The sequence below is a fragment of the Salvelinus namaycush genome, chromosome 31 (genome assembly GCF_016432855.1).
Source record: "Salvelinus namaycush isolate Seneca chromosome 31, SaNama_1.0, whole genome shotgun sequence".
Taxonomy (NCBI): Eukaryota; Metazoa; Chordata; class Actinopteri; order Salmoniformes; family Salmonidae; genus Salvelinus; species Salvelinus namaycush.
The window spans coordinates 1811466-1883554 of record NC_052337.1 but is presented as its reverse complement, the minus strand read 5'-3'; the positions used below and the strand labels follow the sequence as shown (position 1 = coordinate 1883554).

At 43.1% G+C, this 72089-nt stretch overlaps 1 protein-coding gene across 1 annotated transcript; it reads right to left on the bottom strand.

Moving 5' to 3' along the window:
• Positions 1-23078: 23078 nt before the first annotated feature.
• On the bottom strand, positions 23079-67383 carry ythdc1 (YTH domain containing 1). The gene is made up of 15 exons (XM_038970351.1): positions 67134-67383; positions 61983-62084; positions 57835-58163; positions 52724-53087; positions 50074-50222; positions 48869-48977; positions 44613-44730; positions 44210-44294; positions 42184-42353; positions 38615-38694; positions 37730-37766; positions 28343-28385; positions 27257-27322; positions 25568-25726; positions 23079-24053 (listed from the first exon to the last, which is right to left on the bottom strand). Exons 1-15 carry the CDS (start codon positions 67159-67161, stop codon positions 23838-23840), a joined length of 2055 nt encoding a protein of 684 aa, XP_038826279.1. The 5' UTR covers positions 67162-67383; the 3' UTR covers positions 23079-23837.
• Positions 67384-72089: the final 4706 nt, after the last annotated feature.

Here is a 72089-nt window from a genome sequence, read left to right as displayed (position 1 = left end):
GTCAATACCTCTATATACAGTACATTAAACTATTCATGGACCTGAAGTCAATACCTCTATATACAGTACATTAAACTATCCATGGTCCTGAAGTCAGTACCTCTATATACAGTACATTAAACTATCCATGGTCCTGAAGTCAATACCTCTATATACAGTACATTAAACTATCCATGGTCCTGAAGTCAATACCTCTATATACAGTACATTAAACTATTCATGGACCTGAAGTCAATACCTCTATATACAGTACATTAAACTATTCATGGACCTGAAGTCAATACCTCTATATACAGTTGTGGCCAAAAGTTTTGAGAATGACACAAATATTAGATTCCACAAAGTTTGCTGCTTCAGTGTCTTTAGATATTTTTTGTCAGATGTTACTATGGAATACTGAAGTATAATTACAAGCATTTCATAAGTGTCAAAGGCTTTTATTGATAATTACATGAAGTTGATGCAAAGAGTCAATATTTTCAGTGTTGACCCTTCTTATTCAAGACCTCTGCAATCCACCCTGGCATGCTGTCAATTAACTTCTGGGCCACATCCTGACTGATGGCAGGCCATTCTTGCATAATCAATGCTTGGAGTTTGTCAGAATTTGTGGGTATTTGTTTGTCCACCCGCCTCTTGAGGATTGACCACAAGTTCTCAATGGGATTAAGGTCTGGGGAGTTTCCTGGCCATGGACCCAAAATATCGATGTTTTGTTCCCCGAGCCACTTAGTTATCACTTTTGCCTTATGGCAAGGTGCTCCATCATGCTGGAAAAGGCATTGTTCTTCACCAAACTGTTCCTGGATGGTTGGGAGAAGGTGCTCTCGGAGGATGTGTTGGTACCATTCTTTATTCATGGCTGGGTTCTTAGGCAAAATTGTGAGTGAGCCCACTCGTTGGCTGAGAAGCAACCCCACACATGAATGGTCTCAGGATGCTTTACTGTTGGCCCGACACAGGACTGATGGTAGCGCTCACCTTGTCTTCTCCGGACAAGCTTTTTTCCGGATACCCCAAACAATCGGAAAGGGGATTCATCAGAGAAAATGACTTTACCCCAGTCCTCAGCAGTCCAATCCCTGTACCTTTTGCAGAATATCAGTCTGTCCCTGATGTTTTTCCTGGAGAGAAGTGGCTTCTTTGCTGCCCTTCTTGACAGCAGGTCATCCTCCAAAAGTCTTCGCCTCACTGTGCGTGCAGATGCACTCACACCTGCCTGCTGCCATTCCTGAGCAAGCTCTGTACTGGTGGTGCCCCGATCCCGCAGCTGAATCAACTTTAGGAGATGGTCCTGGTGCTTGCTGGACGTTCTTGGGCGCCCTGAAGCCACAACAATTGAACCGCTCTCCTTGAAGTTCTTGATGATCTGATAAATGGTTGATTTAGGTGCAATCTTACTGGCAGCAATATCTTTGCCTGTGAAGCCCTTTTTGTGCAAAGCAATGATGACGGCACGTGTTTCCTTGCAGGTAACCATGGTTGACAGAGGAAGAACAATGATTCCAAGCACCACCCTCCTTTTGAAGCTTCCAGTCTGTTATTTGAACTCAATCAGCATGACAGAGTGATCTCCAGCCTTGTCCTCGTCAACACTTACACCTGTGTTAAAGAGAGAATCACTGACATGATGTTAGCTGGTCCTTTTGTGGCAGGGCTGAAATGCAGTGGAAATGTTTTTGGGGGATTCAGTTCATTTGCATGGCAAATAGGGACTTTGTAATTAATTGCAATTCATCTGATCACTCTTCATAACATTCTGGAGTGTATGCAAATTGCCATCATACAAACAGAGGCAGCAGACTTTGTGAAAATTAATATTTGTCTCATTCTCAAAACTTTTGGCCATGACTGTACATTAAACTATCCATGGTCCTGAAGTCAATACCTCTATATACAGTAAACTATCAGAACTCAAAAAACAATCACATAAGGCAAATCTTTTAGTCAAAACTAAAATCTCAATTATTTACAATTTAATCGTAATGAATATCAACCAGGCTATAGGTACACAGTCACCACTACAGTCACCACGACAGTCACCATAGTCAGCACTACAGTCACTAGTCACCACTACAGTCACCACTACAGTCACCACTACAGTCACCAATTTGTAAAATAAAAATTCATGGTTTAACACACTTTATGATACATTCATTAGTTGCAATCCCTCATCAAATAAATCCATTCTATTAGTGATGGGCACCGATATGGAAAATCTATACACATATCAGTTGCATTTTACGATTCCATATTGATAACATATAGTTTTGTAGAAAATACATTGCAACTGTGTAAATGTTCACTTTTCTGGACCAGACGACTGCTTTTAATACAATGGGAAGCCCATCCACAATTGATGGACCATCAGTAGGCAATTAAGTATGCTAAGCAGCCTGTTTTACTGTTTGTTGTTTATAGTATGCTAAGCAGCCTGTTTGTTTTTTATAGTATGCTAAGCAGCCTGGTTTACTGTTTGTTTTTTATAGTATGCTAAGCAGCCTGTTTTACTGTTTGTTGTTTATAGTATGATAAGCAGCCTGTTTGTTTTTTATAGTATGCTAAGCAGCCTGTTTTACTGTTTGCTTTTTATAGTATGCTAAGCAGCCTGGTTTACTGTTTGTTTTTTATAGTATGCTAAGCAGCCTGTTTTACTGTTTGTTTTTTATAGTATGCTAAGCATCCTGTTTTACTGTTTGTTTTTTATAGTATGCTAAGCAGCCTGGTTTACTGTTTGTTTTTTATAGTATGCTAAGCAGCCTGGTTTACTGTTTGTTTTTTATAGTATGCTAAGCAGCCTGTTTTACTGTTTGTTTTTTATAGTATGCTAAGCAGCCTGGTTTACTGTTTGTTTTTTATAGTATGCTAAGCAGCCTGTTTACTGTTTGTTTTTTATAGTATGCTAAGCAGCCTGTTTACTGTTTGTTTTTTATAGTATGCTAAGCAGCTCGTTTTACTGTTTGTTGTTTATAGTATGCTAAGCAGCCTGTTTGTTTTTTATAGTATGCTAAGCAGCCTGTTTTACTGTTTGTTTTTTATAGTATGCTAAGCAGCCTGTTTGTTTTTTATAGTATGCTAAGCAGCCTGTTTTACTGTTTGTTTTTTATAGTATGCTAAGCAGCCTGGTTTACTGTTTGTTTTTTATAGTATGCTAAGCAGCCTGTTTTACTGTTTGTTTTTTATAGTATGCTAAGCAGCCTGTTTTACTGTTTGTTGTTTATAGTATGCTAAGCAGCCTGGTTTACTGTTTGTTTTTTATAGTATGCTAAGCAGCCTGTTTTACTGTTTGTTTTTTATAGTATGCTAAGCAGCCTGTTTTACTGTTTGTTTTTTATAGTATGCTAAGCAGCCTGTTTTACTGTTTGTTTTTTATAGTATGCTAAGCAGCCTGTTTGTTTTTTATAGTATGCTAAGCAGCCTGTTTGTTTTTTATAGTATGCTAAGCAGCCTGTTTGTTTTTTATAGTATGCTAAGCAGCCTGTTTGTTTTTTATAGTATGCTAAGCAGCCTGTTTTACTGTTTGTTTTTTATAGTATGCTAAGCAGCCTGTTTTACTGTTTGTTTTTTATAGTATGCTAAGCAGCCTGTTTTACTGTTTGTTTTTTATAGTATGCTAAGCAGCCTGTTTGTTTTTTATAGTATGCTAAGCAGCCTGTTTGTTTTTTATAGTATGCTAAGCAGCCTGTTTTACTGTTTGTTTTTTATAGTATGCTAAGCAGCCTGGTTTACTGTTTGTTTTTTATAGTATGCTAAGCAGCCTGTTTTACTGTTTGTTTTTTATAGTATGCTAAGCAGCCTGGTTTACTGTTTGTTTTTTATAGTATGCTAAGCAGCCTGTTTTACTGTTTGTTTTTTATAGTATGCTAAGCAGCCTGTTTGTTTTTTATAGTATGCTAAGCAGCCTGTTTTACTGTTTGTTTTTTATAGTATGTTAAGCAGCCTGGTTTACTGTTTGTTTTTTATAGTATGCTAAGCAGCCTGTTTTACTGTTTGTTTTTTATAGTATGCTAAGCAGCCTGTTTGTTTTTTATAGTATGCTAAGCAGCCTGTTTTACTGTTTGTTGTTTATAGTATGCTAAGCAGCCTGTTTACTGTTTGTTTTTTATAGTATGCTAAGCAGCCTGTTTTACTGTTTGTTTTTTATAGTATGCTAAGCAGCCTGGTTTACTGTTTGTTTTTTATAGTATGCTAAGCAGCCTGTTTTACTGTTTGTTTTTTATAGTATGCTAAGCAGCCTGTTTTACTGTTTGTTTTTTATAGTGTGCTAAGCAGCCTGTTTACTGTTTGTTTTTTATAGTATGCTAAGCAGCCTGTTTTACTGTTTGTTGTTTATAGTATGCTAAGCAGCCTGTTTGTTTTTTATAGTATGCTAAGCAGCCTGTTTGTTTTTTATAGTATGCTAAGCAGCCTGTTTTACTGTTTGTTTTTTATAGTATGCTAAGCAGCCTGTTTGTTTTTTATAGTATGCTAAGCAGCCTGTTTTACTGTTTGTTTTTTATAGTATGCTAAGCAGCCTGTTTGTTTTTTATAGTATGCTAAGCAGCCTGTTTTACTGTTTGTTTTTTATAGTATGCTAAGCAGCCTGTTTGTTGTTTATAGTATGCTAAGCAGCCTGTTTTACTGTTTGTTTTTTATAGTATGCTAAGCAGCCTGTTTTACTGTTTGTTTTTTATAGTATGCTAAGCAGCCTGTTTTACTGTTTGTTGTTTATAGTATGCTAAGCAGCCTGTTTGTTTTTTATAGTATGCTAAGCAGCCTGTTTTACTGTTTGTTTTTTATAGTATGCTAAGCAGCCTGTTTTACTGTTTGTTTTTTATAGTATGCTAAGCAGCCTGTTTTACTGTTTGTTTTTTTATAGTATGCTAAGCAGCCTGTTTTACTGTTTGTTTTTTATAGTATGTTAAGCAGCCTGGTTTACTGTTTGTTTTTTATAGTATGCTAAGCAGCCTGTTTTACTGTTTGTTTTTTATAGTATGCTAAGCAGCCTGTTTGTTTTTTATAGTATGCTAAGCAGCCTGTTTTACTGTTTGTTGTTTATAGTATGCTAAGCAGCCTGTTTACTGTTTGTTTTTTATAGTATGCTAAGCAGCCTGTTTTACTGTTTGTTTTTTATAGTATGCTAAGCAGCCTGGTTTACTGTTTGTTTTTTATAGTATGCTAAGCAGCCTGTTTTACTGTTTGTTTTTTATAGTATGCTAAGCAGCCTGTTTTACTGTTTGTTTTTTATAGTGTGCTAAGCAGCCTGTTTACTGTTTGTTTTTTATAGTATGCTAAGCAGCCTGTTTTACTGTTTGTTGTTTATAGTATGCTAAGCAGCCTGTTTGTTTTTTATAGTATGCTAAGCAGCCTGTTTTACTGTTTGTTTTTTATAGTATGCTAAGCAGCCTGTTTGTTTTTTATAGTATGCTAAGCAGCCTGTTTTACTGTTTGTTTTTTATAGTATGCTAAGCAGCCTGTTTGTTGTTTATAGTATGCTAAGCAGCCTGTTTTACTGTTTGTTTTTTATAGTATGCTAAGCAGCCTGTTTTACTGTTTGTTTTTTATAGTATGCTAAGCAGCCTGTTTTACTGTTTGTTGTTTATAGTATGCTAAGCAGCCTGTTTGTTTTTTATAGTATGCTAAGCAGCCTGTTTTACTGTTTGTTTTTTATAGTATTCTAAGCAGCCTGTTTTACTGTTTGTTTTTTATAGTATGCTAAGCAGCCTGTTTTACTGTTTGTTTTTTTATAGTATGCTAAGCAGCCTGTTTTACTGTTTGTTTTTTTATAGTATGCTAAGCAGCCTGTTTGTTTTTTATAGTATGCTAAGCAGCCTGTTTGTTTTTTATAGTATGCTAAGCAGCCTGTTTGTTTTTTATAGTATGCTAAGCAGCCTGTTTGTTTTTTATAGTATGCTAAGCAGCCTGTTTGTTTTTTATAGTATGCTAAGCAGCCTGTTTGTTTTTTATAGTATGCTAAGCAGCCTGTTTGTTTTTTATAGTATGCTAAGCAGCCTGTTTGTTTTTTATAGTATGCTAAGCAGCCTGTTTGTTTTTTATAGTATGCTAAGCAGCCTGTTTTACTGTTTGTTTTTTATAGTATGCTAAGCAGCCTGTTTTACTGTTTGTTTTTTATAGTATGCTAAGCAGCCTGTTTTACTGTTTGTTTTTTATAGTATGCTAAGCAGCCTGTTTGTTTTTTATAGTATGCTAAGCAGCCTGTTTTACTGTTTGTTTTTTATAGTATGCTAAGCAGCCTGTTTTACTGTTTGTTGTTTATAGTATGCTAAGCAGCCTGTTTGTTTTTTATAGTATGCTAAGCAGCCTGTTTTACTGTTTGTTGTTTATAGTATGCTAAGCAGCCTGTTTGTTTTTTATAGTATGCTAAGCAGCCTGTTACCATTTGTTTTTTATAGTATGATAAGCAGCCTGTTTACTGTTTGTTTTTTATAGTATGATAAGCAGCCTGTTTTACTGTTTGTTTTTTATAGTATGCTAAGCAGCCTGTTTTACTGTTTGTTTTTTATAGTATGCTAAGCAGCCTGTTTTACTGTTTGTTTTTTTATAGTATGCTAAGCAGCCTGTTTTACTGTTTGTTTTTTATAGTATGCTAAGCAGCCTGTTTTACTGTTTGTTTTTTATAGTATGCTAAGCAGCCTGTTTTACTGTTTGTTTTTTATAGTATGCTAAGCAGCCTGGTTTACTGTTTGTTTTTTATAGTATGCTAAGCAGCCTGTTTTACTGTTTTTTTTTTATAGTATGCTAAGCAGCCTGTTTTACTGTTTGTTTTTTATAGTATGCTAAGCAGCCTGTTTGTTTTTTATAGTATGCTAAGCAGCCTGTTTTACTGTTTGTTTTATATAGTATGCTAAGCAGCCTGTTTTACTGTTTGTTGTTTATAGTATGCTAAGCAGCCTGTTTGTTTTTTATAGTATGCTAAGCAGCCTGTTTTACTGTTTGTTGTTTATAGTATGCTAAGCAGCCTGTTTGTTTTTTATAGTATGCTAAGCAGCCTGTTTTACTGTTTGTTGTTTATAGTATGCTAAGCAGCCTGTTTGTTTTTTATAGTATGCTAAGCAGCCTGTTTTACTGTTTGTTTTTTATAGTATGCTAAGCAGCCTGTTTGTTGTTTATAGTATGCTAAGCAGCCTGTTTTACTGTTTGTTTTTTATAGTATGCTAAGCAGCCTGTTTTACTGTTTGTTTTTTATAGTATGCTAAGCAGCCTGTTTTACTGTTTGTTGTTTATAGTATGCTAAGCAGCCTGTTTGTTTTTTATAGTATGCTAAGCAGCCTGTTTTACTGTTTGTTTTTTATAGTATGCTAAGCAGCCTGTTTTACTGTTTGTTTTTTATAGTATGCTAAGCAGCCTGTTTTACTGTTTGTTTTTTTATAGTATGCTAAGCAGCCTGTTTTACTGTTTGTTTTTTTATAGTATGCTAAGCAGCCTGTTTGTTTTTTATAGTATGCTAAGCAGCCTGTTTGTTTTTTATAGTATGCTAAGCAGCCTGTTTGTTTTTTATAGTATGCTAAGCAGCCTGTTTGTTTTTTATAGTATGCTAAGCAGCCTGTTTGTTTTTTATAGTATGCTAAGCAGCCTGTTTGTTTTTTATAGTATGCTAAGCAGCCTGTTTGTTTTTTATAGTATGCTAAGCAGCCTGTTTGTTTTTATAGTATGCTAAGCAGCCTGTTTGTTTTTTATAGTATGCTAAGCAGCCTGTTTTACTGTTTGTTTTTTATAGTATGCTAAGCAGCCTGTTTTACTGTTTGTTTTTATAGTATGCTAAGCAGCCTGTTTTTACTGTTTGTTTTTTATAGTATGCTAAGCAGCCTGTTGTTTTTTATAGTATGCTAAGCAGCCTGTTTTACTGTTTGTTTTTTATAGTATGCTAAGCAGCCTGTTTTTACTGTTTGTTGTTTATAGTATGCTAAGCAGCCTGTTTGTTTTTTATAGTATGCTAAGCAGCCTGTTTACTGTTGTTGTTTATAGTATGCTAAGCAGCCTGTTTCGTTTTTTATTAGTATGCTAAGCAGCCTGTTACCATTTGTTTTTTATAGTATGATAAGCAGCCCTGTTTACTGTTGTTTTTTATAGTATGATAAGCAGCCTGTTTTTTACTGTTTGTTTTTTATAGTATGCTAATCAGCCTGTTTTTACTGTTTGTTTTTTATAGTATGCTAATGCAGCCTGTTTTACTGTTTTGTTTTTTATAGGTATGCTAAGCAGCCTGTTTTACTGTTTGTTTTTTATAGTATGCCGAAGCAGCACTGTTTTACTGTTTGTTTTTTTATAGTATGCCTAATGCAGCCTGTTTTACTGTTTGTTTTTTATAGTATGCTCAGCAGCCTGGTTTACTGTTTGTTTTTTATAGTATGCTAAGGCAGCCTGTTTTACTGTTTTTTTTTTATAGTGAGGCGAAGCAGCCTGTTTTACTGTTTTTTGTTTTTTATAGTTTCTAAGGCAGCCTGTTTTTGTTTTTTATAGTATGCCTAAGCAGCCTGTTTTACTGTTTTTTTATAGTATGCTAAGCAGCCTGTTTGTTTTTTTATAGTATGCTAAGCAGCCTGTTTACTGTTTTGTTTTTGTTAGTATGCTAAGCAGCCGTTTACTGTTTGTTTTTATAGTATGCTAAGCAGCCTGGTTTACTGTTTGTTTTTTATAGTTATGCTAAGCAGCCTGTTTTACTGTTTGTTGTTTATAGTATGCTAAGCAGCCTGTTTGTTTTTTTATAGTATGCCTAAGAGCCTGTTTTACTGTTTGTTGTTTATAGTATGCTAAGCAGCCTGTTTTGTTTTTTATAGTAGGCTAAGCAGCCTGTTTGTTTTTTATAGTAGCTAAGCAGCCTGTTTGTTTTTTATAGTATGCTAAGCAGCCTGTTTTACTGTTTGTTTTTATAGTATGATAAGCAGCCTGTTTTACTGTTTGTTTTTTATAGTATGCTAAGCAGCCTGGTTTACTGTTTGTTTTTTATTAGTATGCTAAGCAGCCTGTTGTTTTTTATAGTATGCTAAGCAGCCTGGTTTACTGTTTGTTTTTTTATAGTATGCTAAGCAGCCTGGTTTACTGTTTGTTTTTTTATAGTATGATAGCAGCCTGTTACTGTTTGTTTTTTATAGTATGCTAAGCAGCCTGGTTTACTGTTTGTTTTTATAGTATACTAAGCAGCCTGTTTGTTTTTTATAGTATGCTAAGCAGCCTGGTTTACTGTTTGTTTTTTATAGTATGCTAAGCAGCCTGGTTTACTGTTTGTTTTTTATAGTATGCTAAGCAGCCTGGTTTACTGTTTGTTTTTTATAGTATGCTAAGCAGCCTGGTTTACTGTTTGTTTTTTATAGTATGATAAGCAGCCTGTTTACTGTTTGTTTTTTATAGTATGCTAAGCAGCCTGTTTTACTGTTTGTTTTTTATAGTATGCTAAGCAGCCTGTTTTACTGTTTGTTTTTTATAGTATGCTAAGCAGCCTGTTTTACTGTTTGTTTTTTATAGTATGCTAAGCAGCCTGTTTTACTGTTTGTTTTTTATAGTATGCTAAGCAGCCTGGTTTACTGTTTGTTTTTTATAGTATGCTAAGCAGCCTGGTTTACTGTTTGTTTTTTATAGTATGCTAAGCAGCCTGGTTTACTGTTTGTTTTTTATAGTATGCTAAGCAGCCTGTTTTACTGTTTGTTTTTTATAGTATGCTAAGCAGCCTGGTTTACTGTTTGTTTTTTATAGTATGCTAAGCAGCCTGTTTGTTTTTTATAGTATGCTAAGCAGCCTGGTTTACTGTTTGTTTTTTATAGTATGTTAAGCAGCCTGGTTTACTGTTTGTTTTTTATAGTATGCTAAGCAGCCTGTTACCATTTGTTTTTTATAGTATGCTAAGCAGCCTGTTTGTTTTTTATAGTATGCTAAGCAGCCTGTTTACTGTTTGTTTTTTATAGTATGCTAAGCAGCCTGTTTTACTGTTTGTTTTTTATAGTATGCTAAGCAGCCTGGTTTACTGTTTGTTTTTTATAGTATGCTAAGCAGCCTGTTTTACTGTTTGTTTTTTATAGTATGCTAAGCAGCCTGGTTTACTGTTTGTTTTTTATAGTATGCTAAGCAGCCTGGTTTACTGTTTGTTTTTTATAGTATGCTAAGCAGCCTGTTTGTTTTTTATAGTATGCTAAGCAGCCTGTTTGTTTTTTATAGTATGATAAGCAGCCTGGTTTACTGTTTGTTTTTTATAGTATGCTAAGCAGCCTGTTTGTTTTTTATAGTATGCTAAGCAGCCTGTTTGTTTTTTATAGTATGCTAAGCAGCCTGGTTTACTGTTTGTTTTTTATAGTATGCTAAGCAGCCTGGTTTACTGTTTGTTTTTTATAGTATGTTAAGCAGCCTGGTTTACTGTTTGTTTTTTATAGTATGCTAAGCAGCCTGTTTGTTTTTTATAGTATGCTAAGCAGCCTGTTTGTTTTTTATAGTATGCTAAGCAGCCTGTTACCATTTGTTTTTTATAGTATGCTAAGCAGCCTGTTTGTTTTTTATAGTATGCTAAGCAGCCTGTTTACTGTTTGTTTTTTATAGTATGCTAAGCAGCCTGTTTTACTGTTTGTTTTTTATAGTATGCTAAGCAGCCTGTTTTACTGTTTGTTTTTTATAGTATGCTAAGCAGCCTGGTTTACTGTTTGTTTTTTATAGTATGCTAAGCAGCCTGTTTTACTGTTTGTTTTTTATAGTATGCTAAGCAGCCTGGTTTACTGTTTGTTTTTTATAGTATGCTAAGCAGCCTGTTTGTTTTTTATAGTATGCTAAGCAGCCTGTTTTACTGTTTGTTTTTTATAGTATGCTAAGCAGCCTGTTTTACTGTTTGTTTTTTATAGTATGCTAAGCAGCCTGTTTTACTGTTTGTTTTTTATAGTATGCTAAGCAGCCTGTTTTACTGTTTGTTTTTTATAGTATGCTAAGCAGCCTGTTTTACTGTTTTTTTTTTATAGTATGCTAAGCAGCCTGGTTTACTGTTTGTTTTTTATAGTATGCTATCAGCCTGGTTTACTGTTTGTTTTTTATAGTATGCTAAGCAGCCTGGTTTACTGTTTGTTTTTTATAGTATGCTAAGCAGCCTGTTTTACTGTTTGTTTTTTATAGTATGCTAAGCAGCCTGTTTTACTGTTTGTTTTTTATAGTATGCTAAGCAGCCTGTTTTACTGTTTGTTTTTTATAGTATGCTAAGCAGCCTGTTTTACTGTTTGTTTTTTATAGTATGCTAAGCAGCCTGGTTTACTGTTTGTTTTTTATAGTATGCTAAGCAGCCTGGTTTACTGTTTGTTTTTTATAGTATGCTAAGCAGCCTGGTTTACTGTTTGTTTTTTATAGTATGATAAGCAGCCTGTTTTACTGTTTGTTTTTTATAGTATGCTAAGCAGCCTGTTTTACTGTTTTTTTTTTTTATAGTATGCTAAGCAGCCTGTTTGTTTTTTATAGTATGCTAAGCAGCCTGGTTTACTGTTTGTTTTTTATAGTATGATAAGCAGCCTGTTTTACTGTTTGTTTTTTATAGTATGCTAAGCAGCCTGTTTTACTGTTTTTTTTGTTTATAGTATGCTAAGCAGCCTGGTTTACTGTTTGTTTTTTATAGTATGCTAAGCAGCCTGGTTTACTGTTTGTTTTTTATAGTATGCTAAGCAGCCTGGTTTACTGTTTGTTTTTTATAGTATGCTAAGCAGCCTGTTTGTTTTTTATAGTATGCTAAGCAGCCTGGTTTACTGTTTGTTTTTTATAGTATGTTAAGCAGCCTGGTTTACTGTTTGTTTTTTATAGTATGCTAAGCAGCCTGTTTTACTGTTTGTTTTTTATAGTATGCTAAGCAGCCTGTTTGTTTTTATAGTATGCTAAGCAGCCTGTTTTACTGTTTGTTTTTTATAGTATGCTAAGCAGCCTGTTTTACTGTTTGTTTTTTATAGTATGCTAAGCAGCCTGGTTTACTGTTTGTTTTTTATAGTATGCTAAGCAGCCTGTTACCATTTGTTTTTTATAGTATGCTAAGCAGCCTGTTTGTTTTTTATAGTATGCTAAGCAGCCTGTTTACTGTTTGTTTTTTATAGTATGCTAAGCAGCCTGTTTTACTGTTTGTTTTTTATAGTATGCTAAGCAGCCTGTTTTACTGTTTGTTTTTTATAGTATGCTAAGCAGCCTGTTTTACTGTTTGTTTTTTATAGTATGCTAAGCAGCCTGTTTTACTGTTTGTTTTTTATAGTATGCTAAGCAGCCTGGTTTACTGTTTGTTTTTTATAGTATGCTAAGCAGCCTGGTTTACTGTTTGTTTTTTATAGTATGCTAAGCAGCCTGTTTTACTGTTTGTTTTTTATAGTATGCTAAGCAGCCTGTTTTACTGTTTGTTTTTTATAGTATGCTAAGCAGCCTGTTTTACTGTTTGTTTTTTATAGTATGCTAAGCAGCCTGGTTTACTGTTTGTTTTTTATAGTATGCTAAGCAGCCTGTTTTACTGTTTGTTTTTTATAGTATGCTAAGCAGTCTGTTTTACTGTTTGTTTTTTATAGTATGCTAAGCAGCCTGGTTTACTGTTTGTTTTTTATAGTATGCTAAGCAGCCTGTTTTACTGTTTGTTTTTTATAGTATGCTAAGCAGCCTGTTTTACTGTTTGTTTTTTATAGTATGCTAAGCAGCCTGTTTTACTGTTTGTTTTTTATAGTATGCTAAGCAGCCTGGTTTACTGTTTGTTTTTTATAGTATGCTAAGCAGCCTGTTTTACTGTTTGTTGTTTATAGTATGCTAAGCAGCCTGTTTGTTTTTTATAGTATGCTAAGCAGCCTGTTTTACTGTTTGTTGTTTATAGTATGCTAAGCAGCCTGTTTGTTTTTTATAGTATGCTAAGCAGCCTGTTTGTTTTTTATAGTATGCTAAGCAGCCTGTTTGTTTTTTATAGTATGCTAAGCAGCCTGTTTTACTGTTTGTTTTTTATAGTATGATAAGCAGCCTGTTTTACTGTTTGTTTTTTATAGTATGATAAGCAGCCTGTTTTACTGTTTGTTTTTTATAGTATGCTAAGCAGCCTGGTTTACTGTTTGTTTTTTATAGTATGCTAAGCAGCCTGTTTGTTTTTTATAGTATGCTAAGCAGCCTGGTTTACTGTTTGTTTTTTATAGTATGCTAAGCAGCCTGGTTTACTGTTTGTTTTTTATAGTATGATAAGCAGCCTGTTTACTGTTTGTTTTTTATAGTATGCTAAGCAGCCTGGTTTACTGTTTGTTTTTTATAGTATGCTAAGCAGCCTGTTTGTTTTTTATAGTATGCTAAGCAGCCTGGTTTACTGTTTGTTTTTTATAGTATGCTAAGCAGCCTGGTTTACTGTTTGTTTTTTATAGTATGCTAAGCAGCCTGGTTTACTGTTTGTTTTTTATAGTATGCTAAGCAGCCTGGTTTACTGTTTGTTTTTTATAGTATGATAAGCAGCCTGTTTACTGTTTGTTTTTTATAGTATGCTAAGCAGCCTGTTTTACTGTTTGTTTTTTATAGTATGCTAAGCAGCCTGTTTTACTGTTTGTTTTTTATAGTATGCTAAGCAGCCTGTTTTACTGTTTGTTTTTTATAGTATGCTAAGCAGCCTGTTTTACTGTTTGTTTTTTATAGTATGCTAAGCAGCCTGGTTTACTGTTTGTTTTTTATAGTATGCTAAGCAGCCTGGTTTACTGTTTGTTTTTTATAGTATGCTAAGCAGCCTGGTTTACTGTTTGTTTTTTATAGTATGCTAAGCAGCCTGTTTTACTGTTTGTTTTTTATAGTATGCTAAGCAGCCTGGTTTACTGTTTGTTTTTTATAGTATGTTAAGCAGCCTGGTTTACTGTTTGTTTTTTATAGTATGCTAAGCAGCCTGTTACCTTTTGTTTTTTATAGTATGCTAAGCAGCCTGTTTGTTTTTTATAGTATGCTAAGCAGCCTGTTTACTGTTTGTTTTTTATAGTATGCTAAGCAGCCTGTTTTACTGTTTGTTTTTTATAGTATGCTAAGCAGCCTGGTTTACTGTTTGTTTTTTATAGTATGCTAAGCAGCCTGTTTTACTGTTTGTTTTTTATAGTATGCTAAGCAGCCTGGTTTACTGTTTGTTTTTTATAGTATGCTAAGCAGCCTGGTTTACTGTTTGTTTTTTATAGTATGCTAAGCAGCCTGTTTGTTTTTTATAGTATGCTAAGCAGCCTGTTTGTTTTTTATAGTATGATAAGCAGCCTGGTTTACTGTTTGTTTTTTATAGTATGCTAAGCAGCCTGTTTGTTTTTTATAGTATGCTAAGCAGCCTGTTTGTTTTTTATAGTATGCTAAGCAGCCTGGTTTACTGTTTGTTTTTTATAGTATGCTAAGCAGCCTGGTTTACTGTTTGTTTTTTATAGTATGTTAAGCAGCCTGGTTTACTGTTTGTTTTTTATAGTATGCTAAGCAGCCTGTTTGTTTTTTATAGTATGCTAAGCAGCCTGTTTGTTTTTTATAGTATGCTAAGCAGCCTGTTACCATTTGTTTTTTATAGTATGCTAAGCAGCCTGTTTGTTTTTTATAGTATGCTAAGCAGCCTGTTTACTGTTTGTTTTTTATAGTATGCTAAGCAGCCTGTTTTACTGTTTGTTTTTTATAGTATGCTAAGCAGCCTGTTTTACTGTTTGTTTTTTATAGTATGCTAAGCAGCCTGGTTTACTGTTTGTTTTTTATAGTATGCTAAGCAGCCTGTTTTACTGTTTGTTTTTTATAGTATGCTAAGCAGCCTGGTTTACTGTTTGTTTTTTATAGTATGCTAAGCAGCCTGTTTGTTTTTTATAGTATGCTAAGCAGCCTGTTTTACTGTTTGTTTTTTATAGTATGCTAAGCAGCCTGTTTTACTGTTTGTTTTTTATAGTATGCTAAGCAGCCTGTTTTACTGTTTGTTTTTTATAGTATGCTAAGCAGCCTGTTTTACTGTTTGTTTTTTATAGTATGCTAAGCAGCCTGGTTTACTGTTTGTTTTTTATAGTATGCTAAGCAGCCTGGTTTACTGTTTGTTTTTTATAGTATGCTAAGCAGCCTGGTTTACTGTTTGTTTTTTTATAGTATGCTAAGCAGCCTGTTTTACTGTTTGTTTTTTATAGTATGCTAAGCAGCCTGTTTTACTGTTTGTTTTTTATAGTATGCTAAGCAGCCTGTTTTACTGTTTGTTTTTTATAGTATGCTAAGCAGCCTGTTTTACTGTTTGTTTTTTATAGTATGCTAAGCAGCCTGTTTTACTGTTTGTTTTTTATAGTATGCTAAGCAGCCTGTTTTACTGTTTGTTTTTTATAGTATGCTAAGCAGCCTGTTTTACTGTTTGTTTTTTATAGTATGCTAAGCAGCCTGGTTTACTGTTTGTTTTTTATAGTATGCTAAGCAGCCTGTTTACTGTTTGTTTTTTATAGTATGCTAAGCAGCCTGTTTTACTGTTTGTTGTTTATAGTATGCTAAGCAGCCTGTTTTACTGTTTGTTGTTTATAGTATGCTAAGCAGCCTGGTTTACTGTTTGTTTTTATAGTATGCTAAGCAGCCTGTTTACTGTTTGTTTTTATAGTATGCTAAGCAGCCTGTTTTACTGTTTGTTTTTATAGTATGCTAAGCAGCCTGTTAGAAGGTCTGTGAGAGGGCTTAGTGCCTGCAGAAACAGTCATGTATGCTTTATTACAGAATAGTGTACGTCAACAGGAAGAATAAAGCAATATCACAATACGCCATGATCATATCGATATCAAACAATATCAATATTATATATAATTATCTATATTAGTGCCCACCACTATATGAAATAAATAAGACATTTATATTTAAATAAATACTGAACAAAAATATAAACGCAATATGTAAAGTGTTGGTCCCATGATTCATGAGCTGAAATAAAAGATCCCAGAAATTTTCCAAGCTTACTTCTCTCAAATTTGTTTACATTCATTAGTGAGCATTTCTCCTTTGCCAAAATAATCCATCCACCTGACAGGTGTGGCATATCAAGAACCTGATTAAACAACATGATCATTACACAGGTGCACCTTGTGCTGGGGACAATAAAAGGCCACTCTAAAATGTGCACTTTTTTCACACGTCTCAAGTTTTGAGGGAGCGGGCAATTGGCATGCTGACTGCAGGAATGTCCACCAGTTGTTTCCAGAGAATTTAATGTTAATTTCTCTACCATAAGCCGCCTCCAATGTTGTTTTAGAGAAGTACGTCTAACCGGCCTCATGACCACAAACCACGTGTAACCACGCTAGCCCAGGACCTCCACATCCGGCACCTTAACCTGCGGGATCGTCTGACACCAGCCTCCCGGATAGCTGATGAAACTGAGTATTTCTGTCTGTAATAAAGCCCTTTTGTGGGGAAAAACTCATTCTGATTGGCTGGCCTGTGAGGGCATAGGCCCACCCACTAGGGAACCAGGCCTACCCATGGCTGCGCCCCTGCCCAGTCATGTGAAATCCATAGATTAGGGCCTAATTCATTTATTTCAATTGACTGATTTCCTTATATGAACTGTAACTCAGTAAAAAACGTTGAAGTTGTTGCATGTTGCGTTCATATTTTTGTTCAGTATAATTTAATTATCAAGCATATATCTTCATTTCATCAGTCTGCTGTATCATTCAAGCTTAACATTTTAACTTCTTTCCACGAAGTAATTTCCTCTCTGATAACTCATGTAAAACAAAGTCTTGGATGTCATTGTGAAAAAGTGTATTTATACTGCCCTCTCAGAAGACTGCTTTAGAGAACAAGCACACAATCACCAACTGCTACTGGTTTCTAAAAGGCCGAGGCTGCGGATCCGACTTTTCTGGACCCCGCTTTTCAGTGGTACAAAATAGGCCGTAAGAACTCTTTAAAATACCTACCACTTCTTTCTGAAAGGACCCTCTCCCATTCCTCACGAGTCTGAACACTTTCCGAATGCACTGTATGTCCAATATGAAAGAAATGTTGGATTTAAGATGATTTGCCACTTTTAAGGGCCGCACAATGAGAAGCCACGGTCCTCTGGGTGTAAACTCGGTGGATTTGGAAACTAAAAGTGTTCCAGACTAGAATGGACCCCCCTTTTACCGTGACAAAAAGTACAGAACATAGTGTACGGTGCAATATATATATATATATGTCCAATATACATTTTAGGGGAGATTTAAACTGATTGGACAAGATGGGTTGCAAGATGAGCAGTGACTCCTCGGTGTGGAAACTCTGGATTTGGAACGTAGAATATCTCCTGATTAGAATGGACCCCACTAGCTCCTGAGTAGAATGGACCCCACTAGCTCCTGAGTAGAATGGACCCCACTAGCTCCTGATTAGAATGGACCCCACTAGCTCCTGAGTAGAATGGACCCCACTAGCGCCTGATTAGAATGGACCCCACTAGCTCCTGAGTAGAATGGACCCCACTAGCTCCTGAGTAGAATGGACCCCACTAGCTCCTGAGTAGAATGGACCCCACTAGCTCCTGAGTAGAATGGACCCCACTAGCTCCTGAGTAGAATGGACCCCACTAGCTCCTGAGTAGAATGGACCCCACTAGCTCCTGAGTAGAATGGACCCCACTAGCTCCTGAGTAGAATGGACCCCACTAGCTCCTGAGTAGAATGGACCCCACTAGCTCCTGAGTAGAATGGACCCCACTAGCTCCTGAGCAGAATGGACCCCACTAGCTCCTGAGTAGAATGGACCCCACTAGCTCCTGAGTAGAATGGACCCCACTAGCTCCTGATTAGAATGGACCCCACTAGCTCCTGAGTAGAATGGACCCCACTAGCTCCTGATTAGAATGGACCCCACTAGCTCCTGAGCAGAATGGACCCCACTAGCTCCTGAGCAGAATGGACCCCACTAGCTCCTGAGTAGAATGGACCCCACTAGCTCCTGAGTAGAATGGACCCCACTAGCTCCTGATTAGAATGGACCCCACTAGCTCCTGATTAGAATGGACCCCACTAGCTCCTGAGTAGAATGGACCCCACTAGCTCCTGAGCAGAATGGACCCCACTAGCTCCTGAGCAGAATGGATCCCACTAGCTCCTGAGTAGAATGGACCCCACTAGCTCCTGATTAGAATGGACCCCACTAGCTCCTGAGTAGAATGGACCCCACTAGCTCCTGATTAGAATGGACCCCACTAGCTCCTGATTAGAATGGACCCCACTAGCTCCTGATTAGAATGGATCCCACTAGCTCCTGCGTAGAATGGATCCCACTAGCTCCTGAGTAGAATGGATCCCACTAGCTCCTGATTAGAATGGACCCCACTAGCTCCTGATTAGAATGGACCCCACTAGCTCCTGATTAGAATGGACCCCACTAGCTCCTGAGCAGAATGGACCCCACTAGCTCCTGAGCAGAATGGACCCCACTAGCTCCTGAGCAGAATGGACCCCACTAGCTCCTGAGCAGAATGGACCCCACTAGCTCCTGATTAGAATGGACCCCACTAGCTCCTGAGTCGAATGGACCCCACTAGCTCCTGAGTCGAATGGACCCCACTAGCTCCTGAGTCGAATGGACCCCACTAGCTCCTGAGTAGAATGGACCCCACTAGCTCCTGAGTAGAGTGGACCCCACTAGCTCCTGAGCAGAATGGACCCCACTAGCTCCTGAGTAGAATGGACCCCACTAGCTCCTGAGTAGAATGGACCCCACTAGCTCCTGAGTAGAATGGACCCCGCTAGCTCCTGAGCAGAATGGACCCCACTAGCTCCTGAGCAGAATGGACCCCACTAGCTCCTGAGTAGAATGGACCCCACTAGCTCCTGAGTAGAATGGACCCCACTAGCTCCTGAGTAGAATGGACCCCACTAGCTCCTGAGTAGAATGGACCCCACTAGCTCCTGAGTAGAATGGACCCCACTAGCTCCTGAGTAGAATGGACCCCACTAGCTCCTGATTAGAATGGACCCCACTAGCTCCTGATTAGAATGGACCCCACTAGCTCCTGAGTAGAATGGACCCCACTAGCTCCTGAGCAGAATGGACCCCACTAGCTCCTGAGCAGAATGGATCCCACTAGCTCCTGAGTAGAATGGACCCCACTAGCTCCTGATTAGAATGGACCCCACTAGCTCCTGAGTAGAATGGACCCCACTAGCTCCTGATTAGAATGGACCCCACTAGCTCCTGATTAGAATGGACCCCACTAGCTCCTGATTAGAATGGATCCCACTAGCTCCTGAGTAGAATGGATCCCACTAGCTCCTGAGTAGAATGGATCCCACTAGCTCCTGATTAGAATGGACCCCACTAGCTCCTGATTAGAATGGACCCCACTAGCTCCTGATTAGAATGGACCCCACTAGCTCCTGAGCAGAATGGACCCCACTAGCTCCTGAGCAGAATGGACCCCACTAGCTCCTGAGCAGAATGGACCCCACTAGCTCCTGAGCAGAATGGACCCCACTAGCTCCTGATTCGAATGGACCCCACTAGCTCCTGAGTCGAATGGACCCCACTAGCTCCTGAGTCGAATGGACCCCACTAGCTCCTGAGTCGAATGGACCCCACTAGCTCCTGAGTAGAATGGACCCCACTAGCTCCTGAGTAGAGTGGACCCCACTAGCTCCTGAGCAGAATGGACCCCACTAGCTCCTGAGTAGAATGGACCCCACTAGCTCCTGAGTAGAATGGACCCCGCTAGCTCCTGAGTAGAATGGACCCCGCTAGCTCCTGAGCAGAATGGACCCCACTAGCTCCTGAGCAGAATGGACCCCACTAGCTCCTGAGTAGAATGGACCCCACTAGCTCCTGAGTAGAATGGACCCCACTAGCTCCTGAGTAGAATGGACCCCACTAGCTCCTGAGTAGAATGGACCCCACTAGCTCCTGAGCAGAATGGACCCCACTAGCTCCTGAGCAGAATGGACCCCACTTTCACTGCGACAGAATGCAGAGGCAATTATGTACAGTCCAATAAATGAAGAGTATACACACAAAAAATATTGTTGACCATTTAGGCTTGAAAAAGTGTATACATGAATTACATATCTAAAAGAGATTGAATTATTCTTTGTATGATAACTAGTATAAAATATACACATAACTTTGCAAATTTTCTCCCCTAAGGATTCATTTACAAACAGGAGTTGGGTAAATTACCTTCTAAATGCAATCTGTTACAGTTACTAATTACCTGTCCAAAATGTTCATCAGTAATGTAACGTTTGGATTACTCAAACTCTGTAAAATAAATCAGATTATTTTGTTACTTTTAGATTACAGAAGACGAAAAGGAATACTACCAATTGAAAGACAAATCAATAGTAGAGTTTATATGCACTACATTGACAAAAGTATGTGGACACCTGCTCGTCGAACGTCTCATTCCCGAAATCATGGGTATTAATATGGAGTTGGTCCCCCCTTTGCTGCTATAACAGCCTCCACTCTTCTGGGAAGGTGGTCCACTAGATGTTGGAACATTGCTGCTGGGACTTGCTTCCATTCAGCCACAAGAGCATTAGGCAGGTGGGGCACTGATTTTGGGCAATTAGGCCTGGCTCGCAGTCGGCGTTCCAATTCATCCCAAAAGTGTTAGATGGGGTTGAGGTCAGGGCTCTGTGCAGGCCAGTCAAGTTCTTCCACACCGATCTCAACAAACCATTTCTGTATGACCTCGCTTTGTGCATTGTCATGCTGAAACAGGAAAGGGTCTTCCGAACGGTTGCCACAAAGTTGGAAGCACAGAAGTCTAGAATGTCATTGTATGCTGTAGTGTTAAGAATTCCCTTCACTGGAACTAAGGAGCCCGAACCATGAAAAACAGCCCCAGACATTTATTCGTCCTCCACCAAACTTTACAGTTGGCACTATGCATTCGGGCAGGTAGCGTTCTCTTAGCATCCGCAAAACCCATATTCGTCCATCGGACTGCCAGAGGGTGAAGCGTGAATCATCACTCCAGAGAGCGCGTTTCCACTGCTCCAGATTCCAATGGCGGCAAGCTTTACACCACTCCAGCCGACGCTTGGCATTGCGCATGGTGATTTTAGGCTTGTGTGCAGCTGCTCGGCCACGGAAACCCATTTCATGAAGCTCCTGATGAACAGTTCTTGTGCTGACGTTACTTCCAGAGGCAGTTTGGAACTCGGTTGTGAGTGTTGCAACAGAGAACAGGCGATTTTTACGTGCTACGCGCTTCAGCACTCGGCGGTCCCGTTCTGTGAGCTTCTGTGGCCTACCACTTCGTGGCTGAGCCGCTGTTGCTCCTTGATGTTTCCACTTCACAATAACAGCACCTACCCTTGACCGGGGAAGCTCTAGCAGGGTAGAAATTTGACTAACTGACTTGTTGGAAAGGTGGCATCCTATGACGGTGCCACGTTGAAAGTCACTGAGCTCTTCAGTAAGGCCATTCTACTGACAATGTTTGTCTATGGAGATTGTGTGGCTGTGTTCTCGATTTCATACACCTGTCAGCAACGGGTGTGGCTGAAATAGCCAAAATCCACTAATTTGAAGGGATGTCCACACAAATACACCTGTACATTTGTGAACAGCCATCCACAACCACAATCCGTAAAAGCGAGAATAATTGAGAGAGCAGCATGAGATCCACATCACTGCCATGTAGATATCAATAACAGGTCTAAAAGTGATACTTGCGTGTCGGCCGTGTCCTCCTTACCGCCAAGCATTTATTCAAGTTTGTTGTATAATCTTTAGATGAAGACAGAAGTCGCATAATTTAAAGATATAGCTTGCACTATAGCCCAAAAGAATTTGGCTTCATCATCTCTGATTTATGGTCGGGAATCACTCGGGAATCACTCGGGAATCACTCGGGAATCACTCGGGAATCACTCGGGAAACACTCGGGAATCACTCGGGAATCACTCGGGAAACACTCGGGAAACACTCGGGAATCACTCGGGAAACACTCGGGAAACACTCGGGAAACACTCGGGAATCACTCGGGAATCACTCGGGAAACACTCGGGAATCACTCGGGAAACACTCGGGAAACACTCGGGAAACACTCGGGAAACAAACGTAAAACTTTGACAGTGGAGAAAACAAAAGTAATCAAAGTAGCAATGTAGTTGTTCAAAAGTATCGGTCATCTGATTACAATAGTTGTCTGGTACCGTTAAACCGTTAATCCCCAACCCTGTTTACAGGACGGGACTCTTATTCTGAAAATCCGTGACCAGGAAGTGCTTAGTTATTCTTGCCTCCTTCACAACGGTCACAAGTTTGTGTCAACTTTCTCTGGCCACCCCAAAACAAATATGACCAAAGACTTTTTTAGAATTAATTGAACATAGAACTTTTTTCAAATGTACATTTGTTTTTCCCCCATTTTAATTGAACCTTTATTTAAAACTTGGCAAGTCAGTACAAATTCTTATTTTACAATGACGGCCTACCCCGGCCAAACCCTCCCCTAACCCGGATGACCGTGGGCCAATTGTGCGCCACCCTATGGGACTCCCGATCACAGCCGTTTGTGATATAGCCCGGGATCGAATCAGGGTCTGTAGTGACTCCTCTAGCACTGAGACGCAGTGTCTTAGACCGCTGAACCAGGGTCTGTAGTGACTCCTCTAGCACTGAGATGCAGTGTCTTAGACCGCTGAACCAGGGTCTGTAGTGACTCCTCTAGCACTGAGATGCAGTGTCTTAGACCGCTGAACCAGGGTCTGTAGTGACTCCTCCAGCACTGAGATGCAGTGTCTTAGACCGCTGAACCAGGGTCTGTAGTGACTCCTCTAGCACTGAGATGCAGTGTCTTAGACCACTGAACCAGGGTCTGTAGTGACTCCTCTAGCACTGAGATGCAGTGTCTTAGACCGCTGAACCAGGGTCTGTAGTGACTCCTCCAGCACTGAGATGCAGTGTCTTAGACCACTGAACCAGGGTCTGTAGTGACTCCTCCAGCACTGAGATGCAGTGTCTTGTGCCACTCGGGAGCCCAACCATAAGGCCTTAAATGTGACCAGATTTTCCCAAACATTTCAATCTGACCGATGTGTATTGATTGCCATTGTTGATCTTACAATTAGTATTTCCTCTGCAAACCAGCAGACAGTACAGGGTAAAACCCGTTTAATGTAAAGTGAATCAATCCAACCATCTTTTACTCAAACTGACGACAGTAGTAAAACACTCAATAGTATTTAATTTTTTTTGTACAAAACAGTCATCCAAGACAAGCGATACCTTATTCCCCGCCCCCGACAAACATGGCAGGTTCTCTAAACTTTCCAGCACTGATTGGAGTCTCGGTTTAAATTCCAGAAAGGAAAAGGGATTGATCTCGACATAAAAAGCAATATTGTTGTTACTTCCAGATCAGACAAACACAAGAAAAAAAAACGAAAAAAATGGCTTGAAATTAAAAAAAGGCAAAAAAGGGACTCGCAACAACACTGCCAGTCAGATTCAACACAATTTAGTAGAGATCTTCATTTGAACCACGTACGATCATGAACAGCACAAAGACAAAAATGTGACAAGTGCAGGATCAATCCCTTCTAAAAAAAATACTCTCAAAAGACTGGCATTAAACACTGAAAGTCGGGGACAGGAAGAAGAAACGAAAACCAGCTCCAAATAGTTAAATGCTCTTAACTGCGTCTCCTCCAAAATAAGATGAACTAAAAATGTGTATTTTGGGTTGTTACCCCCCCCCCCCCCCTCCAGTTAGTTCAGTTACACTGCATGCATGATAGACATGAGGCGACTTCACAGCACGATGTAGAACAGAACACAATCACTCAGAACAGAACAGTTCAGCTTCTTTAAAAATAAAAAAAATGTGAGGAAAAAATTTAAAAATTAAAATGAAAAAATAAAAATACTAGGTCAGAGAAACTACCACAGGACGTGCTGTTTGATTTGATTTAGTTAGTCCCTGATTATCTCCTGTAGCGCCCCCTCTCCTTCTCCCTGTCCCTGATCCTGTCTCTCTCTCGGTCACGTTCGCGTCCACGGTCTCTGTCGCGGTCCCGGCGGGCATCCCGGGGCCGTTCTCGCTCCCTCTGCCTGTCTCGTTCTCGGGGGCGGCTGCGGCGACCTGTTACCACGGCCTGGGTCCGTCTCAGGAAGTCATCCACCCGCATGTCATAGTCATGCTTCAGAGGGAGAGAGATGGTGGTGTACAGGTTATACAAAGGCTACGTCCCCAATGACTCACTATTCCATTTATAGTACACTACACATTTAACTTCTTTGGGATAGGGGGCAGCATTTTCACTTTTGGATGAATAGCGTGCCCAGAGTGAACTGCCTCCTACTCTGTCCCAGATGCTAATATATGCATATTATTATTAGTATTGGATAGAAAACACTCTGAAGTTTCTAAAACTGTTTGAACGATGTCTGTGATTATAACAGAACTCATATGGCAGGCAAAAACCTGAGAAAAAATCCAAGCAGGAAGTGGGAAATCTGAGGTTTGTAGTTTTTGAACTCAGCCCCTATCGAATTCACAGTGGGATATGGGTTATGTTGCACTTCCTAATGCTTCCACTAGATGTCAACCGTCTTTAGAACGTGGTTTCAGGATGCTCATGTGAAGGTGGGCCGGATGGGAGCTGTTTGACTAAGGGGTCTGCCAGCAGCCTCGTTCTCAGTCATGCGCTTTCACTTGAGAGGTAGCTCTCGTTCCAGTGCTTTTCTACAGACAATGGAATTCTCCGGTTGGAACAATATTGAACATTTATGATAAAAACATCCTAAAGATTGATTCTATACTTAGTTTGACAAGTTTCTTCGACCTGTAATATAACTTTTTGAACTTTTCGGCCAACTGGACCTGAACGCGCTTTTGGATTTGTTTACCAAACTCCCTAACAAAAGAAGCTCTTTGGACATAATAAATCAAACAATTATTGTGGAACTGGGATTCCTGGGAGTGCATTCCGATGAAGATCATCAAAGGTAAGTGACTATTTATAATGCTATTTCAGACTAATGTTGACGGCGCAACATGGTGGATATTTCTTTTGGCTGTTTTGGGCTCTGAGCGCCGTACTCAGATTACGCTTTTTCCGTAAAGTTTTTTTGACATCTGACACAGCGGTTGCATTAAGGAAAAGTTTATCCATATTTCCATGTATAACACACGTATTTTCATCAACATTTATGATGAGTATTTCTGTGAATAGATGTGGTTCTCTGCACAATCACAGCATGTTTTAGAACTACTGAACGTAACACGCCAATGTAAAATGAGATTTTTGGATATAAATATGAACTTTACCGATCAAAACATACATGTATTGTGTAACATGAAGTCCTATGAGTGTCACCTGATGAAGATCAAAGGTCAGTGATTCATTTTATCTCTATTTGTGCTTTTTGTGACTCCTCTCTTTGGCGGGAAAAATGGCTGGGTTTTTCTGTGACTTGGTGGTGACCTAACAATCGTTTGTGGAGCTTTCGCTGTAAAACATTTTTGAAATCAGACACTGCGGCTGGATTAACGAGAATGTTAATCTTTAAAATGATGCCTAATACTTGTATGTTTGAAAAATTAGATTTATGAGATTTCCTTTGATTTGTATTTGGCGCCCTGCAATTTCATTTGCTGTTGGCGAGGGGTTCCAGTCCTAGACAGGTTAACCAGGACAGAAATGAGCTGTACCAGGGTAGAGCTGAAGGACCGTACGACTCTCTTCTCCCTGAAGCGGGCGTCGTGTGGTACAGGGTGGTGCCCGGTGTACGGGGGGTGTGCCTGGGGAGGAGGAGGATGGTGCTGGTAGAACGGGTGGTGAGGTGGCTGCTCCATCCCAGGGTACGGTGCCTACAGGGGAGATGGTTTGGAAATGACACTATGAATGAAATCAGTGGCAAGAAAACCTCTTATAATGGCAGGTAGGATCAATTAAAAATAAAAAGTACTTGCTATGTAACTACGGTATACAACAATTGAAGAGCCATGTATATAAAATGTGTAGCATGTAAATTTAACTTTTTTTTTTTTAGCTATTGTCTTCTGAAGAGATGGGCCAATAACAATACAGAGACTATGATGAAACTTAAGAGAACTATTCACCCAAAATATTGACTAATATACAGACAGGAGCAGATCAGTGTAACATATTAACAGGTGATAAACTGTAACGTGTTTCGACCAGACAGGTATTGCTCAGATCAGTGTAACATATTAACAGGTGATAAACTGTAACGTGTTTCGACCAGACAGGTATTTCTGAGATCAGTGTAACATATTAACAGGTGATAAACTGTAACGTGTTTCGACCAGACAGGTATTTCTGAGATCAGTGTAACATATTAACAGGTGATAAACTGTAACGTGTTTCGACCAGACAGGTATTGCTCAGATCAGTGTAACATATTAACAGGTGATAAACTGTAACGTGTTTCGACCAGACAGGTATTTCTCAGATCAGTGTAACATATTAACAGGTGATAAACTGTAACGTGTTTCGACCAGACAGGTATTGCTCAGATCAGTGTAACATATTAACAGGTGATAAACTGTAACGTGTTTCGACCAGACAGGTATTTCTCAGATCAGTGTAACATATTAACAGGTGATAAACTGTAACGTGTTTCGACCAGACAGGTATTTCTGAGATCAGTGTAACATATTAACAGGTGATAAACTGTAACGTGTTTCGACCAGACAGGTATTGCTCAGATCAGTGTAACATATTAACAGGTGATAAACTGTAACGTGTTTCGACCAGACAGGTATTGCTCAGATCAGTGTAACATATTAACAGGTGATAAACTGTAACGTGTTTCGACCAGACAGGTATTTCTCAGATCAGTGTAACATATTAACAGGTGATAAACTGTAACGTGTTTCGACCAGACAGGTATTTCTCAGATCAGTGTAACATATTAACAGGTGATAAACTGTAACGTGTTTCGACCAGACAGGTATTTCTCAGATCAGTGTAACATATTAACAGGTGATAAACTGTAACGTGTTTCGACCAGACAGGTATTTCTCAGATCAGTGTAACATATTAACAGGTGATAAACTGTAACGTGTTTCGACCAGACAGGTATTTCTCAGATCAGTGTAACATATTAACAGGTGATAAACTGTAACGTGTTTCGACCAGACAGGTATTGCTCAGATCAGTGTAACATATTAACAGGTGATAAACTGTAACGTGTTTCGACCAGACAGGTATTGCTCAGATCAGTGTCACATATTAACAGGTGATAAACTGTAACGTGTTTCGACCAGACAGGTATTGCTCAGGTAGCGTTAATAGGCCTTTTAGTCTTATGTCTATATTAAACCATAATACTTAGAGCGCTCTATAGCTCTATGAACCAAACTTCTAGAACATACCATTCCTTGCCAAGGAGGAGGCGGCCCGATGGTGTGGTGGAACTCTCTCATGTAATCGTTGTAGGACTGGGGATCACAAAACACATGATAATATCAAAAGGACTGAATCAAATTAACTGTATGTTAATATCAATGACTATACACACACACACACAACATATACAAAAGTATGTGGACACCCCTTCAAATTAGTGGATTCGGGAGAATGCTATCTGCCACCAATGCATAGTGCAAACTGTAAAGTTTGGTGGAGGAGGAATAATGGTCTGGGGCTGTTTTTCATGGTTCGGGCCCCTTAGTTCCAGTGAAGGGAAATCTTAACGCTACAGCATACAATGACATTCTAGATGATTCTGTGTGTCAACAGTTTGGGGAAGGCCCTTTCCTGTTTCAGCATGACAATGCCCCCGTGCACAAAGCGAGGTCCATACAGAAATGGTTTGTCGATCGGTGTGGAAGAACTTGACTGGCCTGCAGAGTCCTGACCTCAACCCCATCGAACACTTTTGGGATGAACTGGAACGCAGACTAAGAGCTAGGCCTAATCGCCCAACATCAGTGCCCGACCTCACTAATGCTCGTGGCTGAATGGAAGCAAGTCCCCGCAGCAATGTTCCAACATCTAGTGGAAAGCCTTCCCAGAAGAGTGGAGGCTGTTATAACAGCAATGTTCCAACATCTAGTGGAAAGCCTTCCCAGAAGAGTGGAGGCTGTTATAGCAGCAATGTTCCAACATCTAGTGGAAAGCCTTCCCAGAAGAGTGGAGGCTGTTATAGCAGCAATGTTCCAACATCTAGTGGAAATCCTTCCCAGAAGAGGGGAGGCTGTTATAGCAGCAATGTTCCATCATCTAGTGGAAAGCCTTCCCAGAAGAGTGGAGGCTGTTATAGGACTAAAGGGAGGACCAAGTCCATATTAATGGCCGTGATTTTGGAATGAGATGTTTGACAAGTAGGTGTCCACATACCTTTGGTGATGTAGTACACTGCTCAAAAAAATAAAGGGAACACTTAAACAACACAATGTAACTCCAAGTCAATCACACTTCAGTGTTCCCTTTATTTTGTATATATTTACTGAACTCACCCCATTGAGAAACACATCTCTTCTCACTCCAGTTGGGAAGCGCCTGGGGAAATGAAGTTACTAGTTAATGTCTGGGGAGGGCCAGGGAAGGATTGGTGGAGAGGGGGAGGGCCAGGGAAGGATTGGTGGAGAGGGGAAGGATTGGTGGAGAGAGGGAGGGCCAGGGAAGGATTGGCAGAGAGGGGAAGGGCCAGGGAAGGATTGGCGGAGAGGGGAAGGGCCAGGGAAGGATTGGTGGAAAGGGGAAGGATTGGTGGAGAGAGGGAGGGCCAGGGAAGGATTGGTGGAGAGAGGGAGGGCCGGGGAAGGATTGGTGGAGAGAGGGAGGGCCGGGGAAGGATTGGTGGAGAGAGGGAGGGCCAGGGAAGGATTGGTGGAGAGGGGAAGGGCCAGGGAAGGATTGGTGGAGAGGGGAAGGGCCAGGGAAGGATTAGTGGAGAGAGGGAGGGCCAGGGAAGGATTGGTGGAGAGGGGGAGGGCCAGGGAAGGATTGGTGGAGAGGGGGAGGGCCAGGGAAGGATTGGTGGAGAGGGGGAGGGCCAGGGAAGGATTGGTGGAGAGGGGAAGGGCCAGGGAAGGATTGGTGGAGAGGGGAAGGATTGGTGGAGAGGGAGGGCCAGGGAAGGGTTGGTGGAGAGAGGGAGGGCCAGGGAAGGGTTGGTGGAGAGAGGGAGGGCCAGGGAAGGGTTGGTGGAGAGAGGAAGGGCCAGGGAAGGATTGGTGGAGAGAGGAAGGGCCAGGGAAGGATTGGTGGAGAGGGGAAGGGCCAGGGAAGGGTTGGTGGAGAGGGGAAGGATTGGTGGAGAGGGAGGGCCAGGGAAGGGTTGGTGGAGAGAGGGAGGGCCAGGGAAGGGTTGGTGGAGAGAGGGAGGGCCAGGGAAGGGTTGGTGGAGAGAGGGAGGGCCAGGGAAGGGTTGGTGGAGAGAGGGAGGGCCAGGGAAGGATTGGTGGAGAGGGGGAGGGCCAAGGAAGGATTGGTGGAGAGGGGAAGGGCCAGGGAAGGGTTGGTGGAGAGAGGGAGGGCCAGGGAAGGATTGGTGGAGAGAGGGAGGGCCAGGGAAGGATTGGTGGAGAGAGGGAGGGCCAGGGAAGGATTGGTGGAGAGAGGGAGGGCCAGGGAAGGATTGGTGGAGAGAGGGAGGGCCAGGGAAGGGTTGGTGGAGAGAGGGAGGGCCAGGGAAGGATTGGTGGAGAGAGGGAGGGCCAGGGAAGGATTGGTGGAGAGAGGGAGGGCCAGGGAAGGGTTGGTGGAGAGAGGGAGGGCCAGGGAAGGGTTGGTGGAGAGAGGGAGGGCCAGGGAAGGGTTGGTGGAGAGAGGGAGGGCCAGGGAAGGGTTGGTGGAGAGAGGAAGGGCCGGGGAAGGATTGGTGGAGAGAGGGAGGGCCAGGGAAGGGTTGGTGGAGAGAGGGAGGGCCAGGGAAGGATTGGTGGAGAGAGGGAGGGCCAGGGAAGGATTGGCAGAGAGGGGAAGGGCCAGGGAAGGATTGGTGGAGAGGGAGGGCCAGGGAAGGATTGGTGGAGAGGGAGGGCCAGGGAAGGATTGGTGGAGAGAGGGAGGGGGAGGGCTAGGGCGGTCATTACATTTTGTCAGCCGGATATTGTCATACAAATGACTGCCGGTCTCACAGTAATTTACCGTTAATTAACCAACACATCTCCCAGTTTACACACATAGCCTACAAGCCACTGATGCAGATCTCTGTAAAATCTACATTTAAAAAAAAAAAGTCAATTTATTTTACAACATCACAATAAATCCATTATTTTAGGCAGGTTTAAAGAAACTTTATGATTTTAAGAAAATGTATTTCAGAAGAACAGAATATGAGTTGGCGTACAGTATGTTATCTGGCTATGCTCCATGCCATAGGCTGTAGGCTTGTTCATTTAGCTGAAATGCTCATCCCCGTAACATTATCTTATAGTATTAGGCTTGTTCATTTAGCTGAAATGCTCATAAATCCCCGTAACATTATCTTATAGTATTAGGCTTGTTCATTTAGCTGAAATGCTCATAAATCCCCGTAACATTATCTTATAGTATTTGTGCGCATATGAAGTGGCTATGTTGAGCCTCAAAGTGATAATTTGAAACGGGTCCTAAACATTAGATTTAGAATTATTTGGCAACTTTATTATTGAACGATTACAAACCTCAGAATGTCTTAGAAATCAAAACAGAAATGGGCTGCATGATGCGACCAAATCGGCTATTTGAAAAAGGTCGCAAAAAAAAAAAGAAAAGCTTGTGCCTTGCCTCAAGTGATCACCTTTTCACCCATCAACCTATACTCAATTTAATCTCGTCTTTACTGGATTTAGGGGGAAAATGGCCCATTATCAAATAGGCGGGGGGGGGGGGGGGGGCATGTCACCCGTATGCACGGGAATAGCGAATGGAGGCCGCTTTCCATTGTGAAATCATGCTGGGTCGGCTACTCCGGTTCATAGAGGAGCAGCTGAACTAACTATAGTAGCAGCTGGGATTCTTCGGTTGCTTATGGCAACCATCAAAACTCTGCTTTCACTCGTTACGCCACAGGTGATATTCCCGCCCAAACTCTGTATGCCATGGGCTCTCCAACCCTGTTCCTGCAGCTACCCAGTACTCTGTATGCCATGGTCTCTCCTACCCTGTTCCTGCAGCTACCCAGTACTCTGTATGCCATGGTCTCTCCTACCCTGTTCCTGCAGCTACCCAGTACTCTGTATGCCATGGGCTCTCCAACCCTGTTCCTGCAGCTACCCAGTACTCTGTATGCCATGGGCTCTCCAACCCTGTTCCTGCAGCTACCCAGTACTCTGTATGCCATGGGCTCTCCAACCCTGTTCCTGCAGCTACCCAGTACTCTGTATGCCATGGTCTCTCCTACCCTGTTCCTGCAGCTACCCAGTACTCTGTATGCCATGGGCTCTCCAACCCTGTTCCTGCAGCTACCCAGTACTCTGTATGCCATGGTCTCTCCTACCCTGTTCCTGCAGCTACCCAGTACTCTGTATGCCATGGGCTCTCCAACCCTGTTCCTGCAGCTACCCAGTACTCTGTATGCCATGGTCTCTCCTACCCTGTTCCTGCAGCTACCCAGTACTCTGTATGCCATGGGCTCTCCAACCCTGTTCCTGCAGCTACCCAGTACTCTGTATGCCATGGGCTCTCCAACCCTGTTCCTACAGCTACCCAGTACTCTGTATGTCATGGGCTCTCCAACCCTGTTCCTGCAGCTACCCAGTACTCTGTATGCCATGGGCTCTCCAACCCTGTTCCTGCAGCTACCCAGTACTATGTATGCCATGGGCTCTCCAACCCTGTTCCTGCAGCTACCCAGTACTCTGTATGCCATGGGCTCTCCAACCCTGTTCCTGCAGCTACCCAGTACTCTGTATGCCATGGTCTCTCCAACCCTGTTCCTGCAGCTACCCAGTACTCTGTATGCCATGGGCTCTCCAACCCTGTTCCTGCAGCTACCCAGTACTCTGTATGCCATGGGCTCTCCAACCCTGTTCCTGCAGCTACCCAGTACTCTGTATGCCACCGTCTCTCCAACCCTGTTCCTGCAGCTACCCAGTACTCTGTATGCCATGGGCTCTCCAACCCTGTTCCTGCAGCTACCCAGTACTCTGTATGCCATGGGCTCTCCAACCCTGTTCCTGCAGCTACCCAGTACTCTGTATGCCATGGGCTCTCCAGCTCTGTTCCTGCAGCTACCCAGTACTCTGTATGCCATGGGCTCTCCAACCTTGTTCCTGCAGTTACCCAGTACTCTGTATGCCATGGGCTCTCCAACCCTGTTCCTGCAGCTACCCAGTACTCTGTATGTCATGGGCTCTCCAACCCTGTTCCTGCAGCTACCCAGTACTCTGTATGTACAAGTGCTTAAAGTCCTGCTAGGCAGCTGATTTTTAAAACGTGGTGTGTAATATCAGGACTGGAAAAGCAGCCTGCAAAACCAGTGGCTCTCATAGAGCAGTGTTCACCAACTCCAGTACCCCTAAGAGCCCAACTCCAGTCCACCAGTACCCCAACAGTGTTCCAACTCCAGTCCACAGGTACCCCAACAGTGTTCCAACTCCAGTCCACCAGTACCCCCAACTCCAGTCCACCAGTACCCCAACAGTGTTCCAACTCCAGTCCACCAGTACCCCAAGTGTTCCCCAACTCCAGTCCACCAGTACCCCAAGTGTTCCCCAAATCCAGTCCACCAGTACCCCAACAGTGTTCCAACTCCAGTCCACCAGTACCCCAACAGTGTTCCCCAACTCCAGTCCACCAGTACCCCAACAGTGTTCCCCAACTCCAGTCCACCAGTACCCCAACAGTGTTCCCCAACTCCAGTCCACCAGTACCCCAACAGTGTTCCCCAACTCCAGTCCACCAGTACCCCAACAGTGTTCCCCAACTCCAGTCCACCAGTACCCCAACAGTGTTCCCCAACTCCAGTCCACCAGTACCCCAACAGTGTTCCCCAACTCCAGTCCACCAGTACCCCAACAGTGTTCCCCAACTCCAGTCCACCAGTACCCCAACAGTGTTCCAACTCCAGTCCACCAGTACCCCAACAGTGTTCCAACTCCAGTCCACAGGTACCCCAACAGTGTTCCAACTCCAGTCCACCAGTACCCCCAACTCCAGTCCACCAGTACCCCAACAGTGTTCCAACTCCAGTCCACCAGTACCCCAAGTGTTCCCCAACTCCAGTCCACCAGTACCCCAAGTGTTCCCCAACTCCAGTCCACCAGTACCCCAAGTGTTCCCCAACTCCAGTCCACCAGTACCCCAACAGTGTTCCCCAACTCCAGTCCACCAGTACCCCAACAGTGTTCCCCAACTCCAGTCCACCAGTACCCCAACAGTGTTCCCCAACTCCAGTCCACCAGTACCCCAACAGTGTTCCCCAACTCCAGTCCACCAGTACCCCAACAGTGTTCCAACTCCAGTCCACCAGTACCCCAACAGTGTTCCAACTCCAGTCCACCAGTACCCCAACAGTGTTCCAACTCCAGTCCACCAGTACCCCAACAGTGTTCCAACTCCAGTCCACCAGTACACCAACAGTGTTCCCCAACTCCAGTCCACCAGTACACCAACAGTGTTCCAACTCCAGTCCACCAGTACCCCAACAGTGTTCCCCAACTCCAGTCCACCAGTACACCAACAGTGTTCCAACTCCAGTCCACCAGTACCCCAACAGTGTTCCCCAACTCCAGTCCACCAGTACCCCAACAGTGTTCCCCAACTCCAGTCCACCAGTACCCCAACAGTGTTCCAACTCCAGTCCACCAGTACCCCAACAGTGTTCCAACTCCAGTCCACCAGTACCCCAACAGTGTTCCAACTCCAGTCCACCAGTACCCCAACAGTGTTCCCCAACTCCAGTCCACCAGTACCCCAACAGTGTTCCAACTCCAGTCCACCAGTACCCCAACAGTGTTCCCCAACTCCAGTCCACCAGTACCCCAACAGTGTTCCCCAACTCCAGTCCACCAGTACCCCAACAGTGTTCCCCAACTCCAGTCCACCAGTACCCCAACAGTGTTCCAACTCCAGTCCACCAGTACCCCAACAGTGTTCCAACTCCAGTCCACCAGTACCCCCAAATCCAGTCCACCAGTACCCCAACAGTGTTCCAAATCCAGTCCACCAGTACCCCAACAGTGTTCCAAATCCAGTCCACCAGTACCCCAAGTGTTCCCCAAATCCAGTCCACCAGTACCCCAACAGTGTTCCCCAACTCCAGTCCACCAGTACCCCAACAGTGTTCCCCAACTCCAGTCCACCAGTACCCCAACAGTGTTCCAACTCCAGTCCACCAGTACCCCCAAATCCAGTCCACCAGTACCCCAACAGTGTTCCAAATCCAGTCCACCAGTACCCCAACAGTGTTCCAAATCCAGTCCACCAGTACCCCAAGTGTTCCCCAAATCCAGTCCACCAGTACCCCAAGTGTTCCCCAAATCCAGTCCACCAGTACCCCAACAGTGTTCACCAACTCCAGTCCACCAGTACCCCAACAGTGTTCACCTCCACCAGTACCCCCAACTAGGCCTGTGGAGGACATGAAATTGTCAGCAGGTGATAGTCAAGCAAATAAGTGTAGATCTCATGGTAATGGGGCAGCAGGTAGCCTAGTGGTTAGAGTGTAGAGGTGGCAGGTAGCCTAGTGGTTAGAGTGTAGAGGTGACAGGTAGCCTAGTGGTTAGAGTGTAGAGGTGGCAGGTAGCCTAGTGGTTAGAGTGTAGAGGTGGCAGGTAGCCTAGTGGTTAGAGTGTAGAGGTGACAGGTAGCCTAGTGGTTAGAGTGTAGAGGTGGCAGGTAGCCTAGTGGTTAGAGTGTAGAGGTGGCAGGTAGCCTAGTGGTTAGAGTGTAGAGGTGGCAGGTAGCCTAGTGGTTAGAGTGTAGAGGTGACAGGTAGCCTAGTGGTTAGAGCGTTGAGCCAGTAACCGAAAGGTTGCAAGATAGAATCCCCGAGCTGACAAGGTACAAAATCTGTCATACTGTTCCTAGGCAGTCATTAAAAATAAGAATGTGTTCTTAACTGACTTGCCTAGTTAAAGAAAGGTATTTCATTATTATTATTATATATATATATTTTTTTAAATGACAGTTAATTAACAAACACATTTAGCATCTCCTGGCTTCCACACAGAGCCACTGATGAAGACCTTTGGAACATCTACATTTAAAAAAAGTCGAATAAATCCATGTAATATAGCCTACACCTTTACAAAAAAATCCATTATTTAGTTTTAGACAGGTCAAAAAAAAAATATATATATATATTTTATTTTTTTAAACCATGAAGAAAAGGTAGTCTATTTCAGAAGAAACAGAATAGCGTACTCGGAGTTGTCCTTATGTTAGGTCCTGATCTGGCTATGCCATACGGCTGTGGGCTACACTAGTTCATTTAGCAGACAAGATTATTTTATAGAATTAAGAATACAATTGAACAAAGCTGAATAAATAAGAAAGGTTAAAAGAAACAGGTCCTCCTAAATGCTTAATAGAGTTATTTATGCAACTTTAGTTTATGTTCGGATGTTTAATACATTGCAAGGCTGCATGATGCCATTAACGATGACTTGAAAAAAGTTGCATGATAGGCATGAGCTCTGCTTTGTTTTGTTGTTTTGGCGCAGGCTGTACACACTTCATCAGTCTCTCACTCACAATTTGACAAGCACTTTGATAATGCCTTGAATTTCCCGGAGACATCCCCTTTGTGTAATGTCCCCTAAAAAAAAAAAATCCATGCCTTTTGTGGCCAGTGGCCGCAATATAAATCATGATAATTCCCTTCTCCCCTGAGTGCTGCACGCTACTAAGCACCACTCACATGGCTCTCCATCACGTAACTGGTCTTTCCTCACAGGCTACGAGTGAATACAGACACGTCGGGGACCGAACTGTGCACGTCCTTATCCAATTCCGAGGCTCATATTGAAGATATTGGTAGAACCACAGCACAAAAAAACGTTGTCCTATTCTAGTCTACGCAATAAATTAATATTCAAAACCATCTGGGACAGTTGTGGGATGCTATAGATCCCATATTAATATAACCACTAGCATCAAAAAAAAAAACTTTAAGCAATGAGGTTCGGTATGAATACGTGTACTGTATCACTTATTGATATCTACATAATGCATTGACGTGAATCACACTGCTGCTTTTTCATTTAGCTATTTGTGTCTAACGAATTGTGGTTGTTGTGGTTGGCTGTTCACAAATCTGAATGTGTATTTTGAACCCAATAAAATGGTTGAATTCAAGGAGTTTAAGGTGCCTATCAATCATTGTTTTTAAAACCAGTGGATAGTCAATGAAAAATGCGCTCTTGAAACAGCCTATGGAATAAAAGTCTGGCTTTATTTGCTCAATCTAATTTACGCTAATAGAAAATACAAAAATGGCCTAATGAACACATGCTCAAACTCACACTTTAAGTCTATCTGTAGTTGTTACATCCATTTTTGGACACCTACTTATTCAAGGGTTTTTCTTTATTTTTTAAAAACTATTTTCTACATTGTAGAATAATAGTGAAGACATCAAAACTATGAAATAACACATATGGAATCATGTAGTAACCAAAAAAAGTGTTAAATCAAAATATATTTTAGATTCTTCAAAGTAGCTACCCTTCGCCTTGACAGCTTTGCACACTCTTGGCATTCTCTCAACCAGCTTCATGAGGAATGCTTTTCCAACCGTCTTGAGTGTCAAAGTGTCACCAACTAAAAGGTAAATAGGCCCTATAGCATATGACATTCATTTTCCACATGTAAATACCACTTTTCAGTAGTGCTCAAAGCCATTCCATGAGCGTAGCATTTCCTTTTCAACTTGAATCAATGAGCCCAATCAGTCCTCCATGACAACTAAATCATAAACAGGCGAATACATCCTTAGTTTTGGGGTCATGCTCAAGTAAAACAATTTGGCTCATCTATACTTCCATATTTCCAAGTCCTGTTCTTGAAGATCAAGGTGTATAACATTTATTGGAATGACTGTAATTCTGATAGACTTTGGTTTTTAATGTACACATATAATTTAATCATATTATTATATGTAGTAGAAAGTGATGGGTTAGATGAAGCCTACATAACTAACCCATAAACTAAAATTTAACATCCATATATGGCCAGCTATTTAAACTTTAACATTGATTTATCCTGCAAGAGATGTCGTTCAATTGGTAACATGCATTAGAAAACGACAAATGTCTCTTAAGGGGATAGTAATCTAAAAGTGAATGTAATCAGATTACGTTACTGAGTTTGGGTAATCCAAAAGTTACGTTAATGATTACAATTCAGAAAGTAACCTAGCCAACCCTGATGCTAAATAAATAGGATAAAGACGGCATTGGGGCTAAGTAATAGGATAAAGACGGCATTGGGGCTAAGTAATAGGATAAAGACGGCATTGGTGCTAAGTAATAGGATAAAGACGGCATTGGTGCTAAGTAATAGGATAAAGACGGCATTGGTGCTAAGTAATAGGATAAAGACGGCATTGGTGCTAAGTAATAGGACAAAGACGGCATTGGTGCCAAGTAATAGGATAAAGACGGCACTTCTAATTTGCAAGATACATTTTCATTTGGTTTTCGGGCACAAATGAAAACGTGTCACTGACTTGCCCATGGATTGATGTTTCAGCATTGTCTCAATGAAGAGTTCGGCGCTCGACTAACCATGACCGACACACGCGCGCAGTTACAAGCCTGCTAGTTAGCGGCAGGCGGACGAGTAATATCCACCGTCGTAGTACAGATGAAGCCGTAGCTGGAATGCGAAGCTAACCGAAGCGGTCATCGATCTACACTAGAGCCTAGAGGGTTTAGATGTGGGGTCCACGGTGAGTGATGTCAGGTACTTACCGGTCAACTGGTGGGTTACGTGGAACTGGCATAAAGCCTGTATAAAGAGAGAAAGCTGATTTACTCCGACTGGTGAGTCATGTCCCTATGGAACATCTGTGTTTACAGACACACAAGTTGCCCTTTCAACATGTTTTGTTCTAATACTGTTACATCAGTAGTCAATAAGTCAAATCAATACTTCACCTACGAGTACCCACTTACAACCTCTTACTCTGATTCATAACATCCAAAGAGGAAAATATCACACAGAAATTGGACATTAAATCTAACCTCTTGCCACTACAGTAAACTGATAGTTGTTAACAGTAATACGTTAACTAGGCAAAACATCAGTCATCTGGATCTGACCTCTGTTCATATGGATCCAAAATGAGCTTTACTTGGAAACTCAAAAAGCATTTTTTCATTAGCACATTCTATCGTTCAAACACCATACCAATAAAAAAGGACAAGACAGACCAAAACAAACGTCGGCCGTGCACATGCGGGTGGCCGTACTATCACCTCTGAACACAATGGCCGTCATTTCCTGTTCCATTTCCTGTTCATTTCCAGACGTTTCTTCACGTTTGATCACAACCGTTCGTCAACACCCAGCAGGTGATCTACTGCACACGGCCGACGTTCCCGTTGGTCCAGCTCGGCCTTATAACTGACATTGACTGGTACCAATACAATTACTAGTTCCCAGTTCCATATATATATATATATATATAAACTGCTTTTAACCAGAGCCATTTGGACCGTGGTCAAAAGTAGTGCACTATATAGGGAATAGGGTTCCATAGGGCTCTGGTCAAAAGTAGTGCACTATATATGGAATAGGGTGCCATATGGGATATATTTCCATGCTGTACCAATACATATGGTAGTAATAGTAACCTGGTCTCTGTGGGAACTCGGCCGGATAGTCAATCCTCGGGCGTTTTCTGTTGTGAATGTCATATTCCTCGGGCCGACGCCTACATGAATTAGGTAAACAATTGAGACAAGCACCACAGCACAGCGTCCTAGTAGAACAGTCTAAAACATCTAGTATCATCTGAAAAGCATATCTACACACCAAAACATTTACATGAACTAGTAAAAAAAATAAAATCACCTATTGACAGATTGAGAAACAAATTGATTTAAGCCATATCACCATTCTGATCTCATCCACCTCCATAAAGGGGGGAAACTTAATTTATGACCAAAATTCAGGATGCATTTCATTGAATCTGGATAGTATTCCCAAATACTTCTTTTAAAAAAAACACTAAACATGTATAGACAGTTATAATGAGCAGACTGCATCAATCAACCATTATATTCTGAATGATATCTTACTGCTTGTGGACAGTTACATTATATTCTGAATGATATCTTACTGCTTGTGGACAGTTACATTATATTCTGAATGATATCTTACTGCTTGTGGACAGTTACATTATATTCTGAATGATATCTTACTGCTTGTGGACAGTTACATTATTGACCAGTAGGTTTTTGTTCAGATTGGTCCTATGATAGTTCAACTCATTCTGTAGCTCAAACAGGATGTTTACAATACTGTAACTATTGGAAGTGCACCCTTGTTATATTACCTGTTTGGGGATAGTTTGAGGCAACATCTGTCTCCAATAGGGAGCTAGACCTCTATTCTAAAAGCTTCTGACTAGCCATCAATAACCACCTTAGCACTAAGTGAATGATCATTACTCCACAACACAACGTTCCATGTTCAATTCAAAATCAACCAGATAGTGAAATGTTTTGTTTGTTTTCACAGCTGGGATAAATGACTGTCTACAGGTAAATAAAAGGAAAGAGCCGGTTAAAATTGTAACATACCGCTTTCTTGTAGTTTTGTGACCTGTTACCGTTGACACATATATTAAGATATCAAAAGTTCATATAGACAGTCCATCTTACGGTTTAGGGTCTACAGCCACAAAGACATTACAAGGAGGGGCCGGGCTGGGAGGGCAAAGGGGGTGATTGATAAGGGTGATTGATGCAGTCCATTGCAATCGAAACGAAAAGACCAGGGGATGAACTTCACTTCGGCCATTTTATAAAAACCAAAAAAAGGTGACGGACCCCCCTTTGGCTTAGAACTTCCCTTCCTCGTGGTGTCATTCTCAGTCCATTGAGGCCTTAAAAACGAAAGGAGTGGGTTTGTATCATTCTGCCAGTGGGTTTCCTCCTACTTTATTCTCAGTCCTTTAGGTTAGGGTATGGAAACACTACTGTCCTTTAGGAAACACTCCTTACCTAGTCCTTTAGGTCAGGGTATGGAAACACTCCTGTCCTTTAGGAAACACTCCTAACCTAGTCCTTTAGGTTAGGGTATGGAAACACTCCTGTCCTTTAGGAAACACTCCTTACCTAGTCCTTTAGGTTAGGGTATGGAAACACTCCTGTCCTTTAGGAAACACTCCTAACCTAGTCCTTTAGGTTAGGGTATGGAAACACTCCTGTCCTTTAGGAAACACTCTTTACCTAGTCCTTTAGGTTAGGGTATGGAAACACTCCTGTCCTTTAGGAAACACTCTTTACCTAGTCCTTTAGGTTAGGGTATGGAAACACTCCTGTCCTTTAGGAAACACTCCTAACCTAGTCCTTTAGGTTAGGGTATGGAAACACTCCTGTCCTTTAGGAAACACTCTTTACCTAGTCCTTTAGGTTAGGGTATGGAAACACTCCTGTCCTTTAGGAAACACTCCTAACCTAGTCCTTTAGGTTAGGGTATGGAAACACTTCTGTCCTTTAGGAAACACTCCTAACCTAGTCCTTTAGGTTTCCCTAACCACCTACCACCAGATGCCATTCTTTCCAGATGAAGACATTTTAACAAGGAACGGCTGGCAGGCTCTCTCAGCACCACAACCATCTTCAGTCCTGTTGGGTTGTGGGGGGACAGTGGCCGACCGACCGCTAGCCAAAATGTTTTTTTTTTTGCGGGTATATGATTTCTTGGAGGGGATGTTGGGGGATTTGGATTGCTGGTGTAAATGGAGCATTGCAACAGGAAGTAGTGAGAACCACACAGCAGAGCCAAGCCCTCTCTCTCTCTCTCTCTCGCTCTAGGTTGTCGTCAGGTCTCCCAAAGGCCAACGATTCTTTTCCCCACTCTGGCCTACCGCTTTCCAGAACTTTCCAACGCTTTTTTACTCCCTTTCCAGCAGCTTTGTAGATAGACACCCACCCCTCCCACTCTGAAGCTACAGGGCACACACAGCAGTAGTGTAGATATCACCACAGGTATACATGATGTATATTCAATAGATGGCCCATGGAGGGAGAGAAAAGTCCTCTGGAAGCATTTAAGACAGCATCATCATTCTCCCCCCCCTCAAATCCATGTGCCATCTTCTGTTTAAAATAGAACGGCTCCTTTTTTTCTAAGTCCCATATATGACTAGGGTTTTTAACTCCCCAGGATACTCCTGAAAGAAAAAGGCTTCGGGAAACAAATTTAAAAACAACTTATCTAGACAAATTCATTCAAGCAACCTAAAGACAATGTATTGGTGTATTAAACTCAACTACAACTTAAAATGGTTTTAAGTATATGATGGTTCAAAATGAAATTGCATTCCTTATATTGAGAGATCAAACTAAACCTGTTTCTTTACATTGAATTTAACCACCGTCACCTGCAGAGAGACAAGCCACACTCAGCCGACTACCACTGGCCCCGCCCATAGATACTGGGGTTAGCAATGGCCCCGCCCATAGATACTGGGGTTAGCAATGGCCCCGCCCATAGATACGGTGGTTAACACTGGCCCGGCCGATAGATACTGGGGTTAACACCGGCCCGGCCGATAGATACTGGGGTTAACACCGGCCCGGCCCATAGAGACTGGGGTTAGCACCGGCCCGGCCCATAGATACTGGGGTTAACACCGGCCCGGCCCATAGATACTGGGGTTAACACCGGCCCGGCCCATAGATACTGGGGTTAGCACTGGCCCGGCCCATAGATACTGGGGTTAGCACTGGCCCGGCCCATAGATATGGTGGTTAACACTGGCCCGGCCCATAGATATGGTGGTTAACACTGGCCCGGCCCATAGATACGGTGGTTAACACTGGCCCGGCCCATAGATACGGTGGTTAACACTGGCCCGGCCCATAGATACTGGGGTTAGCACTGGCCCGGCCCATAGATACTGGGCTTAGCACTGGCCCGGCCCATAGATACTGGGCTTAGCACTGGTCCAGCCCATAGATACTGTGATTAGCACTGGTCCAGCCCACTGGCCCGGCCCATAGATACTGTGGAGCTGTGGTACGGGGTTCCTTAGCAACAGCCCAGAGGATGTCAGCAGGTTTCCCTCTTCGCTGGGATGTGACGAGAGCATTCTGGGAGGGACGGTTAGACCATCGGATCAGAACACTGCTCCGGCATCATGTCACGCCGACACAAGTAGCTCACTAGCAGTCCAAAGAACATTTCTAACCTTCCCGGGTCGCCTCGGGCGGGTTCTCTGTGCGGCGGGCGTCCTCGAGAACGCGGCTCCGAAGGCATCCTCCGCTTGTGTCGCATTTTATGAATAACTTGATACAAGTCAATGCTCTCGTCCTGGGGGAACAGCATGCACAGCTGCATCCCACACCCTGGTTCGATCTCCTGACGGTCCCGAGGAGGGGGGGAGGGGAGAGGGGACAGATCAGTAGATAAAACTCAATTAGAATTAGTGTGAAAATATAAATATATAATACAGAGCATTCAGAAAGTATTCAGACCCCATTCACATTGTTACGTTACAGCTTTATTCAAAAACATTTATTAAATAACCCCCCCCCTCAATACCACATAACGACAAAGCAAAAACTGGTTTAGACATGTTTGCACATTTAAATTAAAGACAGAAAAACCTTATTTACATAAGTATTAAGACCATTTGCTATGAGACTAGAAATTGAGCTCAGGTGCATCCTGTTTCCACTGATCATCCTTGACATGTTTCTACAACTTGATTGGAGTCTGTGGTAAATGAAATACCTGTGGTAAATTAAATGAATTGGACATGATTTGGAAAGGCACACCTGTCTATATAAGGTCCCACAGTTGACAGTTCGTGTCAGAGCAAAAACCAAGCCATGAGGTCGAAGGCATTGTGCATAGAGCTCCGAGACAGGATTCAGGATTGTGTCGAGGTACAGATCTGGGGAAGGGTACCAAAACATTGATGCAGCATTGAAGGTCCCCAAGAACACGGTAGCCTCCATCATTCTTAAATGGAAAAAAGTCTGGAACCACCAAGACTCTTCCTAGAGCTGGCCGCCCGGCCAAACTGAGAAATCGGGTGAAAAGGGCCTTGGTCAGGGAGTTGACCAAGAACCCGGTGGTCACTCTGACAGAGCTCCAGAGTTCCTCTGTGGCGATGGGAGAACCTTCCAGAAGGACAACCATCTCTGCAGTACTCCACCAATCAGGCCTTTATGTTAGAGTGGCCAGATGGAAACCACTCCTCAGTAAAAGGCACATGACAGCCCGCCTCGAGTTTGCTAAAAGGCCCCTAAAGTCTCTCTGACCATGAGGAACAAGATTCTCTGCTCTAATGAACCCATGATTGAACTCATTAGCCTGAATGTCAGCGTCACATCTGGAGGAAACCTGGCACCATCCCTACGGTGAAGCATGGTGGTGGCAGCATCATGCTGTGGGGATGTTTTTCAACAGCAGGGACTGGGAGACTAGTCAGGATCGAGGGAAAGATGAACGGAGCAAAGCACAGAGAGATCCTTGATGAAAACCTGCTCCAGAGCTCTCAGGACCTCAGACTGGGGTGGTTCACCTTCCAACAAGACAACAGCCCTAAGCACATAGCCAAGACAACGCAGGAGTGGCATCGGGACAAGTCTCTGAATGTCCTTGAGTGGCCCAGCCAGAGCCCGGACTTGAACTCGATCGAACATCTCTGGAGGGACCTGAAAATAGCTGTGCAGCGATGCTCTCCATCCAACCTGACAGAGCTTGACAGGATCTGCAGAGAAGAAATGGGAGAAACTCCCCAAATACAGGTGTGCCAAGCTTGTAGCGTCATACCCAAGAAGACTTGAGGCTGTAATCTCTGCCAAAGGTGCTACAACAAAGTACTGAGTAAAGGGTCTGAATACTTATGTAAATGTGATGTTTCTGTTCTTTTGCTAATATTTCTCAGAACATGTTATTGATTTGTCATTATGGGGTATTGTTTGTAGATGAGGGGGGAAAACTATTTAATCTATTTTTTGGATCGGGCTATAACGTAAAACAAAATATGTGGAAAAAGTCTGGGGTTCTGAATACTTTGCGAATGCACTTATATGCCATTCAGTAGATGCTTTTATACAAAGCAACTTAACAAAATGTATGCACACATGATTGTATGATTGACCCCAGCAGGAATCAAACCCACAATCCTAGAGTGACAAGCTCTAGAACGTGATCGACGCAGAACCAAAAGACAAGGATAGCTTTCATAAATGAAGAAAGTTTACCTGTCCATCTCGGCCGATCTTTACAGGTTTGTGTTCATTCCACGGGTTGGAGAGGTGAGCCGTTTTGGTGAACGGCAACTCCCGTCTGAAAACAAGAGATTTAAGATTATTCGTTTACACCGGATCATGGGATGCACAAGTCTTAAAACAGATCTGAGATGACAAAACACTGAATTGGCTGAAGAAAAAAAAAATCATCATATTCATATTTCTGGCTGCTACCACAATGCCAGTAAAGACATGAGACGCGTTCCAAATGGCACGCCAAACTCCCTATGTAGTGCACTACTTTTGACCCAAACCTTATGGGCCCAGGGCAAAAGTAGTGCACTATATAGGGAATAGGGTGCCATTTGGAACGTACCCATGTCTTTTGAGGATAAGCCAGAAGCAGTGCGTTTACCTGCAGATCCAGTGGATTTTGAACACCCCACCCAGCATCTTGGCGTTCATCCCAGCGGGAAGGACCCAGTGGATGGGAGACCCTCCATGATGGGACTCCGAGGACAGCCTGGCAAAACCTACACACACAGGAGGACAGACCATATTCAGGACACTACACACAGGAGGACAGACCATATTCAGTACACTACACACAGGAGGACAGACCATATTCAGTACACGACACACAGGAGGACAGACCATATTCAGTACACGACACACAGGAGGACAGACCATATTCAGTTCACGACACACAGGAGGACAGACCATATTCAGTTCACGACACACAGGAGGACAGACCATATTCAGTACACGACACACAGGAGGACAGACCATATTCAGTACACGACACACAGGAGGACAGACCATATTCAGTACACTACACACAGGAGGACAGACCATATTCAGTACACGACACACAGGAGGACAGACCATATTCAGTACACGACACACAGGAGGACAGACCATATTCAGTTCACGACACACAGGAGGACAGACCATATTCAGTTCACGACACACAGGAGGACAGACCATATTCAGTACACGACACACAGGAGGACAGACCATATTCAGTACACGACACACAGGAGGACAGACCATATTCAGTACACGACACACAGGAGGACAGACCATATTCAGTACACGACACACAGGAGGACAGACCATATTCAGTACACGACACACAGGAGGACAGACCATATTCAGTACACGACACACAGGAGGACAGACCATATTCAGCACACTACACACAGGAGGACAGACCATATTCAGCACACTACACACAGGAGGACAGACCATATTCAGTACACGACACACAGGAGGACAGACCATATTCAGTACACGACACACAGGAGGACAGACCATATTCAGTACACGACACACAGGAGGACAGACCATATTCAGTACACGACACACAGGAGGACAGACCATATTCAGTACACGACACACAGGAGGACAGACCATATTCAGCACACTACACACAGGAGGACAGACCATATTCAGCACACTACACACAGGAGGACAGACCATATTCAGCACACTACACACAGGAGGACAGACCATATTCAGCACACTACACACAGGAGGACAGACCATATTCAGTACACGACACACAGGAGGACAGACCATATTCAGTACACGACACACAGGAGGACAGACCATATTCAGTACACGACACACAGGAGGACAGACCATATTCAGTACACTACACACAGGAGGACAGACCATATTCAGCACACTACACACAGGAGGACAGACCATATTCAGCACACGACACACAGGAGGACAGACCATATTCAGCACACTACACACAGGAGGACAGACCATATTCAGTACACGACACACAGGAGGACAGACCATATTCAGCACACTACACACAGGAGGACAGACCATATTCAGCACACGACACACAGGAGGACAGACCATATTCAGCACACTACACACAGGAGGACAGACCATATTCAGTACACGACACACAGGAGGACAGACCATATTCAGTACACTACACACAGGAGGACAGACCATATTCAGTACACTACACACAGGAGGACAGACCATATTCAGTACACTACACACAGGAGGACAGACCATATTCAGCACACTACACACAGGAGGACAGACCATATTCAGCACACGACACACAGGAGGACAGACCATATTCAGTACACGACACACAGGAGGACAGACCATATTCAGTACACGACACACAGGAGGACAGACCATATTCAGTACACGACACACAGGAGGACAGACCATATTCAGGACACTACACACAGGAGGACAGACCATATTCAGGACACGACACACAGGAGGACAGACCATATTCAGTACACGACACACAGGAGGACAGACCATATTCAGTACACTACACACAGGAGGACAGACCATATTCAGTACACTACACACAGGAGGACAGACCATATTCAGTACACTACACACAGGAGGACAGACCATATTCAGCACACTACACACAGGAGGACAGACCATATTCAGTACACTACACACAGGAGGACAGACCATATTCAGTACACTACACACAGGAGGACAGACCATATTCAGTACACTACACACAGGAGGACAGACCATATTCAGCACACTACACACAGGAGGACAGACCATATTCAGTACACGACACACAGGAGGACAGACCATATTCAGTACACGACACACAGGAGGACAGACCATATTCAGTACACTACACACAGGAGGACAGACCATATTCAGCTCACTACACACAGGAGGACAGACCATATTCAGCACACTACACACAGGAGGACAGACCATATTCAGTACACTACACACAGGAGGACAGACCATATTCAGTTCACGACACACAGGAGGACAGACCATATTCAGTACACGACACACAGGAGGACAGACCATATTCAGTACACGACACACAGGAGGACAGACCATATTCAGTACACGACACACAGGAGGACAGACCATATTCAGTACACTACACACAGGAGGACAGACCATATTCAGCACACTACACACAGGAGGACAGACCATATTCAGCACACTACACACAGGAGGACAGACCATATTCAGCACACTACACACAGGAGGACAGACCATATTCAGTACACTACACACAGGAGGACAGACCATATTCAGTACACGACACACAGGAGGACAGACCATATTCAGTACACGACACACAGGAGGACAGACCATATTCAGTACACGACACACAGGAGGACAGACCATATTCAGTACACTACACACAGGAGGACAGACCATATTCAGTACACTACACACAGGAGGACAGACCATATTCAGTTCACTACACACAGGAGGACAGACCATATTCAGGACACTACACACAGGAGGACAGACCATATTCAGGACACTACACACAGGAGGACAGACCATATTCAGGACACTACACACAGGAGGACAGACCATATTCAGTACACGACACACAGGAGGACAGACCATATTCAGTACACGACACACAGGAGGACAGACCATATTCAGTACACGACACACAGGAGGACAGACCATATTCAGTACACTACACACAGGAGGACAGACCATATTCAGGACACTACACACAGGAGGACAGACCATATTCAGTACACGACACACAGGAGGACAGACCATATTCAGTACACGACACACAGGAGGACAGACCATATTCAGTACACTACACACAGGAGGACAGACCATATTCAGTACACTACACACAGGAGGACAGACCATATTCAGTTCACTACACACAGGAGGACAGACCATATTCAGGACACTACACACAGGAGGACAGACCATATTCAGGACACTACACACAGGAGGACAGACCATATTCAGTACACGACACACAGGAGGACAGACCATATTCAGTACACGACACACAGGAGGACAGACCATATTCAGTACACGACACACAGGAGGACAGACCATATTCAGTACACTACACACAGGAGGACAGACCATATTCAGGACACTACACACAGGAGGACAGACCATATTCAGGACACTACACACAGGAGGACAGACCATATTCAGTACACGACACACAGGAGGACAGACCATATTCAGTACACTACACACAGGAGGACAGACCATATTCAGCACACTACACACAGGAGGACAGACCATATTCAGCACACTACACACAGGAGGACAGACCATATTCAGTACACTACACACAGGTCGACCTCCGCGCGGGGCGATAGCGTACATCAACCTCCGCACAGCATGATAACATCAGGGATGTGATCCAAGATAGAAAACCAAGGTGCTGTCTAAGGTAGGGCTGTTAATTCCTGGAAGATCCGGGGGTCTGCAGGTTTTGCCTCCTCCCTTGTACTTGCGTGATTTCTAAAGGTTATTGATTAGTTATTGATTAGTTAGGAAGTACAATAGGGCTCTGGGGCCTCATCAACCGTGTCTGGACGGCATTATCATTAGCCTACCGCCATTATAAATACTGTGCATTCAACACCTCCGTTTCCCTCAAAATAAACTATATTTGGTTGCAATACAATTGATCAACAACAACAAGCTGAGATTCGTGTGGAGATACGCACACTTTCCCCCGTCGAGTTCAAAAATGGACCAATCCCAAACCTTTGTGGGGGAAAACCGTCTCGCGCGCTAGGTTTAGAGTCTTATTTGTGCCTACGCACCTTTGGAAAAAAACGAGGCTCCCGGTGAAAAGTAGTGCACTATTAATAGGGAATAGGATTCCATTCAAGACGCAGCCTTGTTTACCTTGGAACTTTCCACTCTCCCTGACGGAGAAGACGAGGATGACGCTGCGGGCGGAACGGAAGGCGGCGTTCAGCTTCTTCTCATTAACAGGCAGAGTGGACCACACTCCCTGGAAATAACAACCAACATAAAACAGCTGACTTGTTTGTTTGTGTTCAGCATCAGTTAACATTACCGTACAATAACAGACAATTCGATTTTGGGCGGTAATTTGTGTTTTGTACATTCGGGAAATTAAATATTTTTACAAAGCCCTTTTCACATCAGAAGTTATTACCACATGCTTAACAGTTACACAGCCTAGAACCAAACAGCCGGCAAAGCAGAAGTCAAAGCACAGTGGCTAGGAAAAACTCCTTAGAAGAAACCTAGAGAGGAACCAGGCTCTGAGGGATGACCAGTCCTCTACTGGCTGTACCAGAGTAACCAGGCTCTGAGGGGCGACCAGTCCTCTACTGGCTGTACTGGGTAGACCAGAGGAACCAGGCTCTGAGGGGCGACCAGTCCTCTACTGGCTGTACTGGGTAGAGAGGAACCAGGCTCTGAGGGGTGACCAGTCCTCTACTGGCTGTACTGGGTAGACCAGAGGAACCAGGCTCTGAGGGGTGACCAGTCCTCTACTGGCTGTACTGGGTAGACCAGAGGAACCAGGCAATGAGGGGTGACCAGTCCTCTACTGGCTGTACTGGGTAGACCAGAGGAACCAGGCTCTGAGGGGTGACCAGTCCTCTACTGGCTGTACTGGGTAGACCAGAGGAACCAGGCTCTGAGGGGTGACCAGTCCTCTACTGGCTGTACTGGGTAGACCAGAGGAGCCAGGCTCTGAGGGGTGACCAGTCCTCTACTGGCTGTACTGGGTAGACCAGAGGAACCAGGCAATGAGGGGTGACCAGTCCTCTACTGGCTGTACCAGAGGAACCAGGCTCTGAGGGGCGACCAGTCCTCTACTGGCTGTACTGGGTAGACCAGAGGAACCAGGCTCTGAGGGGCGACCAGTCCTCTACTGGCTGTACTGGGTAGACCAGAGGAACCAGGCAATGAGGGGTGACCAGTCCTCTACTGGCTGTACCAGAGGAACCAGGCTCTGAGGGGCGACCAGTCCTCTACTGGCTGTACCAGAGGAACCAGGCTCTGAGGGGCGACCAGTCCTCTACTGGCTGTACTGGGTAGAGATTGAGAGACTAAGTTAAGATAGAGAAGTGCACCTTAGCCTTGGCCAGGGAGACGTTCTCATGGTTGTTGCTCTTGATCAGGAAGAAGCGTGCGTCTCGCAGGATGTACTTCAGCTTGCTGGTCTGGTCCTTGCGTACGGCTCGGACGGAGGACGATAGTTTCTCATGCTTCTTCTCAGAACCTGAAGAACAAAAATAAACAAAAATCACATCATAAAATCAAAGTAATTACAGCAGCAATGCCAAGCGTCGGCTGGAGTGGTGTAAAGCTCGTCGCCATTGGACTCCGGAGCAGAGGAAACACGTTCTCTGGAGTTGACGAATGACGCTTCACCATCTGGCAGTCCCGACGGACAAATCTGGGTTTGGCCGATGCCAGGAGAACGCTACCTGCCCCAATGCATAGTGACAACTGTAAAGTTTGGTGGAGGAGGAATAATGGTCTGGGGCTGTTATTCATGGTTTGGGCCCCTTAGTTCCAGTGAAGGGAAATCTTAACGCTACAGCCTACAATGACATTCTAGATGATTCTGTGTGGCAACAGTTTGGGGAAGGCCCTTTCCTGTTTCAGCATGACAATGCCCCCCGTGCACAAAACGAGGTCCATACAGAAATGGTTTGTTGAGATCGGTGTGGAAGAACTTGACTGGCCTGCACAGAGCCCTGACCTCAACCTTTGGGATGAATTGGAACACCAACTGCGAGCCAGGCCTAATCGCCCCAACATCAGTGCCCGACCTCACTAATGCTCGTGGCTGTATGGAAGCAAGTCCCCGCAGCAATGTTCCAACATCTAGCGGAAAACCTTCCCAGAATAGTGGAAGCTTTTATAGCAGCAAAGGGGGGGGACCAACTCCATATTAAATACCCATGATTTTGGAAAGAGATGTTGGATGAGCAGATGTCCACATACTTTTGATCATGTAGGCATCTGGATTGACGAGAGGCGTGTTTCAGAAAGCATGTTGATGAGTTCATTCTTAACACGGCCTTCCTTTATAAGAACAGGTCAACGTGTGTCATTAGATAGCAGAAAACTAATTCTTCAGTTGATATTCATACGGCTTATAGACTATGGGGATATCATTTATATGAATGTAGCTGCCACTGTATTGAAAGCTACTGGACACAGTTCATGATAAACACACTAGGCTTTTACGACGGGGCACCAGGTTCAGGACACATCATAGCTTTCTGTATCAGAAAGTAGCCTGGTCCTCTTTGAAAGCTAGATTGATGAATTGCCTCCTACATAAACCTCCGCGGTACCTTCATAGGACAGAGATACCAGACCCAGTTGAGAGATGTCTAACTCTGGAGACACTTTCCATATCCAACCAGTTAGGTACATCTGCTGTTAGAGTCTTGGCACCTTACTTGTGGAATAATCTCCAAGGCTCTCTAAATGGGATGGATTGGTGTCTCTAGGACAGACAGTCCAAGGCTCTCTAAATGGGATGGATTGGTGTCTCTAGGACAGTCCAAGGCTCTCTAAATGGGATGGATTGGTGTCTCTAGGACAGACAGTCCAAGGCTCTCTAAATGGGATGGATTGGTGTCTCTAGGACAGACAGTCCAAGGCTCTCTAAATGGGATGGATTGGTGTCTCTAGGACAGCCCAAGGCTCTCTAAATGGGATGGACTGGTGTCTCTAGGACAGCCCAAGGCTCTCTAAATGGGATGGATTGGTGTCTCTAGGACAGTCCCAGGCTCTCTAAATGGGATGGATTGGTGTCTCTAGGACAGTCCAAGGCTCTCTAAATGGGATGGATTGGTGTCTCTAGGACAGTCCAAGGCTCTCTAAATGGGATGGATTGGTGTCTCTAGGACAGTCCAAGGTTCTCTAAATGGGATGGACTGGTGTCTCTAGGACAGTCCAAGGCTCTCTAAATGGGATGGATTGGTGTCTCTAGGACAGACAGTCCAAGGCTCTCTAAATGGGATGGATTGGTGTCTCTAGGACAGACAGTCCAAGGCTCTCTAAATGGGATGGATTGGTGTCTCTAGGACAGTCCAAGGCTCTCTAAATGGGATGGATTGGTGTCTCTAGGACAGCCCAAGGCTCTCTAAATGGGATGGATTGGTGTCTCTAGGACAGTCCAAGGCTCTCTAAATGGGATGGATTGGTGTCTCTAGGACAGTCCAAGGCTCTCTAAATGGGATGGATTGGTGTCTCTAGGACAGTCCAAGGCTCTCTAAATGGGATGGATTGGTGTCTCTAGGACAGTCCAAGGCTCTCTAAATGGGATGGATTGGTGTCTCTAGGACAGTCCAAAAGGCTGATTGAGGACCAATTCACTGAAGAATGTGTTTGTTTTCTAAGACTTGTGTTTTGCTTTTAGTGTGTTGATGTTTGATACAGGGTTATCTGTGAAAGAGACCTTGGTCTCAGCATGACTCTGTCAAAATAAAGGCGACATAAATACACGGGGCCTCCCGAGTGGCGCTGCATCGCAGTGTTACGGAGTCACTTCAGCCTGGGGTTTCCATCCCAGGCACTCGTTCACATACGAATCAACATTGGATCGGTGTAGACGTGGGCTAGAGAGGCCGTTTCACCCATTTTCTGATACCAGTAATTTCCTTCTTAATCCACGAAGGGAAGTGAACAGATGTCGGGAGAATGAGATGCAACCAGGATAGTGAAAAGAGAAAAAAATGTGTTGAGCGGATGTTTGTTTACCTGAGGCGTCAGAACCAGAACCAGAGTGAACCGACTCCCCCTCAGAGAACGACACGGAATCAGACTGGGAATCGCTGGCTTCACTGCGAGTGTCGTAATCAGGCGGTTCATTCACAACTCTCTGATCCCCTTCCTCCTGTTCATACTCTTCCTCCTCCTCTTCCTCGTCTTCCTCTGGGCCCTTCTCTCCCTCCTCCTCCTCTTCTTCTTCCTCCATCACCTCTTCTCCCTCCATGTTGGACCTGTCTCCCTCGGAGGAGTCGGCCGTGCTGCCCGTCTCCTGGTCTGATGCCTCTTCTTCTGCCTCTTCCTTGGAGGAGGTGCTGACCCTGCTAACACCCCCCTCAATGGGACGCATCAGCTTCTAGACAAGAGGAGAACAGAAAGGCATCAGGGTCTGTATCGCAAATGGCACCCTATTCCCTATATAGTGCACTACTTTTGGAAAAGGCCAACAGGCTTTGGTAAAAAAAAGTGGACCATAGGACTCTGTTCAAAACCAGTGCACTTTAAGTGTTTTCCGTAAGTCAGCCAAATAGAAAAAGCAGCAAGGCAGGGAGTCGTCCCCCCCAGACATGTTTTTTTGCAGAACGAGCTCCATTTGTGACGGCCTCTTGTCTTCCAATGGCTTGATTCACAGCTAAATTATAATAGACTTTAACAACTTCACCTCCCAGATTGGTACAATTAGTTGTGGTATTGAGTAGAAAGACATGACTTCAGTGTGTTGGTTGTTTTGGATATGGACTAGGGCCTATATGACTTCAGTGTGTTGGTTGTTTTGGATATGGACTAGGGCCTATATGACTTCAGTGTGTTGGTTGTTTTGGATATGAACTAGGGCCTATATGACTTCAGTGTGTTGGTTGTTTTGGATATGGACTAGGGCCTATATGACTTCAGTGTGTTGGTTGTTTTGGATATGGACTAGGGCCTATATGACTTCAGTGTGTTGGTTGTTTTGGATATGGACTAGGGCCTATATGACTTCAGTGTGTTGGTTGTTTTGGATATGGACTAGGGCCTATATGACTTCAGTGTGTTGGTTGTTTTGGATATGGACTAGGGCCTATATGACTTCAGTGTGTTGGTTGTTTTGGATATGGACTAGGGCCTATATGACTTCAGTGTGTTGGTTGTTTTGGATATGGACTAGGGCCTATATGACTTCAGTGTGTTGGTTGTTTTGGATATGAACTAGGGCCTATATGACTTCAGTGTGTTGGTTGTTTTGGATATGAACTAGGGCCTATATGACTTCAGTGTGTTGGTTGTTTTGGATATGGACTAGGGCCTATATGACTTCAGTGTGTTGGTTGTTTTGGATATGGACTAGGGCCTATATGACTTCAGTGTGTTGGTTGTTTTGGATATGGACTAGGGCCTATATGACTTCAGTGTGTTGGTTGTTTTGGATATGAACTAGGGCCTATATGACTTCAGTGTGTTGGTTGTTTTGGATATGAACTAGGGCCTATATGACTTCAGTGTGTTGGTTGTTTTGGATATGAACTAGGGCCTATATGACTTCAGTGTGTTGGTTGTTTTGGATATGGACTAGGGCCTATATGACTTCAGTGTGTTGGTTGTTTTGGATATGGACTAGGGCCTATATGACTTCAGTGTGTTGGTTGTTTTGGATATGAACTAGGGCCTATATGACTTCAGTGTGTTGGTTGTTTTGGATATGGACTAGGGCCTATATGACTTCAGTGTGTTGGTTGTTTTGGATATGAACTAGGGCCTATATGACTTCAGTGTGTTGGTTGTTTTGGATATGAACTAGGGCCTATATGACTTCAGTGTGTTGGTTGTTTTGGATATGAACTAGGGCCTATATGACTTCAGTGTGTTGGTTGTTTTGGATATGGACTAGGGCCTATATGACTTCAGTGTGTTGGTTGTTTTGGATATGGACTAGGGCCTATATGACTTCAGTGTGTTGGTTGTTTTGGATATGGACTAGGGCCTATATGACTTCAGTGTGTTGGTTGTTTTGGATATGGACTAGGGCCTATATGACTTCAGTGTGTTGGTTGTTTTGGATATGGACTAGGGCCTATATGACTTCAGTGTGTTGGTTGTTTTGGATATGGACTAGGGCCTATATGACTTCAGTGCGTTGGTTGTTTTGGATATGGACTAGGGCCTATATGACTTCAGTGCGTTGGTTGTTTTGGATATGGACTAGGGCCTATATGACTTCAGTGTGTTGGTTGTTTTGGATATGGACTAGGGCCTATATGACTTCAGTGTGTTGGTTGTTTTGGATATGGACTAGGGCCTATATGACGTCAGTGTGTTGGTTGTTTTGGATATGAACTAGGGCCTATATGACTTCAGTGTGTTGGTTGTTTTGGATATGGACTAGGGCCTATATGACGTCAGTGTGTTGGTTGTTTTGGATATGGACTAGGGCCTATATGACTTCAGTGTGTTGGTTGTTTTGGATATGGACTAGGGCCTATATGACTTCAGTGTGTTGGTTGTTTTGGATATGGACTAGGGCCTATATGACTTCAGTGTGTTGGTTGTTTTGGATATGGACTAGGGCCTATATGACTTCAGTGTGTTGGTTGTTTTGGATATGGACTAGGGCCTATATGACTTCAGTGTGTTGGTTGTTTTGGATATGGACTAGGGCCTATATGACTTCAGTGTGTTGGTTGTTTTGGATATGGACTAGGGCCTATATGACTTCAGTGTGTTGGTTGTTTTGGATATGGACTAGGGCCTATATGACTTCAGTGTGTTGGTTGTTTTGGATATGGACTAGGGCCTATATGACTTCAGTGTGTTGGTTGTTTTGGATATGGACTAGGGCCTATATGACTTCAGTGTGTTGGTTGTTTTGGATATGAACTAGGGCCTATATGACTTCAGTGTGTTGGTTGTTTTGGATATGGACTAGGGCCTATATGACTTCAGTGTGTTGGTTGTTTTGGATATGAACTAGGGCATATATGACTTCAGTGTGTTGGTTGTTTTGGATATGGACTAGGGCCTATATGATCACTAAGATAACCTTTACAATTAAACCAGCCTTCAAGATTATAGTCATGTTTACAGTTCCATGAATTGCCACAATTGTGTTTGTTTGTCAAATTCTGTATTTTATTGGCTCTGCTGCTGTGGACACTTGGGGGCTAAGGAAACGAATGTCATTTTCTTTATTTGTGTGAACTATCCCTTTAACAGTTTGGCCTGTCAATCAAATACTGTGGGTGAGAATGTCAGGGAAAGGATAGGATGTTTAAGATAAACTGGTAGGGTTTCAAACCCATCAATCAAACCCTGTGGGTGGGACTTTGAGGGAAGGCAGGAAATTAGTAATCTAGTCAGAAACGAGTCTAGTCCTTCCATTTAGTTTATTGTGGCAAAAAAACTAAGACAAAAGCTTGAATTCTATCAAGTAAACATATAGTCCCTGTTGAGAAACAATATAGAATTGAAGGAAAATGGTGTAAAAAAATATTTTGAGGGGAAGGACCCCCAGACCCCACGCTAGATTGTATAAAAGTGGGGGGAGTGCACAAAGTCAGTCACCCGTACACCTATAGGTCTGACTAATGCATGAAGCCTGATTAATGCATGAATCCGGGTGTAAAAATGTGCTTTGTTACACAGACAACAGCAGTTGACTACTACTCCAGTTGACCTACATCAATCTCTTTAATAATACCATACAGATACAATGACATCAGCTTTTATAACCTTCAAAATAGTTTTTCCCCTTCTTTCTTTCATCCTATTTTGCACCAGAATGAGCTTCTCCACGACCTATTGTTCCAGCAGTGACGATTCACCTTCTTCATCAAAATGATTCTCTAAATGTATCTGCAGATATTCACCAAGAAGCAGTAGTAGCCTACCAGTACGCAAGTTAGGGAGCCGAATGAACGGCTCTCTCACCGATTCGATCACCGATTCACCTAAAAGATCAGCTCAAAAAGAAAAGAGCCGTTCATTCGCAAACAACCAATCACTAGGCTACGCTGACGAGTCACTTCAGTGGCAAGTCACTGGCAAGTCTCGACACGGTGCTTTGAATACTAGGAAAAATACAAGATTTTTGGTTTACTGTCCTGATACGACATAATTACGTTGTATGATTTGGAGTTTGTCTTTATTCAGTCAGTAATACACCTTCTATAAACTAGTCACCACAAGCTGATCAGCTGCCAATCAAAGAACCGGGAATATGAATAGAATCAAAGGAATCGTAAATAGCCTCCATACCCCGACGGAAACACACAAAAATAAATTCATGTGCCAGAAAACAATAATGAAGTGGACCTCAACTAATCATTACCAGTTACATAACATGGGATGTGGAAATTCACTGACAGAAGATACAGCATCATGTCCTCTCCTCCGTTCATTTCTATTGTTGACTGCAGCCAACCACAGTGCACAAAAACAGCTACCGAGAAGCGGGACAGACTGACAAACCAGCAGTGTATCCCTGTCGACGCTGGCTTTGTGACCGACAGGGACCTGTCCTACAAACCAGCAGTGTTTCCCTGTCGTCGCTGGCTTTGTGACCGACAGGGACCTGTCCTACAAACCAGCAGTGTTTCCCCATCGTCGCTGGCTTTGTGACCGACAGGGGCCTGTCCTACAAACCAGCAGTGTTTCCCTGTCGTCGCTGGCTTTGTGACCGACAGGGGCCTGTCCTACAAACCAGCAGTGTTTCCCTGTCGTCGCTGGCTTTGTGACCGACAGGGACCTGTCCTACAAACCAGCAGTGTTTCCCCGTCGTCGCTGGCTTTGTGACCGACAGGGGCCTGTCCTACAAACCAGCAGTGTTTCCCCATCGTCGCTGGCTTTGTGACCGACAGGGACCTGTCCTACAAACCAGCAGTGTTTCCCCATCGTCGCTGGCTTTGTGACCGACAGGGACCTGTCCTACAAACCAGCAGTGTTTCCCTGTCGTCGCTGGCTTTGTGACCGACAGGGACCTGTCCTATCTATAGATCACTAGAAGATGCATCTCATTTCATTATAACAAGAAAAGGCTATACTGACTAGCGAAGTGAAAAGACCTACAACAGCCCTGCAGATATGCTAAAGTAACTTCCCCTCGTGACCCTTAGTGAAGCCACTCCTACCTCTGTGGTTAGCTCAGGCATGAGGGGCTTGATCCTCTGTCTGTCTGGCTCTCTCCTGCGGCCCAGAGGCTTGTCAAGGTGGGATGCTTTGGGAGGGTCCCCCCTCTGCGCCCCACCAGCTCGGATGGAATGGGTCTTCCGGTCGTCGTAGTAATCTTCAGTCTTGTATTCGGAGGGGTGCCGTCCCCCCCTGAGGTTGACCAGCTTTTTCCCGCTGGCACCAGCCGAGGGGGCAGATCTTTTAGTGGCCTGTCTGGTGGTGGTGTGAGCCGAGGGCCGAAGACGTTTCAGCTCGTGGTCATCCCCTCGGTCATTCTTCCTCTTAGATCCTGCAGGAGGGGGGGGGAAAAGTCATATTAAATCTTCAATATTACATTTTGAAAATGTGTCCATGTTCTTAAACCCTTCTGCCTTGGACTGTCTGTTAAAAAAGAAATTTCCACCAGAGCGGTATCTGTTCTGACTTTGTGGCTGTGTTATGTGATAGAAAAATTACATCCACTACCATTAAAAAGTTTGGGGTCACTTAGAAATGTCCTTGTTTTTTGAAAGAAAAGCTCATTTTTAATCCATTAAAATACAGTCAAATTGATCAGAAATACAGTGTAGACATTGTTTATGTTGTAAATGACTATCGTAGCTGGACATTTTTAATGGAATATCTACATAGGCGTACAGAGGCCCATTATCAGCAACCATCACTCCTGTGTTGCAATGGCATGTTGTGTTAGCTAATCCAAGTTGATCATTTTAAAAGGCTAATTGATCATTAGAAAACCCTTTTGCAATTATGTTAAACAAAATTGTCATAAAGTGTCTAGTTTGAGAAACAGATGCCTCACAAGTCCTCAACTGGCAGCTTCATTAAATAGTACCCACAAAACACCAGTCTCAACGTCAACAGTGAAGAGGCGACTCCGGGATGCTGGCCTTCTAGGGAGAGTTGCAAAGAAAAAGCCATATATATCACAGACTGGCTAATGAAAAGAAAATATTAAGATGGGCAAAAGAACACAGACACTGGACAGGGGAACTCTGCCTAGAAGGCCAGCATCCTGCCTCTTCACTGTTGACATTGAGACTGGTGTTTTGTCGGTACTATTTAATGAAGCTGCCAGTTGAGGACTTGTGAGGCATCTGTTTCTCAAACTAGACACACTAATGTACTCGTCTCCATTTTGAGCCTGTCATCGAACCCACAAATGCTGATAGTCCAGATACTCAACCAGTCTAAAGGCCAGTTGTATTGCTTCTTTAAATCAGGACACAGTTTTCAGCTGTGCTAACATAATTGCAAAAGGGTTTTCTAATGATCAATTAGCCTTTTAAAATGATAAACTTGGATTAGCTAACACAACATGCCATTGGAACACAGGAGTGATGGTTGCTGATAATGGGCCTCTGTACACCTATGTAGATATTCCATTAACAATCAGCCGTTCCTGCTAAAATTCATTTACAACAGCAACAATGTCTACACTGCATTTCTGATCAATTTGATTGTATTTGAAAGTTCCATTGATTGTTGACATCTAGTGGAAGCCGTAGGAAGTGAAAACTCATCAACGTCTCGCTGTGATTTCAATGGGACCTTGGTTGAAAATTTGGCACCCCCAGAAAAAAATATAAACAGGAAGTGGAACTTCTCAGGTTTTTGCCTGCCATGTGAGTTCTGTTATACTCACAGACATAATTCAAACAGTTTTAGAAACTGCAGAGTGTTTTCTATCCAATACTAATAATAATATGCATATATTAGCATCTGGGACTGAGGAGCAGGCAGTTTACTATGGGCACCTCTGTGCACCTTTCATCCAAGCTACTCAATACTGCCCCTGCAGCCATAAGAAGTTAAAGACCGTTCCACAGGTGCATGTTCATTAATTGTTTATGGTTCATTGAACAAGCATGGGACACAGTGTTAAAACCCTTTACAATGAAGATCTGTGAAGTTATTTGGATTTTTACAAATTATCCTGAAAAGGGGAAGTTTCTTTTTTTTTTGCTGAGTTCATAATTCACAGCGATTTAGATGGTACAATGATTCTCTACACTATTCAGTGCTTGTTTTCCTCACAAACTGAAATTGAGTGAACCAGTGTATAATTTTAGAAACCAGGAAATATGACACGATTTGACAGCCAAAGTCAGAACAGCTTTCTCATTTTGACAACAGATGCCATTCCAGCAGGAGGGATCAATAGGCCAATATCAAAGCCAATCACAACACTGGCGGGTATGGAATACTGTGAAACACCTTCGTTCCACTATTAATGCAGATATATTAAAGATTTAGATGCACTATTGTAAAGTGGTTGTTCCACTGGATATCATAAGGTGAATGCACCAATTTGTAAGTCGCTCTGGATAAGAGCGTCTGCTAAATGACTTAAATGTAAATGTAATATTATGGACATTTTCTGAAATGACAAAAGGAAAACTACGCCGTGTGTGGCACCTTTTAAAAAAGGTCTTTGTGATCTTGTTCTGTTTGGGGCTTATATATTGTATTCAATAAAATAATAACAAAACGTGCACCCTTATTCAACTGTTTGTGTTCTCGCCAACTATACTGAACAAAACTATCAACACGTAAAGCGTTAGTCCCATGTTTCATGAGTTGAAATAAAAGATCCCAGATCTCCATACGAACAAATAACTTCTCAAAATTGCGCACAGATTTGTTTATATCCCTGTTAGTGAGCATTTCTCCTTTGCCAAGACAATCCATCCAGCTGACAAGTGTGGATGGATTGATTAAACAGGAAGCTGATTAAACAGCATGATCATTACACAGGTGCAACTTATGCTGGGGACAATAATAGGCCACTCTAAAATGTGTCGTTTTCATAGAACGCCACAGGTGTCTCATGTTGAGGGAGCGTACAATTGGCACGCGGACTGCAGGAATCAAAAACCAGAGCTGTTGCCAAAAAATGTAATGTTCATTTCTCTACCATAAGCCGCCTCCACATCATTTTAGAGAATTTGGCAGTAAGTGCAACTGGCCTCACAACCGCGTGTAACCAAGTCAGTCCAGGACCTCCACATCAAGCTTCTTCACCGGCGGGATCATCGGAGACCACCCACCCAGACAGCTGATGAAACTGTGGGTTTGCACAACCGAAGAATTTCTGCACAAACTGTCAGAAACCGTCTCAGTGAAGCTCATTTGCACGATCGTAGTCCTCACCAGGGTCTTGACTTGACTGCAGTTTGATGTCGTAACCGATTTCAGTGGGCAAATAGCCACTGACACGCTGGAGAAGTGTGCTCTTCACGGACGTAGTCCGGTTTCAACTGTACCGGGCAGATGGCAGAGTGTGGGTGAGCTGTTTTCTGATGTCAACATTGTGAACAGAGTGCCCCATGGTGGCGGTGGGGTTATGGTATGGGGCAGGCATAAACCACGGACAACGAACACAATTGCATTTTATCGATGGCAATTTAAATGCAGAGATACCGTGATGAGATCCTGAGGCCCCATTGTCGTGCCATTCATCCGCCGCCATCACCTCATGTTTCAGCATGATAAGTCACGGCCCCATGTCGCAAGGATCTGTACGCAATTCCTGGAAGCTGAAAATGTCCCAGTTCATCAATGGACTGCATACTCACCAGATTTGTCACCCATTGAGCATGTTTGGGATGCTCTGGATCGACGTGTACAACAGCGTGTTCCAATTCCCGCCAAAATATCCAGCTACTTCACACAGCCATTGAAGAGGAGTGAGACAACATTCCACAGGACACAATCAACAGCCTGATCAACTCTATGTGAAGGAGATGTGTCACGCTGCATGAGGCAAATGGTGGTCACAGCAGATACTGACTGGTTTTCTGATCCACGCCCCTAGCTTTTCTTTAAGGTATCTGTGTCCAACAGATGCATATCTGTATTCCCAGTCACGAAATTCATAGATTCATTTATTTAAATTGACCAGTTTCCTTATATGAACTGTAACTAGATAAAATCTTTAAAATTGTTGCATTTTGCGTTTATATATATATGTTCAGTGTACATTGCAAAAAGGGATGACAAAGAGTGACAGTGATTTGGGCATGATGGTACAGATTGTCAATGAGGCTCGCTCATATAACCTTATAACCTTTTAAAAATGACCAGAAGTGCACTGTTAAAAGGGTACCTTTTTTCTGGTTGACGTGCTGTTCACTCTCAGGGTTATAGAGCTCGTCATCCTGGTCAGGGGCCTCGGTGAGGATGTCATCCAGGACGTTGAGTTCTCCCTCTGGGACGACAGATTCAACCACAGTTAGACATAGCAAATTTCAACTTAACAGAGTGCAGAGTCCATTTAGGGTAGATTTCAACATGAGTGCAGAGTCCATTTAGGGTAGCTAACTTGGACCAAGGCCCATAGAGCTCTGGTCAAAACAAGTGCACTATGGAGGGAATAAGATGCCGTAGCTAGCATAAATGTTTTTAATCAACTTTGAGAATTAGAGTTGAGTGGCTAGACTTGTTAGAGCCGACTAAACTCAACGAGTTATGGAGTTGAGCGGGCAAATATTCTGGGTGGAGCTCCGACCAGGTCCCGGATGATCAAATCATAGGGCCAGGGGGCTTTGGGTGATGAAATCAGTATTTTACATGTGTGACGTCAGAGCTCCAGTCCGCCAACACTAGTCAACGCTCAACTCCATCATAAAATGGTGAAGTTGAGTTTAGTCAGCTAGTTAGAGGCATGATTGTACTTGTTATCCCCCTGCATCCAAGCCACTAGTCTCAGATAGTAGTTGGCAGGGTGAATGAACGAGCTGCTCCATTCACTAGGGAAGCTTTTCTAGAGCACCTGGTTCAATTGTGAATTGGAGCATTTTTTTTTTTTAAACTCTAACTGGTTCAACTAGTGAGAAAAATGTGATTGTGGCAAGAATGTGTGGGTGGGAAACACTACCAGCCCATGTCCAATCAATTGAATTTACCACAGATGGGACTCCAATCGAGTTGTAGAAACATCTAAAAAGGAGGATCAATGGAAACAGGATGCACCTGAGCTCAATGTTGAGTCTCATAGCAAAGGGTCTGAATACTTATGTAAATAAGCATGTCTAAAAGCCTGTTCTTGCTTTGTATTATGTAGTGTGTGTAGATGAGGGGGAAATAAGTCATTTAAATCAATTTAAGAATAAGGCTGTAACGTATCAAAAAGTGTAAGGGTATGAATACATTCCAAAACGCACCGTACATATAATTAGCGGATTCTGTGTTTTTTTTGTAAGGTTAGTTTGAACAGGACAGGAAATGCCTAATCGCCCCAACATCAGTGCCCGGCCTCACTAATGCTCGTGGCTGAATGGAAGCAAGTCCCCGCAGCAATGTTCCAACATCTAGTGGAAAGCCTTCCCAGAAGAGTGGAGGCTGTTATAGCAGCAATGTTCCATCATCTAGTGGAAAGCCTTCCCAGAAGAGTGGAGGCTGTTATAGCAGCAATGTTCCAACATCTAGTGGAAAGCCTTCCCAGAAGAGTGGAGGCTGTTATAGCAGCAATGTTCCAACATCTAGTGGAAAGTCTTCCCAGAAGAGTGGAGGCTGTTATAGCAGCAATGTTCCAACATCTAGTGGAAAGTCTTCCCAGAAGAGTGGAGGCTGTTATAGCAGCAATGTTCCAACATCTAGTGGAAAGTCTTCCCAGAAGAGTGGAGGCTGTTATAGCAGCAATGTTCCAACATCTAATGGAAAGTCTTCCCAGAAGAGTGGAGGCTGTTATAGCAGCAATGTTCCAACATCTAGTGGAAAGTCTTCCCAGAAGAGTGGAGGCTGTTATAACAGCAATGTTCCAACATCTAGTGGAAAGTCTTCCCAGAAGAGTGGAGGCTGTTATAACAGCAATGTTCCAACATCTAGTGGAAAGCCTTCCCAGAAGAGTGGAGGCTGTTATAGCAGCAATGTTCCAACATCTAGTGGAAAGCCTTCCCAGAAGAGTGGAGGCTGTTATAGCAGCAATGTTCCAACATCTAGTGGAAAGCCTTCCCAGAAGAGTGGAGGCTGTTATAACAGCAATGTTCCATCATCTAGTGGAAAGCCTTCCCAGAAGAGTGGAGGCTGTTATAGCAGCAATGTTCCAACATCTAGTGGAAAGCCTTCCCAGAAGAGTGGAGGCTGTTATAACAGCAATGTTCCAACATCTAGTGGAAAGCCTTCCCAGAAGAGTGGAGGCTGTTATAGCAGCAATGTTCCAACATCTAGTGGAAAGCCTTCCCAGAAGAGTGGAGGCTGTTATAACAGCAATGTTCCATCATCTAGTGGAAAGCCTTCCCAGAAGAGTGGAGGCTGTTATAGCAGCAATGTTCCAACATCTAGTGGAAAGCCTTCCCAGAAGAGTGGAGGCTGTTATAGCAGCAATGTTCCAACATCTAGTGGAAAGCCTTCCCAGAAGAGTGGAGGCTGTTATAGCAGCAATGTTCCAACATCTAGTGGAAAGCCTTCCCAGAAGAGTGGAGGCTGTTATAGCAGCAATGTTCCAACATCTAGTGGAAAGTCTTCCCAGAAGAGTGGAGGCTGTTATAGCAGCAATGTTCCAACATCTAGTGGAAAGCCTTCCCAGAAGAGTGGAGGCTGTTATAGCAGCAATGTTCCAACATCTAGTGGAAAGCCTTCCCAGAAGAGTGGAGGCTGTTATAGCAGCAATGTTCCAACATCTAGTGGAAAGCCTTCCCAGAAGAGTGGAGGCTGTTATAGCAGCAATGTTCCAACATCTAGTGGAAAGCCTTCCCAGAAGAGTGGAGGCTGTTATAGCAGCAATGTTCCAACATCTAGTGGAAAGTCTTCCCAGAAGAGTGGAGGCTGTTATAGCAGCAATGTTCCAACATCTAGTGGAAAGCCTTCCCAGAAGAGTGGAGGCTGTTATAGGACTAAAGGGAGGACCAAGTCCATATTAATGGCCGTGATTTTGGAATGAGATATTCGACGATCAGGTGTGCACATAATGTTAATCGTGTCGGGTACATGATCTTTTCTACATACTTTATATCTGGTTTTAGTCATATAACTTAACAAAGCATTTTTCCATTGTGAAATAAATATACAAACACTGGACTTAGGTGTCCCGGGGGGGAAAAAACTGTCTTGAGAGGTGTTAGCCTAGTTCGAGAAGCCAAATAGCGTATGTTTGATGTGCGCGTGAAAAGATAAGACTAACGAAAACACAAAATGATGCTAATTAACCAAATCTATTTTCTGCAGCTAACCGTTAACTTCCCTAATGTGTAGGTAGTTTGTGATATATTGAAAACATTAAATTGACTGTTTCTGCATATTGATTACGAGACATTCGTAAAACAGTCCTAATGATGGAAAAATGCATCACCCAGAGACACATGTTTATTTTGCAAGCTATAGCACTCAATATTGTACTGCAAGCAATACCACACAATATTTTACAAAAGTAGGATTGAAAAGGACCATAGAGTTTAGTCTGCTTTGTGTTCTTTTTTTTGCCAAGGAAAATCTGGTATGCAGCTGCATGGACCGATTAATAATTAAAACATTCTCCATTCAAGGTTTAGTCGATTTCCTCCTAAACTAAAACGCACCATGTAAAGTGTGGGTCCCATGTTTTATGAGTTGGAATATTAGATCCCAGTAAATGTTAATATGCACAAAAAGCGTATTTCTCTCATTTCGTGCACAAATTTGTTTTCACATCCCTGTTAGTGAGCTGTTCTCTGATTAAACAGCATGATCAATACACAGGTGCACCTTGTGCTAGGGACAAAAATGCAATTGGCATGCTGACTGCAGTAATCTCCACCAGAGCTGTGTCATTGAATTTAATGTTCAAGCTGAATCCAATGCCGTTTTAGAGAATTTGGCAGTAAGTCCAACAGGCCTCACAACCACATGTAACCACGCCAGCCCAGGACTTCCACATCTGGGTTCTTCACCTGTGGGATCATCGGAGACCAGCCACCCGGAAAACTGTGGAGTATTTCTGTCTGTAATAAAGCACTTTTGTTTGGAAAAACTAATTCTGATTGGTTGGGCCTGGCTCCCAAGTGGGTGGGCCAATGCCCTCCCAGGCCTATCCATGGCTGCGCCTCTGCCCAGTCATGTGTGAAATCCATAGATTAGGACCTAGTGAATTTATTTCAATTGACCGATTTCCTTATATGTAACGAAATAAAATAATTGAAATTGCTCCATGTTGCGTTTATATTTTTGTTCAGTATAGATTTAAATGGCGAGTAGGCTGAAAAAAAGGGGTTAAATATGCGTACTTTCTTTGGGAAACATACGTTTCCACCGCCATGCTAGAGACTAATGTTACTTCCTGATGTTGCACGGCTACGTTCTGTCAGGGGTAAACAGACTGCTGAAACCTGATTGGCTTAAACAGATAAGCGACATCCCTGACTAGCATTCCTAGGCATTAGCCATTTTAGCGTTGTGTTGGAAAATGTCTCAAAGAAAGCGTACATATTTTGCCCGCCATAAACTATTGTTAAGGAGTTACTCGAAGACTTTGCAGCATGAATGGATCATGTACGTACCGGTACACCGGGGATAATAGTAGAATTTCGCTACACACGCAATAACATCCGCTAAATATGTGTTTGAGTACCAATTGTATTAATGCAATTCCAGATGCGTTTGGATCGTAAGATATCGCCATTCGCCGGAATATTAATCGAATATAACGTTACATTTAACTTTCATCATACATTTCCAATAGTATTCTACTTAATTAGGTCAAAACTGCTGAATGAGTCCAATAACGTGATTTATTTTGGTGATCTACCATATTTATATTTAACTAGGCAAGTCAGTTAAGAACAAATTCGTATTTCCAATGACGGCCCTGGAATGGGGGTTGACTTGGCTACTAGAGCCAGGTAAGGGGTGCACATCGGGTACTTGAATTCAGTGCACAATTCTGCTTGATTTTGTTTGATAGCTAATGCGACATACTAGCGGTTAACCATCGCTGTAGATAACGTTACCTAATACCTCAATAGTTAGCTAGCTATGGCCAGAGTGTATAAACATGGGTGTACTTTTAGCTATCAATAGTTAGCTACCAAGCTATGGCGATGTCGTTAGCTAATGTAGCTAACTAGTAAGACGTGGTCGCGTTAACCTAGCTAATGAGCTAACTGGCTGTGTCCAAATTAATTTGATAAAGTTTAAATTAACCATTCTTGAAGGCAAATTGTGAGTAACGATGGCTTTCTAGCTAGCATAATTGACAAAGGAATAGGAGGGCCACACGGGACAATGGTTAGCAAGTTAGAGGCGTTGCTAGCTAGCCAACGTTACTGCGACGAACGCGCCGTACCTTTCTCGTCTCGTCTGTCGACCGCCATCTTCCGCCCCTTTCCCTGCTTTCCGCAAACCTTTAGAGGACTCGTTTTGTCACCTCTCACGGCTGCCCTATACCTAACTACGCAAAAAAAATTGGTAAATTGATGGTCCCCTCTCAATGTTTACTGGAAGTAGGTCTCATCGTAGCTACTGAAATGGCGGATTACTGCATCCCTCCTGCTGCAAAGGGTCGTTACCACAGCCACAAAGTCTTAGACCCCTCCTATTTCGGCACGTTATCGTCTTTAAATGTGATGAAACCTAACATTAAACACAACCTTAACCCTAACGTTGACCACACTGGTAACCTTATATTAAAAACATAAAGAAGATTTTTGTGTTCAAGAATTGTTAAGATATCGTTAACTTTGAGACTGTGCTATCTAGTGGACCGCTACAAAGCGTTTTACCCACAATTCCGAGGGCTGGGCGGTAAGCAACTGTACACCGATTATCCATATCTAAGAGGAAGAGAGAGGCCCAACTTGTTTCCCTCCATCAGGTGGCGTATTTTCGCCCACCAAGCAAGGAATTCGTTTTTGTATGGAGATCAATAAGTGTTGAATTTGGTCAACAACAAAAATGAATGGCTTTTTTTTTTTTTGCTACGTGAGGTTTATTTGATCGAATAGAAGTTTCATAATGCTCAAACAGTTAGGCGTGAAAAGCTACCTTCGTTTTTACACTGCTGCTACTCGCTGTTTATTATCCATACATAGTCACTTTACCCCTACCTACATATACAAATTACCTCGACTAACCTGTACCCCGCACGTTTACTCGGTACCGGCGCACCCTGTATATAGGTCCGTTATTGTTATGTAATTATACTGTGTTACTTTATATTTTTATTGATTAAATATTATATCTTAACTCCATTTCTTCGACTGCACTGGTGGTTAAGGGCTTGTAAAGTAAGCATTTCAGGAAAGTTATATTCCGCGCATGTGACAAATAAACACATATGGGCGGATTGATTTCCACATTTTTAGTATACATTTTTTCCAGATGAGTTATGAGAAGAGAATCGTCCAGCCCTTTGCCTATCTCACTACACCCCTATATGCCATGTTTTGAATTATGCAGATTGTAATATTACAATGTAAATGTACTTTCTAACCGTCTGACAGCCAACTTCCTGACTTTATAGCCATAACATTCCCAGAAAGCATGGATTATTGAGTCATTATTAGTTTTACACTTAAAACAAGACTGCCATTATGCAGTAGAATTTGTGAATTTTTCTTGTATAATACATTCTATACATTAGTTTATACTGGATTAAGTGTACATTTTCGTTAACTGTAATTTTCGTTAGTTATGCTCCAACTTCCCCTCCATCTTGTGTCAACATCAGTTCTTTGTAAGTCTTGGTTCCGATAGAAAAAATATATAAGCTAAGTGATCGTCAGTTGGATATGCTCTCTGCAAGGTTTTATATAGCTTACCTATCATATGAACATCCTTTTCTGACTCAAATAAGATTACCTCAAGGTTGCTTTGATGTCCAAAATATTTCAAATCGAAATTGTGATGTAACTTTTAAGTTAAATGTATTCGTTTTAATTCTACAGGCTTTCAATAGTGTGGTACCTAATTCCTTTTAAAAAGTCGGTTCTGTTTGTCAACATTGATTAGTTTGTCACCACCTCTACTTTAGTACCTTAATTTCCCATGGATTGTGTATCCACACATTGATAGGATCTCATTGATTTAACAATATTGATGTGATTTCTTGCCACCTTCCCAAAAAAATCCCAAGCCCAACGGATCTGTTTTAACAGAAAACAGAATGATAGTTTCTCAGTCAACGCATTTATGGACTGAAATGATTCGTTTACCATGTACTCAAAAGTTTGGGGCCAGCTAGAAATTTCCTTGTTTTTGAAAGAAAAGCACAGTGCTTTTATTTAAAACACACGGACATTTCTAAGTGACCCCAAACTTTTGAATGGTAGTGTACGTATCCATGTCTTTAACACTCAATGGAGCTTCTCCTGGCCGGTCCCTTCCTTACCTCCACCCCACTACAATACCTGGAACTTCCAGGAGTTCTGGTCTTTGTAGTCCAGGCAGTCAGCTGCATTGAAGTTGAGTTTCCAGGAGGCAGCTTGGTCTTTGTAGTCCAGGAAGTCAGCTGCATTGAAGTTGAGTTTCCAGGAGGCAGCTTGGTCCTTGTAGTCCAGGTAGTCGTCAGCCCAGAAGCCCAGCGAGGAGATGAAGGGGAGATGGAGGCATGGCTCCAGATGAACATGGTGGCGTTGGCACTGCTAGAGCTGGGGATAATGGAGGGCTCCAGATGAACACGGTGGCGTTGGCACTGCTAGAGCTGGGGATAATGGAGGGCTCCAGATGAACACGGTGGCGTTGGCACTGCTAGAGCTGGGGATAATGGAGGGCTCCAGATGAACACGGTGGCGTTGGCACTGCTAGAGCTGGGGATAATGGAGGGCTCCAGATGAACACGGTGGCGTTGGCACTGCTAGAGCTGGGGATAATGGAGGGCTCCAGATGAACACGGTGGCGTTGGCACTGCTAGAGCTGGGGATAATGGAGGGCTCCAGATGAACACGGTGGCGTTGGCACTGCTAGAGCTGGGGATAATGGAGGGCTCCAGATGAACACGGTGGCGTTGGCACTGCTAGAGCTGGGGATAATGGAGGGCTCCAGATGAACACGGTGGCGTTGGCACTGCTAGAGCTGGGGATAATGGAGGGCTCCAGATGAACACGGTGGCGTTGGCACTGCTAGAGCTGGGGATAATGGAGGGCTCCAGATGAACACGGTGGCGTTGGCACTGCTAGAGCTGGGGATAATGGAGGGCTCCAGATGAACACGTGGCGTTGGCACTGCTAGAGCTGGGGATAATGGAGGGCTCCAGATGAACACGGTGGCGTTGGCACTGCTAGAGCTGGGGATAATGGAGTGCTCCAGATGAACACGGTGGCGCTGGTACTGCTAGAGCTGGGGATAATGGAGGGCTCCAGATGAACACGGTGGCGTTGGCACTGCTAGAGCTGGGGATAATGGAGGGCTCCAGATGAACACGGTGGCGTTGGCACTGCTAGAGCTGGGGATAATGGAGGGCTCCAGATGAACACGGTGGCGTTGGCACTGCTAGAGCTGGGGATAATGGAGGGCTCCAGATGAACACGGTGGCGTTGGCACTGCTAGAGCTGGGGATAATGGAGGGCTCCAGATGAACACGGTGGCAATGGCAGAGTGGTGGAAAAAGTACCCAATTTTCATACTTGAGTAAAAGTAAAGATCCTTAATAGAAAATAACTCAAGTAAAAGTCATCCAGTAAAATACTACTTGAGTAAAAGTCTAAAAGTTTTTGGTTTTAAATATTCTTAAGTATCAAAAGTAAATGTAATTGCTAAAATATTCTTAAGTATCAATAGTAAATGTATATATCATTTCAAATTCCTTATATCAAGCAAACCAGATGGCACGATTTTCTTGTTTTTTTATTTACGGATATCCAGGGGCACACACAATTTACAAACAAAGCATTTGTGTTTAGTGAGTCCTCCAGATCAGAGGCAGTAGAGATGACCAGGGATGTTCTCTGTTTAGTGAGTCTGCCAGGTCAGAGGCAGTAGGGATGGCCAGGGATGTTCTCTTTAAGTGCGTGAATTGGACCATTTTCCCATCATGTTAAGCATTCAAAATGTAACGAGTACTTTTGGGTGTCAGGGAAAATGTATGGAGTAGAAAGTACAATATTTTATTTCGGAATGTAGTGAAGTAAAAGTTGTCAAAAATATAAATAGTAAAGTACAGATACCCCAAAAAACGACTTAAGTAGTACTTTCAAGTATTTTTACCTAAGTACTTTGCACTGCTGGAACTGGGGGTAATGGAGTAGCTCGGGGTAATGGAGGTGTCAGGGGTAGAGGTGCTGGGCTGTAGGACCCATTGGTGTTGATAGTTGCCTCAGAGTTGGCCTCCCCGGATGGAGAGGCCTTCTTCTTGGGTGGATGAGGTTTAGACTGGCCAGTGATCTGCTGTGCCTGCTGGCTGCATGTATTTAGAGCCAGTGGGGGGAATACTACTGATTCAAATAGTTCAAATGTGAGCTGTGAGCGTTCAGGCAGAAAAGCCGCTAGAATCAACAAAAAGGAAAGCCGAAAGGAATTCGCCCCCAGTTGTGAGTCTCTACTGGTGTGGATGGAATGAGAGGAGAAGGCTACATCATTTAGGGAAGGGTGGACGTGCTTCACCCCCCCCCAGAATCCCAAAAGGCCTTGTAAGAAAATAAATAAGGCCATGCCTGTGCAGGTGACTTTGCCCACAGTCCTGTTAGACAGCTGAGAAGGGGAGAAATCACCCTATCACAGCCTCCTGGTTTCCACCAATCAGAATGTCCGAATGCACATTTGAACTTTGCCCCCCGGCAGATGAAGACGCAAGTTTGGTTGCCGAGCAAGTTCAGTGTGTTTTCCTAACCCTAAACCACAAAGATCACGTCAATGTGTGCACGCTAATATATGGTGGTGAACTAAAGAATACAACTCTGAATATGGACACATCTGACTGGTTCTTTCCCGACCGCGTGTAGTGGGTCAGACGAAAATAGAGTCAGCATTAAGTACTAGCGAGTGAGGGCATTCATAGCCGACCACTCAGACGATGTCCAGCTAGCCGTTTTTACAGGCCTCCTTTCTGGTTCGATCTGGTTCACGTTGAGTTGCAATTCATCTCTAGTGTGCGGGGCTCGTAGTCCTCCGGTCGGGTCCATGCCGCAGCTGTAAATTCCATCCACAGGTGCTCTCAGGGGTGCCGCCAGAGATTTTGGGCCCCGCCACAGGCCACACCAACCCTGTGCAATTGCTGTAACCACACACCTCCAGAACCCAGTCGACCCATTCAAAGCTTTAAATAACTCTACCTTTGCAGGCTTTCAACTCTCTTGTAGTCCAATAT

Excerpts from the sequence above, each read along its gene's own strand:
- ythdc1 (XM_038970351.1), bottom strand. The coding sequence starts at position 67,161 with ATGGCGGTCGACAGACGAGACGAGAAAG. Across the intron at positions 58,164-61,982 it reads GCACGTCAACCAGAAAAAAG|GATCTAAGAGGAAGAATGAC; the intron begins GTACCCTTTTAA and ends CCCCTCCTGCAG. Across the intron at positions 48,978-50,073 it reads TCTCCCTGGCCAAGGCTAAG|GGAGTGTGGTCCACTCTGCC; the intron begins GTGCACTTCTCT and ends TGTTATTTCCAG.